The sequence below is a fragment of the Apteryx mantelli genome, chromosome 27 (genome assembly GCF_036417845.1).
Source record: "Apteryx mantelli isolate bAptMan1 chromosome 27, bAptMan1.hap1, whole genome shotgun sequence".
NCBI lineage: Eukaryota > Metazoa > Chordata > Aves > Apterygiformes > Apterygidae > Apteryx > Apteryx mantelli.
This window is the reverse complement of record NC_090004.1, coordinates 6,506,983-6,569,517: the sequence shown is the minus strand read 5'-3', so window position 1 is coordinate 6,569,517 and position 62,535 is coordinate 6,506,983. Positions and strand designations below refer to the sequence as shown.

General features: G+C 50.5%; 2 protein-coding genes across 5 annotated transcripts in view; both read left to right on the top strand.

Moving 5' to 3' along the window:
- Positions 1 to 1,941: 1,941 nt before the first annotated feature.
- Positions 1,942 to 41,201, top strand: NFYC (nuclear transcription factor Y subunit gamma). Of its 4 annotated transcripts, none has more exons than XM_067311318.1 (10): positions 1,942 to 2,021; positions 21,399 to 21,511; positions 25,390 to 25,461; positions 27,293 to 27,406; positions 29,724 to 29,819; positions 33,911 to 34,084; positions 35,077 to 35,235; positions 38,861 to 38,968; positions 39,702 to 39,761; positions 40,301 to 41,201. In XM_067311318.1, exons 2-10 carry the CDS (start codon positions 21,407 to 21,409, stop codon positions 40,418 to 40,420), a joined length of 1,008 nt encoding a protein of 335 aa, XP_067167419.1. In that variant the 5' UTR covers positions 1,942 to 2,021; positions 21,399 to 21,406; the 3' UTR covers positions 40,421 to 41,201. The 4 variants fall into 4 exon arrangements, with proteins under 4 accessions (XP_067167419.1, XP_067167422.1, XP_067167421.1 ...); XM_067311319.1 differs by lacking the exon at positions 1,942 to 2,021 and adding an exon at positions 6,637 to 6,735; XM_067311321.1 differs by lacking the exon at positions 27,293 to 27,406.
- Positions 41,202 to 49,585: 8,384 nt separating this feature from the next.
- Positions 49,586 to 62,535, top strand: part of KCNQ4 (potassium voltage-gated channel subfamily Q member 4) — a 21,784-nt gene continuing 8,834 nt past the window's right edge. The window contains exons 1-5 of the mRNA XM_067311761.1: positions 49,586 to 49,824; positions 60,862 to 60,952; positions 61,796 to 61,922; positions 62,126 to 62,301; positions 62,395 to 62,520. Of these exons, the coding sequence (XP_067167862.1) occupies positions 49,586 to 49,824; positions 60,862 to 60,952; positions 61,796 to 61,922; positions 62,126 to 62,301; positions 62,395 to 62,520 (759 nt within the window). The remainder of the gene's footprint in view (positions 49,825 to 60,861; positions 60,953 to 61,795; positions 61,923 to 62,125; positions 62,302 to 62,394; positions 62,521 to 62,535) is intronic.

Genomic DNA, 62,535 nt, shown 5'->3' with positions numbered 1-62,535 from the left:
TAATGGGAGTCACATGGGACAGGAGAGGCGAAGGGCCAGGCATGTAACCTCTGCTGTAGGATCCAGTTTTCACAAGTGTCAAACAAATTCAGCCCTTCTGAAACCTGGCTCCAGAGTGCAGTAAAGCTCCTCTGGGTCTTACCGCTGGTGTGGCAGAGAACTGGCTGAGCAGGTAGCAGATGTCACTGAGTGTGAAATCAACAAACCATGAAGAAATTTATGCAAGTACCAATAAAGCGGAGAGTGGGAAAAGTTTTTTTTTTTTTTCCCCTTGTTTTTCTTGGCTCCTCCATGTTTCGGGTAGGCTGGCACTGAGACCTCTGCGGTTGCGGAGGGCTACAATCCTTCTTGGGGAAGCCGAGCCACTCTGAACAATGCATCCATTGCTGCTGAGAGAGCAGGTGGGAAGGAAACAGAGCATCGCGGGCTTAGCACACAATAGAATTAAGCTGGAGGAGGAGTGGGGTATTGTGTAGAAACCCCTCGAGTGGGGCCTGCTCAGTGGCAGGAAAAACAGCTGGTTTGTTCCACAGCTGCGCCTGGCAGCAAAGTCAGCAGCATCACTGGCTAATTGATTTAGAAATGAGTCATTTTGAAGAGGGGCTGTACAACATCGCGTATCACCACTCTCAAGCATTACAACGAAAGCCGAAGACCAGCCCAGAGAGAATTAAAAAACAACAACTGAGAATTAAAAAAATAACTGTGGCATGTGTTTTATTTCTCTTGGCTGCTGTGCCTCACAAATGCCCTGAGGTCATGAAGTTGCAAGAATTTCAACAAAACTGCAGGAATTCGCTGCAAGATGTCTCCCAGTTCAGTGCCAACACGTAGGCTTCGGGCAGCCTGGCTCTGAAACCACATCATATGTGACCACAGAGATTTGTTGCATTTCCTACCTTTGGGCAAATGTCATGCAACAGAAACCACAGACACCGAGTGTGTTTGCAGTGTCCACGAGGGCTCTTTCTCCTCTCTCGTTAGGGTGCAAGCCATACGCAATGAAGCACTGTACCAGAAACGTGCTAATTGTTAGCAGACGCCTCCAGTTTCAGAAACTCTGTGGAGAGGGCAAGGGGAACCACAGGAGCCAGACAGGACCTGACTTTGCTTTTCCCTGTCCAATGACATTAAAGCACCAGACAGGCAAATCCTCTCTCTAGCTGTAAGTTGGATGCAATCAACTTGGGCACCAGGGAGACAAGGAGGAGGCAAAGGCATATTGCTTTAGAGTCACTTTTCAGGACGCACTTTTTCATGGGAAAAATACTGAAGCAGCATGAGTCACGCGTTGGTGTAACACATCCCCAAGCCAAAAAAGCAGCGCCTGGGAAGCGGCACGGCCGAGCCGGGGCACAGACTTTTGCTTGAATCGGCTCCAGCTGGGGCAGGAGAGCAGCAGAAAGCCGCGCTGCGATGATGGATGGGAGGCCAGTGTGAAGCGAGTTGGACAGCTCCTCGCCCGGGTGCCCTTCCCGGCTGCCGCACGAGCGGTGCCCGCGCGGCCCGGGAAGCGGCTGCTCGCCTCGGCCCCAGGCCTCGGGCCTCGGTACCGGCGGGGCCCGGCCCGGCCCAGCCCGGAGACGGCCCGAGCCAGGGAAGGCCCGAGCCAGGCCCTGCCGCAGCCGAGGAGCTCGGGTGCCCCCCCGAGGCCAGCCGGCACCGGGCTCCCCCCGCAGCGAGCCCCGGGCACGGCCCGCACCGAGGGCAGCGGCCCGCGGGCCCCGCCCGGTGGTTCCGCCCATGGCGGCGCCCTTCCCGCCTCTCCCGCCCCGCGCCGAGCGGAGGTCTCGCGAGATCCGCCCCGGGTCATGCGCCTGCGCAGTGCCGCGGCCCAGGGGAAAGGGGCGGAGCCTCTTCACCGCCGCCTCACGGTTCCGCCGCCATCTTGTTTCTCGGCCGCTGGGCGCTCGCTCCGCTCTGGTCGCCCCCTCCCCCTCCTTCCCGCCTCCCTTCAGCCGGGCCGGAGGCAGCGCGGGCGCCGGGCGGAGGAGGCGGAGGTCGCGGCGCTGGCTGCCCCGGTGAGTGCGCGGGGTGCGGGCGGGACGCGGCGGGGGGAGTCTGCGGCCTGTGAGGGGGCGCGGGCGGCCCGAGGGGTTCCCCCCTTCCCCCCCCCTCCGGCTCCGCGCCTATGGGCAGCGCCGCGCCCGCTGATTGGCCGGCGCCGGGGGAGGCGGGCGAGGAGGACCGCGCGCTGATTGGATGCCGAGAGGCGGACCGGGGAGAGGACAGGAAACCGAACCGTTTCCCCGCGCGGCCCGGGGGGTGGGGGGAGGGGCGCGCCGGGGGGGGCGCGGGGAGACCCGTGGGGCGCCGGGGGCAGGTGCCGCCGGACGGCCCGGCGGGCAGGCCAGGGCACGGGAGGCCTCCCCGGACCGGTAGCGGGTGCGGGGCCGGCCTGGCGAGCCCGGACAGGTGACGCGCCCCAGGAGAGCTCGGTGCCGCGTGCCGGGGATGCTGTGTTTTACCGACCTCTGGCTTTTAAGAGACCTCTCCAAAGTCCGACCGATGCTTAAACTTGGTAGGAAGAGGGGCAGAATCAAAGCTAGGCCCTGAAAGCACCTGGGAGCGTTTTGAAGATCTCTGGTGAATATCTGAGGAATTGGTTAATCTGTGCTTGAAACCCAAACGTTTGAGCACTGAGAGTTGTGAAAACGTTTGCACATAAACAGTGTCTCCCTAGATTTTTTTTTTTTCTAAACTGTAAAAACGAAAGAAATGCACATCAGTAATGGTGTAATGTTATACACGAAATGCCATGTGAATATGATAGGGATGAAAGCTAATTCTTTTGGGCTGGGTTAGATTTCATTGAGATCAGTTTTTTCATAGGCCGCGTCGGTAGCTGTGCTGGCGTGTGCATGTCCGTGTGGGGTCGGGAATGAGTGGGGAGCATAGGAGAAACAGGATGTCAGGACTTGTTCTTGGTGGCAGTGCTGGCTTGTGCTTGCTGCTCGTTGAACGGTGTCCAGGGCTGATACAGGAACCCAGAGCTCTCAGCAGACTTCAGGTTGCTTACAGAAAAAGAAACTGTAATGCTAGCTACTTCTCCTGGAATCTGACATGTTACCTTTAGAGATGCTTTTCTTGCTGAGTAGAGTATTCTCCACATATTCACAAATAAATACTTGTCTGTCTCAACAGTTGTCTGAGTACATGCAATTAAAATGGAAGTCTCAACTGACTTCACTTACCATGTCAAGCACAGTCTGCAAGTATGTGGTTAACTTTTTCCTCTTCTATTCCTACCTCCAGAAAACAGACCTCCTGGGTCATCAAACATAATTTGTTGCTGTTGCCCTTGGCAACATCATATGTCTTTTCTTAGGCTTACCAGTGCCCTCCTCAAATTAGGTTAAGTTTTTGGACTAGACTACTCCTGGTGGATCTGTGTTTGTCTTCAGCCGAATTGTATTCTAGTTACCAGTCTAAACTTATCTGTGCCCAACTTACTGCCTTTGAGCACTGGTCATAAACAGTAATAACCTGATGTAATTTCACTTCTGGCATAACACGTTCCCTCATAACTACTTTGGTTTTCCATGTCACTGCTACTCACAGCTACTCGTTTGAGGTCTGGCGTGCGCTGGCCACCTTTGGTCCACTTTGAGCACAGCAGAGTGGAAGGATTCAAACACGTTTCAGGATGGATGCAGAGTTCTTGGTCAAACAAAGCAAAAAGCGGTGCTTTGAAATGCCAGTGCAGCACAAAGAGTTGTTTACTCAGCACGAGGACTGAGAAACAGGTATAATCCAGCTGGATCTTGGATCTGCTGTGGGTTGGCTGGGTGACCTTGAGCCAGTAATTTGTCCTGTACTGCCAACCTGTTCCCTCTTATTATTTTGTACTTTATAAAGATAAGTGCCACAACCTGCAAAGATGCAATGGTAGATTAAATTGGGTTAATAGCATACATTTCTCCTTATGTCTTTCCAGGAACTTTGTGTTTAAAGCTTTCAAGCAGGATTTCCGCGATTTCTTAGTGTTAGCTTAACTGCTCCATATGATTTCAGAACAAAAACAGATACAATGATTGAAATAACTCCTTTAATGCAGGGGTTCTCAAACTTAATTTGTTCTATCACTGTCATGGGGAATTAAATTCTGTGAAAGTAATAGTTGTTCCCATGGCCATGCTGGGTCATATCTGCACTTAGGAGAGGGGCCTCTAGATCCTTCCCCTCTCGCCTGGAGACAGGGGTTGCACCATGGCATGAAGAAGGCACATGAGAATGTGTTTGGGCAGTTATTACTGCTCAAACATCCAGACAGACATTCCTCTTCTCTTCTGCAGGGAAAGTTGGTGGGCTGTTTTGGTTTTGTTTTGCATACCGCTTTAAAGTACCTTGCATACCTCTAATAGTAAGCATACCACAGCATGGAGGCCCTTGCTTTTATCTGTGGAATGACACAGGAAGAGAACAAAGCATTACTAGGTATAATTTTTTTAAGACATGTCACACTTTAACCAATTATATTTAATAAATCACTGGAAAGATCTATCTTTAAATTAATCTGGTTTTGCTATCTGATTCAAACTATTTTAATACTGGTTAAGCATTCACCATGCTTCATATTATCTTTTTCCTCTACTGCTCTGTATTTAATCCTCTAAGCATTATTTTCAAGCAGTAAATAGTATCTTGGAATGCAGCTTGAAATCCATTTGGGTATTGTTGATAACTTTCTGAAAGTGCAAAATAGTTCTGTGTCTGCATAGGTAAAATATCATCTGTACTTTGTAAATACATTATTCCAAGCCTTCAGCCTCTCTAAGATCTACTGAAATATTTTTGGAGGCACTGAAAACTGCACAGTGGGTACCTGCAGAGTGCTTTGTGATGGTACTGTTGCAAGTAGCAAGGCCTGAAAGGCTGTTTTGTGTGTGTGCATGGTTAAAGCTGCAAAGTGAGATCTTTGGTGTACGCGGCTGAGAAGGAAAAACCCTACTAGCACACTTGCTTCATGTCATGAAGCATTTTGCAAGGAGGCACTGTTGCATGGGAGGGTTGTTGAAGGTGTTCATGCTTACTGAAATGACTTGGTATCTTTGCCAGCAGGGCATCTTGTTTGGGCAGCCACATGGTAAACCAGGGGATTTATCTGGCTGTAAAGCAGTCTTTTTTTTTCTGGATTGTTTTTTAGTCTGTGTATATACATCTATATGTACATGTGTGCGTATGTATTTGATTCAGGTTGCTGCACAGCCCCACAAGTGTTCTCGCTGGATCAGCGGTAGAAGGAGCTCTGAGCAGCAGTGCCACCAAACGTTGAACTGTGACTCATATCTGACCAGTGCTTCCTTCTTTGAAGATGCCAACTTACACTGGCCCCGTTTGTGTGGCTGCTTATGAGCCCGATGTGCTCAGTGAGCCTGTTCACTACGGGGGTCTCCACGAAGGATTCCACAGAAGTTTTGTCAGATGGTGCCCTCCACCCTAAACCCAGCAAACAGGAGTGTTTGTAGGTTTTTTCATACAAAGAAGCAGGGGGAGAGGGAAGAGGTGTCTCGTGGGTTTCGTCTGTGATGTCTGGCCAGGGATTTCTGCAATATTACTTCCATTCTGGTATTTTAGATTGCTACCTCTCCTAGTGTCAAATACTGCTGCATGTGCTGTGCGAGCAGCAGCGCAGACAGCTCTTCACAAACATTGTAGTGATTAAAAACATGGAGATGTCCTGGTGAGCACTTACAGGCAAAGTTAGATCAAATGAAAACAAACCACGTAGCCTTGCAGGTGACTACTGTATTGCTGGAGCCAAACTCGCGCGTTGCTGACAGAGACAGTGGGTAGTTGTGCCAAGAGCATCCAGCTCTGCTTGGGAAGGAGCCCCAGGAGGTGTCTTCCTCCCTCTGCATCACTGCTGCAATGGCGGGCTGTTTGAGGGCTGCGCATGCACCATGCGTGTGTGTGCACATGCACGTTGTGCAAGTGCGTGCACCTTATGTATGTGCATATGCATGATGTGCAAGTGCACGCACCTGGTACGTGTGCACATGCAGGTCGTGCAAGTGCGTGCACCTTGCACGTGTGTGTGCCCGTGCAAGTGCGTGCACCTTACGTGCGTGCACATGCACGTCGAGTAAGCGCAGGCACCTGGCCCGTGCCCACGCGCAGCGTGTGTCCGCATGCGTCCCCGCACGTGCCGCGTCGCCGACGCCCGCGCGCTGCCCCGTGACCCGCCGGTGCGCTCGGCGCCCCGTGACGCGGCGCGGGGGGGGGCTGCAGGAGTGACAGCCTGGCGAGCCAATCGGGAGCCGCGCCACGGCCCCCCCCCCCGGCTGTTTGAATAGGAGCCGGGCAGCCAATAGGGGCCGGCGGGGCGGGCGGTGAGGCTCAGCAGGCCGCGGCTGCGGACGGTCCCGGGCGGCGGGACGCGGCTGCCCCCCACGGCGGGCGGGACGTGCTCTGACCCCGCGGCCGCCTCTCAAGGTAACTTTACAACAGGAAGTGGACGGCGAGGTTGCGCTGCCGGCGCCAGCCAATGGGCGCGCGGGGCCGCGGGGCCCCCGGCGGCGCGCAGCCAATGAACGCGGGCGGGCCGGGCTGGGCGTGGGCAGCAGGGTAGGCTGAGAGGCAGCCGTTAAAGGGGCAGGCGCTGCCCCGGTCCGGCGGGGACGCGGCGTCCCGGCAGGCAGGGGTCAGCTCAAAGACAAAGGGAATGGCGGGGCGGCCCGGGGGCGGCAGCCGCCGGCGGGCAACGCCCGCGGCGCCACCGGCAGCGCCGGTCCGGTGAGTCGATGGCGGCGGCCGGGACCGGGCCGGCCCGGGGAAGGGGGGGGCGGCGGCCTGGGGGCGCGGGCCCCGGCGGCGGGGGGGGGGTCGCCTGCCGGTGGCTGGCGGCGGCCGCCTTTGTGCGGCGGGGAGGCGGGAGCGCCCCGCCGAGCGGGGCCGGCGCGGGGGCGGCGGCGCGGCCCCCTTCTCTCCCCCCCCGCTCCGCGGGCGGCGGACACGGCCGGGGGGGGGCAGCGCGGGGCCGGGCGTTAACCCCGTTAACCGGGGCGGAGGGGGGGGGGGGAAGGGGGGCGCAAAATGGCAGCGGCGCCGCGGCCGCCGCCGGGTCCCGCTGCCCTTGGCGGTGGCGGCGCCGCCCGGCCCGGGGGCGCGGGCAGCGCCTGGGCGCCCGGGGGCGGCGGAGGCCCGCGGCCCCCCGGAGACGTCAGCCCGAGCCCTGACAAGCATAAGCAGCCCTTTGTTTTCCTTTTTATTTGCACACAAGCACTGAAGGTCATCGGAGCGCCGCAGCCGAGCGGTGACAGGCGGCGAAACGGGGTGAGAGTGCGCCTTAGCGGAGAAGTTTCCCCGCGTGAGCCCTTCTCCTTGGCTCTGCCCGGCGCCGGCGCCGGCTCCGGCCGCGCTGGGCTCCCGCGGGGCGCCTGCCGTCGGAGGGGTGCTGCGGGGAAAGTTGCTGGAGCTAGGCCTTCCTTCGCGAGCAGGAGTGACCTTGAAATACCGCTGCTCCGAGTTTCGAGAATGAAGGACAAAGTTTGTTTGTGGCACTTCGAGCTGGAGGAAAAAAAAAAAAAAAAGAAAGAATCAAAGTTGAAAAACGAAGCTGGCCCCCAGGGCCGAGGGCATCGAGGACAAAAAGAATAGTTGGTAGATCGAAATTAAAGTTAGTTGGCGGTAAGGAGTCAAATCACATTGCAGGCGTTCTTTCTCCTCCACTCATACTGAAAGATGCTAAACGTTGCTATTACAGTCCTTGCGTTGTCATGGGGGAACTGTGTGACATAGATTGAGTATTCTCAATCCTACTCTTACCTCTCTTTTTTTTTTCCGATTGTTAATTATTGACCTTAAAAGTACTGTTTTGGAAACTAGAGATAATTATGTTGTGCAACGTTTTTTGAGAAATAAAGAAGTGGGCCCTTGCTCATTTCTCTGCATCTTAAGAGAATCTGCACATTGATGTTAACTGCTAACAAAGGACTATATCTTGGGTTTAAACTTCAACCTGAAAGGCCTTTGAATTGTTACAGTCTTTAAGTATTATTTTGGATATATTCATTTAAATTAAGACTGGTGAGTAATATCACCTGTTCTCAGTCAAAGCTTCTTCAATTTCCTGTGGCTTTTGGTTTGTAATACTGGTTTCAAATCTGAGAAGGAGACAGAATAAGGAACATGTCACCAAGAGTCATCTATTAATAATGGGTGGCTGTTACAGCATGTTAGTGAAACAGCAGTAACTTCTGTAGCAGGCTGTCGGCTGGAATCAGTGAATTTTACTGTCAACATGAAGGTCATTGTTAGCATCTTTAAGCAAAAGTGAGATGTTACCTATTACAGACACTTTAAAATTTTCCTTCAGATCAGGATACATCCAGCTGCTATAGGCTTTTGAAGTGTGGCAAAAGGCAGGGAAATGTGCAGCTACTTTAAGATAAAATAAGAAATCCTGTGGAAGTCTTTATTGTACCCAGTGTTTATCGTATTTCATTTCTTAAATTTGCAAGGGGTTATAGCTGTGTAAGAATAGGTCCTTCTTGATCTTTCTAGGTCAAGAGCAGCAGGAAAAATATAAAACTTTTAGTAGCACTGTAAAGGGATTTATTTACAAATGACACCAGTTCCTGACTTTTTCTTCTGGCACTGCAGGGGGAAAGAAACATGCTTGTAACCCATTCTGCTCTGCTCCCTGAAGTGAGGTGTGTGTTCCCGGTGCCCCGGAGGTCCCCTTGGCTTTCATAGTAGTTTAACATGCTAGAAATGCAGGCTTAGAAAACAGACTCTTATTTTTGTTTGAGGGACTGCTGTGTGCTTATTTTCTTGTATTTGCTTAACTGGCAGTACACATAATGGAGGTTTAAAGGACAAGTTTATCGTGAGAAATTGCTGTCCCTGGGTTGAAAGCCTTGGTGACTGGGGGAGGGGAGGAGGATGTATGTATGCCTCTGTCTAATGGTGGTGATGCCCGCAAGAGGTCACCTTTCAAGCCAGTGCCTTTTTTTTTCTTTTTTTTTCTTTTTTTTTAATCAGACTAGGATCTTGCATTTATATAATGTAGCATGGCATCTGTATTTTAATAGTGTGGTCACATGAAGCAGTTTCTTAATTTCAGAGCTTAGTGGTCTGCCCTGGAAGCAAGTGAATTAAATTTGTATGGTTGCTAACTTAAACTGTCTTTAATTATTATAATGTTTTAATTTAAAAAAAATAGTTTATGCTTCAGAGAGACAAAAATATAGCAACGGTAATAAGGGCACTGATTGCAAGATCACACTTCAGGATACCTGCCAATTCTTCCAGGAGATCCAGAAAGTTTTTTAGTTTTGTTCTCTAAAACTAAGAATTTCTACATACTGGGGTCTCTTGTTTGGGGGATTTTCTTCCGTTGTCTATTCATAGCTTGCTTTCCTATTTGGTCACTTCCTGATAAATCAAAATGGGTCACTTCCATTTGTCTTTTTCATTCACCGAAGGTGCCCTAGAGATGTATAGATTTGTGTGTTTATAGTAAAGGATCATAAAAAGCAGAAATGGAGAAAGACCTGATTAGACCATCCTGTCTGCCTATTCAGCAGTATAAGTTTTGCTTCATTTAAGTAAGGTCTGATCTTAAGGGGCGAAAGGCTTGTGGATTGTTTCTGTTAAAATATTTTGAACTTAATTTTTGCAAGGCCTTATTTGCTAATTGACTGATAAAAGTGAGTAAAGAGGAAAATAGGAATGCTGAATATTCAAATAATCCCTATACAAAAATAACCTTGCAGCCCTCAAATGCATCTTTTATAAAATCTAAGCCATATATTTATCTTATTTCTCTGAATACCAGGGTTTTCAGAAGATATGACGATTATAGATTGGCACAGCCTTTCTCTTTGCTTTCAAATTATCACAAGTTCTTGTGAATAACTCTTGTTTGCCATTCATGGTTTTCTAAGTTGTTTCTGCTGCTGTTTTGGTGTGGTTTAAAATGGCTTTTTTTTCTGCCTTTCCAACTCTAGCAGAATGGTGGTTGAGCCTAAAAGTGCAACAGAAGAGCAAAGAAACATGCAACACTTGGGACTGCATTAAAATTAAAGCTTAACTTTGCCCAAAATGTGCTGCAGCATCTATGTGTTAGTGCAGTATCGTGTGAGTACTGTCTGATCCAAGTGCTGACTGGTTCCTGGTTTAACTAGGAGGTTAATCGCAATCACCCAATTCAGTTCGTTCAGCCAGGTAAATTATTTGGCTTTCAAAAGACTAAGAAAATAGGGCATTCATAGGCCTTTTTTATGCAGAAAACTCTTAATTTCATGCAGAATTATTTATAAATAACTCAAAACATATAAAGACTAACATTAAAAAATTCCCGAACTGTGAACCTGTGTATTGCATGATCAGAACTCCTGCCCAGAATACAAAACAAAAGAAGAAAGAGACAGATGAAACCAAACACTAAACCAGAGCCCTGTTACACGTGATGCTGCTAAATTTAAGCTTTTGTGAGCTGTTGGGGACAGCAGAGTCCAAGGTGGTCTCTTAAATGAGTGCCTTGGTATTAATAGGTACTGAATAGATAGCACAAAAGCCTAAAACTGTCACTGGATTTTGAAATATTTCAAGTGCTTTCTGAATAAATAGAGTCCGTTAAGGCTGTGGTTAAGGGAAGTGAATAAAATGTATGTATACCAGCACTGGGAAATACTTTGTGAGATGTGTAGCTTGTAATTTCTTTTAAATTTTATGAAGCTGCAATATATAGCATCAATTTTATGCTAGGTTTCTTGAAATCAAGGTTTAGAAGATGAAGTACACAATATGCAGTTTTGTTTTCAGTATGTCCCAACTATTTTATGGTGTGAAGTAGACTTGACTAACTTAAACACTCTTAAGTAAAGAGTTTTTCCATTTCTCCTGGATGTTTAATTTAGGAGCCAGAGAGTTGGCAGGATTCATCTTAGATACTTGTTGTTATTTGTCTGGGAATTTTTTTCTTCATCTACTTCTTACTTTGTATGCTTACCTGCCAAAATTGTACTGCAAGGGGAAACCGTTTAATAATGTTTAACTGTTGAAAAACCAAATACAGCCCCTTACGCTCTTTGATTCATAGAAAGGAAATTAAAATAACCAGTACAAACAGTGATTCAGATTATTTTGTTTGCTTTATTTTTTTTAAAAAAATCTAATCGGGTGTTATCTTTTGTGTTGTTTTAATCTTTGCAGCCTCGTTCTTGGCCTGGTGCCGCACTGTGAAGAGGTCAATACTTGATTCTATAGCATCTTTTTTTGGCATCATACCATACTTCTGGTGGGTTTCTGGTTAGGCCTCTAGTGTGTTTTATGTGCACTCTCAAAACCTTGCTGAGAATTAAAAATAGACTATATCTATGCTCAGTCATTCTGTGCGCAAATTCATGTGGAATGCTACTGGATGGAGGGCTTTCAACAGTGCTACTAGGTACTTGGAGCATTTCAGATAGAAACTTAATGTTTCTGTAAAGGCAGGTATTAGTTCTGTTTGTTTTTGGTTTTGTTTTTTTTCTTTCTCCTGGAAGAACGAAGCCAACTGACAATAACCTGCCCGAGATTGCACAGTGTGCTCTTGTCTGAAATAGCAATTGCCTTTAACTGCTAGGTAGCACTGTCTTATGTATTAAGGTATGAAACTTAACACAGTCTATCTTAGTGGCTTTGTGTGTGTTCAAATAGAACGTCTTTGCTGTGCATTGCCTTGTGCTCTAGTATGTTCTTTCTTTTTGTAAGTAACTGAAACAGTTTTGGAGACATAGTTCTTGTTCCCGCAGAGCATGTGTCTACCAGTGAGGCCATTGCTAGCTTGGTGTCCAGCAAAAGGACTGGCTTGTTTGCAATTTTATGCATGTCTTTGCAAGATCAGCACTGTCATTTCGTAACAAACTCAGCATCAGAAATGTTAAATGGCTAAATTCTGCTTTGCATGAACGTTCTCTCCTGTGTGAAATCAGGGTGGTTGCTCTAACCTTGCTTGCCACCTCCACTGCAGGGCAGACGGGAACGGCTCCACTGGCTCAGGCCCCACGTCCTGCCTCTTCCTGCTGAGTGGGTAGAGGAGAGGCACCTCCAGCCTCAGAGAGCCGAAACTGAGCTGCTGCAGTGTCCGAACCTGGGAGAAGGGAGGAGCAGAATTTCTGCTGTGGGTACCGGGGTGGAGAGGGGGTGAGTAGGAGGCATATCTCTGTGTGTATGTGATCCTGCAAAATGTTGAAATACTGTTAACAGCAGATCACCAGTGGGAGTGTCTTGGAACAGATCTGGGCCTGCTAGCTGCTGAAATGGAGCCTCATTGGTTTAATGAGTTGTGTATCTTATTGGAAGCAGTAATCCAGACCTCTCTTTCTGTCTCTGAAGCTGATTTGGGCTTAAATCAAATGCTGTGGCTCACATGAATGAAAATAGAAGTAATGCATTAGCAGTATTAGGGAGCTAATGTTCAAACAGTGCTTTGAAGATAAAATATATACTGCTAAATATTCATAGAAGAAAGGGCTAATGGGGCCTGAAGAGGTCATCTCACTTATTTTTCTTCCCTAGGGCAAGATCAGCTCAATTCTAAACCCTTTCTGACATGTGTAACCTTCTCTCTAAAAAGCTTTAACAGTAAGTACTCAGCATCCTCCGTAGCCAACTTATTCCAGCATTTAACTATCCCAACCATTATGTTCAGTTTGAATTATACTGAACAAGAGAAATCTACATAAATTTCTCTGCATGGAGTGATTCTCCCATGAGCTAAAATAACATAATTATGGTGCAAGCTATATGTTTAGAGGAGCATGTGTATGTAATATCGCAAGAGGGAAGGATTAAAAAATAGAGGAATTGCAGAAGTTTCTCATGATGTTCCATTGGAAGGAAACACTTGTATTTTGAATTATGTTGGTTTTACAGGTTTTGCACGTTTTTTGTGAACTTCTTGAATTTCTTTTTAAAAAGCTGAAAGGGTATGTTTTTGTCAAGAGCAGGACTTCAAACTTTTATAAGTTTGTGAGGGTGACTTTTCTCCACTACCCAAAACGCTGCCTTGGATTTTATAGCACTCTTTTGTAGAAGTGGAAACTGGAGTTCCCTTATCATTTGGATAAATGACTATAGCATTACACATGAGGAAAGGTCTAAGATTTTTGATTCTGGCTTATAATCTGATTATAATTTTAATCATAATTTATTTCTTTTATATAATGATAAAAATTTTATGCTTTAATAATAGCATTATTACTGCTGTGACATGCTAAAATAATTGTGCTATATGTGCAATGCTATGGCTTATGTACCCAATTATTTTTTATCTTTAATATTGTACACATAGCAATGGTGATGTGGAGCTATACCACTTCATCTGTGACTGGAGTTTAAGGGTTGTGGACCCCACGTCTATCCTAAGCATCTATCTATCCATCCAAACATCTCTCCTTGGTGGAAGTGTCTAAATAAATTTTCACCTTACAGCTTGATGTAAAATTAGAGTTTATTAGTATTTGCAAAGGAAAAAAATCTTACTTTCTTGAAAGATGTCTTCAAATTTGCATGATGTGGATGTATTTTGAAAAGCTAGTTCTAGGACAGTCCTATATAGGAATTTGCCATCATAGGTGTTACACTAAGATTATCTGCAAGATGTCTATGTAAAATGCAGCAATTTTGCAAGTTGCTTGACTACTTCAGTCAAGCGGTCGGATAAAGTTGTTTAGCATCTGTATCATAGGGACCACTGAGGGCAAAAAAACCCAGGGTGGGAACCTGCACGGGAATCCTGAGGAGACAGGGCAAAACGGTCCTGAGCTGGAGTTCAGAGGCTGCTTGAGCCAGTTGGGATGAACAGGGAGAATGGTTTTGGGAAAAACGGGTCCTGATCCTTTTGCCCATGCACCCAGGCAGATCCTGGTGCTGCCGCAGGGGAGCAGATGGGTTGCTTCCTTTTGCTGACCATGCTGTATTTTGCCCATTCCAAGTATTCATCAAATACATTGGGTTCGTGGTGAAGTTTACTTCCTGTTGTTGTTTGAGCTATGAGCAAGCTTGTGTGCGTATGCTATAAAGAGTAAAACTATGCTTGCGCTGCTGTATTTTGATCGCTAAAACTTAAGTATATTGATGTGTAAACTGTTCTATTCCGAAGTAGTATTGCAGGTTTTTATTAGATTCCTGTTTCATTTTTATTATGATGAGGCATATCGGTTTTTGTTCAGATGGGTTCTTGTTTCCAAAAAAAGTTATATAAAACTCTCCAAATGTGGTTTTCCCCTCTCCCTGCCTTATTTGCGAAATGTTTTATAGGCAAAACTTTTTTTTTGGTGCTATGTTGGCATATCAAAACTGGAAATAAGTCTCAACTGACTGTGTACATTGAAATGATTCCTCTGTTTGGAAAGCATTTGGCATGTGTTACAAAGAGAGCATATGCCAGTGTGATTCCTTAGCAGTCCGAGTCCCATGTGCATGTTCTCATGGAGTCATTCGCAACCTTAAGACCCTTCCATGTCGTAGCCCCCGGATCCTTATGTGCTACAGCTTGTGTCTGTTCTTTTGTTCTGAGCAGGCCAGACACAAATCTCATTAGTGGTTCTTCAGTCTTTCGTGGTGCTTTGTTCCGTGCTGTATCAACCTCTTCATTTATTTATTTTAAACCTCCATAGCGAGATTTCACACTTACTTTGTTCCGCTGTTGCTGTTGGTAGCAGCTACCGCTCCTGCATCAGGCTAGACGTGTGCACCGTGGAGACGAGGTTTGTGTACGGTTTTGATGGGACTTGTCGACTTGCAGTGCACCTAGCATAGCTAGAAAGCTTTCTTCAGAGGCCGATAGGGTAGTTGTGTGCTCATTTAAGATTATATTCCCAGGGGTCATGTGAAGCCCTTGCTTACATGTTCTCTCTATTGCTCTGTCAGGAGGATAAATTCCCTAGGCCAGTCTAAATAGCTCTTACCACTTTCATAAGCAAAGCTAAAGCTTTGATGAATAGGAAGTGCAGAAAATGGTTAAAAATAATAGTCCATAGTATCAGTTTGGAAGAAGTAATTTCTATTTGCAAAGCCAACTCTATTGCCAACGTGAGCTAGAAGTTTCTGAATTGCATTATTGGTTTTACATAATTAACACTTTACATAATTGTGCAGGCAAGGCCTGAATATTAAGGTAGAAGAAGAAACCATTGATATCAGCGACAATTAATAAGTGTTTTTCATTCTCCCCACCCACCCCACCCCCCAAACAAGTAAAAGAGAATAATTCTTGCCTGTAGTTCTGGCACCTTTGTGTTTCCAACTGTGCTGTGAACCTATGCTGTTTCTGCTCTGTCTAGAGAGGAATGAAAGCAGGGTCAGCTGCAAATATGAAAACATGTTTTCTTAGGTAGATCTCAAAACAAAGAGAATGTGCAGCAAGTTAAGGCATGGTATCTTTGGGGAAGCAGTTTTTAGACCATTAGCATGACTTCTAAAAGGTTTGTTTCAAAATAAGACCATACAGGGCATTACGTCACGCAGAACAAGTGCTGTTGATCTGCAGCTCGGAAACAAGCTTTCAGGATGGCTAAAACATTGTGATTGTTGCTGAGACCATAGATGATTGTCTTAGTCCGTTCCAAACTCGGTTTATATTCCACATTTGATATTCTGCTGCTCCCTCAAGACAGTACTGCAAATTGCTCTAATTGAGATAATTAGAGCAGTATCTGGCAAAGGGTACTGGTATGTGACTTTCTCTCCTATGGAGAAGACTCCTCCTTTGCTAAGCATTTGAAGAAACATGTTACTAAATTCGTATTAAACTACACATATTCTTCTTGTGAAACTAGTTCTTGGTTGCTAGATTGTTCCTTCTGATTCTGGCAGGATCAGGTGTCTGGCGCTTATTACTACACAGAGCTCATTCTTTAGATATGCAAGTGTGGCTCTGCACATTTTACTTTTAAATCAAGGGACAGACTCTCAACAACTGAAGCGTTCTGTTTTGGGAGTTAGTGCTTCAGACTAAAAGTATCATAGGATGCCAAAATTAGTTTTTTTTCTAAGTAGTCATTTTTCAGCTCTACAGATCTATTTTTAATTCTTCAGACTTCCAGATTTTTTTTCTAGGTGCTATGGCATTCTTTTAATTGTCTGCTATTAAATATGGTTTATTTAAAAAAAAAAAAAGTACACAGTCACTGCATTATTTGTTTTTCCTTTTCTGTCACTTCCTAATAATTAGATTTCTTGTGAGTTCTGTGGGGTACTAGATCTTGTAAAACTGAGAGCATCTTGAGAAAGAGGGATTTGGGGTGGTTCTTCTAAACATTTTTCAGCAGGAGGTGGTAATTCTGTACTTCAACGATGGTAGAATCTGCCGGGGGGTGGGAGGGAAGGGAACTGTGTTTTTGCAACAGCTGTGTTCAAAAATATTTGTGTTATCCTTATTTGTAACTATAATCTAAGGATATTGAGGCGAAACATTTTGTCTGAGCTTTTGTCTCATTTCTTCTTAGCCTGCATCTTACTTCACATTCATCCCTCTTTTTAAGAAAACTGGATGGAATATGCTGCTACCTCTGTGTAATATAACACTGGAAAAGAAATAAAAAGGTCTTTCCCATGGTGTAAGTCATGGGAATCTGACTGTACTATGTGCAGAGAGCCTGACATTGCTGGTATTAGCAGAGGTCTTGTGATGCTTGATGGTGTTGCTCAGTTGGAGCCTTTTACATGGAGAGCCTCAAGGCTTTTCAGCACTTCCTTCTGGCATTTGCAGTTTGCATATATCCCTTCAAATATTTGGATAAATTTCTTGTAGATCTGCTCTCCACCCAGCTGACTTTGGTTGATTTATTGGTAAAGGCCAGCTTGGGAGTAATTTCAAGCAGGCACACGAGAAGCAGGGTGATGCAAGGTGCCCCGTGCTGGCAGGGAGGTTAGTCTCCGGCTCGCTGTCCCTGCTGGGCTCGCTCGGCGCGTGGCGGAGGGGCTGCGTAGCAAGCTGCTCGTGCTGCCCGTTGCTGTTTCCCTGCTTCTGGCGGGCCGGTCCTGGCTGCTGGTTTTCTAGCTGAAAAACTCCAGTTACTGGCTCCAGGTGGAATTTCAGGATCAGAGATCTGGGTTTTATTTGTGGTTATGCTGTGGCTTGTATTTTCAATAGCAGCTTCTTGCTTGAGTGTGCAGGCTTTAGGCATCCAGGATGAGACAGCTTCATGTAACCACTTCCCATGGCACTAAAGAAGGAGCCCAAGCTAGGATCTACTTAAAAAGTCACGGTTGCGTCATCATGCTTGTTTTCTGCTCCTGTAAATTGAAGTTTGTTAGTCTTTGTCAGATGCCACAGGATTTTGTAAGTTTAATGTTTGTAAAAGGTGTTGCACTCCAGCAAGCAGAAAAGCTCTAATTGCAAAGTTTTGATGTCTTAATTCTTGAGATGCACTTGCTAATCTATTCTGTAATCACCTCAAGGCATTTTATACATAGGCTTCAGCTTTTTGGCCTTCAGTTTCTTTTTCGCCTAGTCTGGAAATGGAAGGTTTGCCTCTGTGGAGCATATATCCAGGCTCTGTGGACTGGATTGGCTGTTGCAAAACAGGTGTATCCCAGCTCTCTTAGGCCCTCATTTCTTACTGTGTTTCCTCTGTGTGTATCCCCCCCCCCCCCCAATTTCATCTGATTCCAGTAATGTGTCCATGCTGTGAGTTAATGTGTTTTGTGTGTGAACCTCATAATCTAGATTTTTCTGCAGTAGCTTCCCTGAACAGTCTAGCTTTCAGGTTGCTGTGATTTGAGTTCAGTTTAGCACCTCAGCTTTCTTTTGATGGCAACATCAGGGCTTGGTGAGAAGACAGCTTTTGTTTAAGTGTTGTTCAGAGCAGAAGCACGTCAAGCTTGTTAGGTGCTTGCCCAGCTGCTCTTTGGAGAGTGTGTTACACTGGAATCGGCAAGTTCTCTCTTGGTTGTGGTTATGTTGTGTAGTAGCCAGCTGACACAGGAGATCATTTTTATTTTATTTAGGAATAAGACGGTGACAGAGTAGCTAGTTTGTTGTTAAAACTTCTGAGAGATTGTGCCCTACATTGCATGAATGCAATATCGTGACTACGGGATCCTCAGAACACCTCTTCTGCACTGATTCACTGAGGAAATCTTTAGAGGAGGAAGGTCAAGGCATAATGAAGTTTTAAAATTTCCCTGCAAACAGCGCATGTCAAAAAAAGACAAACATGTTTAGACACTGATAGTGTGAAATCAGAGGAACTGTGCTGTTAGCTTTGGTCTTATCTCGGTTTGCGTGCTTTGGTATTTACTCTGCTGGCACTAAATCTGACGTGAGGCATTCTTAAAATGAGAGAAAGCAGTTTCCCCTTGGGTGAAGGAACTTACCTAATTTTGCAGGCATGGTTTAATTATTCAAGTTTGTCTCATATAGCCAACACTGTAGATTTGCATGTAGCCTTGCAATCTTGCTATAACTTTTGCAGACACCTTCAAAGTCATTTATGTATCTATATATAGTCTAATGTGAACAAATTATTGTAGTAATGTTTTGAGTAGTCTTAACCTGCTAAGCTTTTATTTCAGAGTTTATAGTGATTTCCTTCTATGTAACTTTACAGAAAATCAGCCTGTTGGTGACTGTTGTTTCTGCTCTTACTGGAGATTAATAATTATTAGCTTTATACTGTTCTTTCTACAGTTTTACTATCAATGATCCTAAACAGCTGCTTAAAGTTGCAATTGTCCCTTGAGTCAAGCATCAGGCTATTCATTTTGCTTTCTGAAATCAGTCCTTAATTTGAAGATGGGAATTTTTTGTTTTGAATGAGAGGACTTTTTAAATTATAGGTAATTAGAGTAAACCATTTCTAGCTCTTTTAGAAATGTGGATTACTACCATAGAGGCATATATGTAATGCAAGAAACTTGTTTTTTCATGCAGTGGGGGGTGAAGCTGTGGTGATGCTGTAGTTTTCTTCTCCTTTTTCTCCTCCCCCCCCCCCCCCAATTAATTCTTGGAGTTATGTAGAGCATTGTATTCTAGTATAACAGATAAGTGAATTGAATGCAAGTTACTTTTATTTTTAGATAGAGCCTTAAAAAATGATCTAGCCTGTCTTCAGAGTCAGTTGCATCTCCAGTTGGGGAAAAGACCCTCTCTAGTGTTAGAGGTGTTGGCATGCAGTCCTTGTTACATAAAATAACATTGCCGGTACAGAGCAGATTTCAAGGATTAGCTTTCATTTATGTGCCTAAACTATTTTTTATCTACATTTGAGAATGCAGATCAAGGGGGAAACTACCAAATCCTAATTTAAAATTTTCATTAGAATATTTATCTAGCTGTATTTTCTTATAAATACTTGAAATATCTTAGTTTGTAGGTGGATAGTATTGTAATGTAAATACTTGGTGCCTCTTCAACACAGTAACTTGTCAGTCTCTTATTTCCATAGGTTTCTTGCCTTGAGTACTTCTTGTCTTGAACTCTTGCTTTGAGACTGGCAGTTTGATCTTCTAACCTCCTTTTAGACATCTTCTGTCAAAATTCCCTTTGACTCTTCCCACACCTCCTGTATCCCCTTCCCAGGCTGATTAAAGAAAAATACAGCTGTTCATAGTCTGATTTGGAAAGTGTAGGTTGCAGAAAGTACTGAAGCAGTTTTGACCAACATTCATCTCTTTGACCTATTAATAAGACTTTGTGGAACATCACTGCTTTGGAATAGTAAGTTTTGAAATTACTGGCAATTGGAGCCACTGCCTCTAATCAATATTTTGATCCATGTCGTACAGTGTTCTAGTGTTACTTTGCTTCCCGTCAGCTAGCGGAAAGACTCGAGTCTTTCCTTTACACAATGGATTTGCGGGAATTGTGCCTGTTTGTGTCAGAGCTAAATCTGTTCCTGTGTCTTTTTCCATTACTTTGTGATGCACAAATATCTGTGTACTGTGGTATCTTTCCCTGTAGAAGCCGTAGCACCATTTCTCTCTTTACAGACCCTGTACGTTATGAGAGATGCAGTTTTCTTGTTTGTAAATGGTGTGTGCTTGTCATTTAATGGAAACTTCAGAGCTGCTCTGGATGACCCCAAAGAACATCTAACATCAGTAACTTGCTAGTTTGCCCAGTTTAGTTCTCTTGAAGTGAGTGGTGACTCTTCTGGCTTTCACAACCTTTTTTTTTGTGCATGGGATAAAGCAAGTTCAGTCCTGCAGGGTCCTGCACTTCTGCGGTTTGTACGTGCCATCGGAGCAGGAATGCTCATGTGCAGCTGGCACGTCTCCTGCGTTCGTTACTGGAGCAGCAAAGGGTGAGATTCCTATTGGGAAACCTGCAGGACCCGTGCGTTACAGAGGAAGAGAGTAAAGCTAGCATGGTTATATAGGAAAATCTGAACCCACTTATTGCCCCTGTGTTTTCTCCATATAAGTTCTTGATGACGACTGGTACATGGTGTAGATACAGCCATTTGTAAAGATACAAGTCTTAATGAAAGCAGAGGCAATGTCCAATATTGGCAAGAACTTGCTTAACATCCTCCGGTTGTAGACCATAAATGACACGGTTTTTTGTTCTTGCTGTTGGATCAATTTTATAAGCATAACTAAGAGCCTTTCCTTGTAAAAATGAACTTTGCTCATTAATTTTCAGCATGTTAAAATTGTTTGATTTGGAAGCTTTTCATTTTAAACCTTACTCCATGCATTTGACATTCTGCATTATAGACTGTTAATTTCTCCTGTTGATTGTGCCCTGGGGGAAGATGTATTTTAAAAATAGTGTAAATCCACAAAAGCTGAAGGTATTCAAGTAGGCACAGAATAAACTGTTTAATTACTCTTTTTAGAGATAATATCTGGCTGACATTGACGTTCTGACTTTATCTGGGAGGGGCTCCTGCTATCTCCTGCAGAGTTGCTGGCTGTAACAAGCAGCAGAAAAAATGATTTTACAATAGGTGCACACTGGAGTGTGAGCTGAGATACCAAGCATCTGTTGTTTCATAACATCTCCTTTTGATCTTTAATTAAAAAAAGAAAAAGAAAGAAAGATGGTGAGGCTTCAAACTTGAATAGTTAATGTGGGATTGATCTCTGAAATGCTTTTTTTGTGGTTACTTGACTGTTGTCCTGGTGCTGATGTCTAACAGCATTGCAAAGTGTTCTAATAAGGGAATAAGGAGAATATTCTTAAAAAGAACATAATAAATGGAATTGAAAGTAATCTTGGGGGGAAGTGTGTGTACATACACATTTTTAAAACAAAACCTCTTCCAGCGGGTGTGAGTATCTTTACATTGTTACTGTGGGACCTAGATAGGCATATCTTTCTTTGACAGTTTCCCAAAGTGACTTGATTACCCAGACTGGCCCCTTCCTGTATTCCTGTGACTTGGAGAGGATCTCTGGGATTCTTTGGCTCCTGACTCCCCTCCCTCACTGCTAATGTTCGTCTGTGTTTCTTCCAGTTATCAGAATGTCCACAGATGGTGGCTTCGGCACAGCTAGCAACACCGATGCTCAGCAAAGCCTTCAGTCCTTCTGGCCGCGAGTCATGGAGGAGATACGCAATCTCACAGTGGTATGTGTCTTTGCTGGTTGTGTTATTTCTAAATAACAGAGAGTAGAAAGTGCATTACCTGCTAATGTCTGGTAGCAAAATAAGTTTTGATTTGGACATATTCTTGCTTCCTGTGGGATTAAATAGAGTTGGTGATTTATACAATGCAAGATGGCCTTAAAATCTGATAAATAATCATACAGTGAGTCTTTTGACTTTTTGCTACAACTGCTAAAACTTGAGATATAAATTAAATGTGGTTGATTCATAGCGTAATGAGATGTAATTGTCATACAGTTGTAACTCTTTCTGGGCTAAACAAGAAGATCCATATAGTTATGATAAAGTTGATTAAAAGAATCTTTTAATATGCTAGATGACAACCTTGGCTGCTTTCTGGAAAGTTGCAGAGAGATCCCCTTTTGGGGGAAGGAAGGGGAAAATGAAGCAATTCTAATATAGCTATAGGTTAAATGTAGTTGCTTTAGTGGATGGAAGGTTGAACGATTTGAGAATATACCTCACTTTGTACTACATAGGCTGTTCTACTGCTGTTCAAATTCTGTAGCAGAAGAATTCTATAATATCAAACATGTGACCGGCATTACTTCCATGTAAAAGTACCCTTCCTTATCCACACCAAAGCACAAGCCAGATCAGTGTACTCTGGAAAATGATACTATTCAAAAGATGTGCAGGATTTTTAACCTTTCCTCCTTTATAAACTCAAACACTTAGCTGTGGGCAGACAGTTGCAATTTTGTGAATGAATTTTTGGTTTTAGACTTTTTGTATAGAACTATTATGCCTTATTTCAGAACTATCTCCTTTGACAAGTCTGAAGTTTTGAAAATGATTTGAATGCCAAGTGTATCACTATCATATGCTTTATTAATTTAAAGACATTAGATTAAAAAAAAATGTATAGGATGAGAATAAGAGCTGGACTAAACAGCTTCTGTTTTTTTCCATTCCCAAAAGAGATGTGCCTAAGAACAAGGGCATATGAAAAAAAAAATGCCTTTTTCAAGACAGATTGATTGATTACTGTGATACAGTAGCCTAAAATGAAGTCTTGTGCTTTTAACTGAAAACAAAAGAACTCAAGTTGAAGATGAGCTGTTCAAAGTGAAAACCCCAGTCCAGTAGTTTCAAGATAAACTTCCTTTCTCAGCCTGTGTGCAGTTGATCAAAGAAACAGATGTAGAAACTTGTATGCATAAACCAGAATTAATTACACTTCTCTTTTAGTGCGCTGCATTCTCATGTTCGAGAGCTGTAGTCAGTCTTCATCCCCAAAGAAAAGGGTTTATTCTGCAGCTTATCGAGTATGGGCAGTTTAATTTTTAACTGTCGTATGATTCAAGACAGTAAGTCATTGAAAACTTAGCTGGGGACAATGGCTGGGAGGTGGAAAGAAAAAGGGCTAACTACAAAATATTCCTATGCAGTCTTCCCATGTATAATCAAATATTGAAATCTGCGTGCGTCTTATTGAAAACGTTCCCATGTACGTGCATGTAAGTAAACTTAGAACTCATTTAGGCATACTGCATAGCGGAGGTCAGAGCGGTTGTTTGATGGAAAACCGGTCTGGTTGCCTCCTGTTTGAGGTTATCTCTGTCTGGTTCTGTGTGTTTGCGATGTGCAACCACTGCTAGAATTCAGAGGAGCTGCTTTAGAAGAATAAACCACAGGTCCCCGTTCTCTGCCACCATGTAACAGAAAGAAACGTAGCCTAGTCTTGGAGAAATAGGACTAGTGATGCATTTCAGTTCCGGCATTAGTTATAAGTGGCCCAATGAAACATTAAGACCTAATTTGGAAAAAAGAAAAGATGAAATATTGGTGTCTTAAGCTGATTCAGCTGAGTAGTAGCCATGCTTCCCTTCACTATGGTACTTGTGTATTAATTCTGATTTATGTGACATTTGCCTGTCTGCCTTAAAGGAATAAAGGAGATTTGGATTTTTTTAATTTTTCCCACTGTCTCTTTTATCTAAATATTTTAATTGTGTTGCACCTGTGCATGTCTCCTTGCAGTTCTGCTGTTCATAGAAGTTAACAGTACTTAAAAGAATTTCAGGAATTAGTAATTTTGTCTGCATCTTTCTTTGAGGCTTGCCCAAAGCTCACAAAGCTCTTTAAAAAGAAACAAGCCTCAAAACAAAACAAAAAACCTTTGGGATAATTCTTTTTCATGCCCTAGCAACTCCTTAACTTGTTTGTGATGAATACAGGTTGAAGGGTCCACCCTGCATGCAGTGTGTGCTCCAGCACAGGTCCAGCCCTGGCTTACCTCTTCTCCCCTTGCCCGGAATCCTTCCCGCATGCTGTGTTTGCCAGCAGGATGCAGCTGCCCTCCGAACTCCTTGCCCCTGTCATTCAGCAAGTTCCAGCAGTGAACAGCCTTGCATCCTATCTCCAGCACTCTCAAAAAGGGCCTTTCCTTGTGTCTTCCAGACCTCTGTTCCCAGCTTTGTGGCGAGGGGTGCAAGTCCTCCTCTGCTCGGTACTGGGGATGGCGGCTGCATTGCAGCGCGCCGGTCCTGGGGCTCTGCCCTCCGGCCGCAGGCGCCGGCCCTGGCTGCCTGCACGACAGCGTCCTTTCCCAGATGGTAGCTGAGACTGCAGGCAGCCTGGGCAGAGTTCCTGGGATATCAATTCTTTCCCAGATCTGCAGGGACTCCCCCAAATTAGGCCTTGTTTGCAGTATATCATCATTAGGAGCACTGCATTAATATTTCTGTCCAGAATGAGGGCACAGAGGATGATATATATAGAAAACAGCATTTTTTCCTCTTTGTTTCACTAAGAACGTCTTGCAGTGCATTCTTCCCTAGAGAAATGAATTTCCTTTTATTTTCTATGACACTTTTGTTAAGGTTTGTTTTCTGGAAGGGAAGAAGTTTTTTAGAAGCCCCTTGTGGGTAGGGATTGGGCGTTCCCGATGCAGTGGTACAGCCTCAGCCTTTCTCCCTCATTTAAGAGGCTCTTGTAGCAATACAGGAGTTGGGTTTCTTTGTTTGTTTGTTTGTTTGTTTGCTTGCTTTTTTATTCCTCTTTATATTTTTAGAGGAGACCACTATTTGTAGTGAAACTCAGCAGTTTCCCTCAGCCCTATGAGCTCTCTTTGGAGAGGTTCTCTGCAAGGGACGTGTTAGTGTATCCTGTTGTGTAGATAGTGACTTGGTGTTTTCTCTGCTGCTGCACATGATGAGTATGTGCTGACAGCTGAGCAGAGCGGGATGGTTCAGTACGACAAGAGCATTATCTCTCTCACCTTCTGTCTCCTTCCAAGCCATCATTACACCTCATTTTTGAGTCAGCGATTCTCCTTGCTGTAAAATAGTGAGAAATCACTCTAAAAACAGGAGTGGAACAGATTTTTGAACAAGGGTTTTGCAAGATTTTTTAGCACCAAAGCTGTTATTGGGCAACAGTGAAGTACAAATAAAGAAAATTTCATTGTGTTGCCCCACATAGCACTTGTTTTCCTCACTGCCTGTGTTTTCTTTTGTGACTTTTAGTAAATTCCAATCCTTTCTGGATCCAAAGATACGTAATTGAAATAGTTGCTTCAAAAATAAATAGATGCAGAAATGTGTAATATTAGAAATGTTCTGTTCTTTAGAGTGACTTCAACTTTAAGGTGAAATAGTAGATACAAGTGTCTGACACATGACTTTAAGTAGGGGTATACCACCATAAAATAAAAGCAGATGAGAAAACTCAGGTCTGAAGAGAAGATGCCATATCTTGAAGAAAATAAGTTGTTTTTATCCAATTCTAGCCAGTTCTGTTTTAGACAATACTAACTTGTTTTAAGATTTCTTACCTTACCTTTGTTTTGTGTTATGTATCACCGAAGACTTTCCCAAATGTGTTTCTCTCTGCAGAAAGACTTCAGAGTTCAAGAACTTCCCCTGGCTCGTATCAAGAAGATAATGAAACTAGATGAAGATGTGAAGGTGCATTCATGTGTTTTTACTTACGTATTTGTGAACTTTTTTGGTGAATGTCATATAATTCCTTGCAACTCATTAATTGATTTATTATTATTTAAAAAAAAATTATAGAACAGTTGCCTTGATTGTAATATTTAGCTAGCCTAGCATAATTAAAGTGAAGTTGGAAAGCAGACTAATTTGGGATTTTTTGCTTCAGACTTTTGCAATTTTGCTTTCTTCTGTTAAATAACCAGTCTGCTGTATAACTTTGAGTTTTTCCTAGTTTTTCTAGTGCTTAACTGTCTTTTCTCATGTTTCCTCCTTTCTTCTCTTGACTCTTTGTTTACAAATCTACAGAGTGTTTAGTATAAAGAGTGATATCACTTTAAAGGTGCTTGCTATACTCCTTCAAGTTCTATGGAAAAATATGTAATACTTTAGGTAAAAGATGTGGGTTTGATATCAGTATTCAAGCTGAAGCCTTGACATTAAAAAAAAGAAAAAAAGAAAATGGTGCTTCGTTTGTCATGTGACTGCTAAAGCATGAATTGCCCGATGAAAGTTTACTGACATGAAAGGAGGGACAAATGAATCGCCTGCAGGGAGCTGCCTCTTGCACTGCTCAAGTTCTCCCTGCTTTTAAATGGGAAGTTTCTGCCCCACACTTCACTCCTCAGAGGGGAGGGAACAGTTTGCACTTTCTTTTGTTTTTCCTCCATGTGACACCATCCTTCGATTAGGACAATCTTTAACATGGAAATGAGATCCCAAAGAAGGTGTGTGTTGCCTTCCTGTACAAGGGAGCTATTCATTCAACCTGGAACCTGACTGAGTCCAGGCCTCTGCGGTCCCGGTTTAGTGTCTTAACCAAGTCAGTGCCACATTCTTGATCATGAAGGTGAAGATAAGATTTAAGGGGAAAAATATCTCTGGCTTTCCTGGGACATTATTTAACATGGAAAAGACTGTATTGGGAAATAAGCATTAATGCAAAGCCAGCTAAAAATGAAACTGAAAATGAAACTTCAGTTGAAAAAATGCTTGAGCTAGATACTTTTAGGGAAAAAAATTTGGGGGGGCAGAGTCTTATGCCCCAAAGCTCCTTTATAATTCCTGCATTAATTTCAAATCATATTAATGTTACAATTATAAAGTAAGGGCCAGCTTTTGAAGTGAGCCTTCAACCTGCCCTCTTCAGTTTCTGCCCTCATTCACAATCTTTTGTGCATGTGCCAAGGCACTGCAGTGCGAAGCTGCTGGGTGACACCCTCTGGCTGAATATGCACCGATGCTATTTGTAACTGCAAGTTGGGAGTTTTGTGATCAGAGAGTTGAGATAGAAAAGTCGGCCTGGGCACTTCTGCAAACTTTCCCCCTGGCTACTGGTTTGTACAAAAGCCATCTATGGTAAAAGTGGTAACTGTTAGGCTAGGTTGTCGGTCAGAGAAAGCAGATACCTCTGAAGGGCAGCTTTGCTGCCACAGGAATCGCTTGCAGGGTTTCACTTCTTATGTGCTCAGTTCAAACTAACCTTTTTGCTAGTCCACCATAATCCAGCACAATCTGGAGTTAACATCTGACTAGTCCTGTATTTTATTAAAAAGACTTTCAAGACAGATTGTGACCAGTATTCTTAACACCACGTTTAACTCAAGGCTGGTAACTCTTCAGAGTGCCAGACCCATGGGCAGGTCTTCTGAAGTGGAAATTCCCCAAACTTTACTGTTAAACAATGCAACCATTCAGATGTGACTAACATTAATTATCAGGTTACTCTGACTGCAGGTGAAAGTGTCTGTGCTGCATTAGAATATTAATGGTAAATTTAAAAACTGTGTAAATGTAATTGCAGATGATTAGTGCTGAAGCTCCTGTGTTGTTTGCCAAGGCAGCTCAGATATTCATAACAGAATTGACATTGCGAGCGTGGATACACACTGAAGATAACAAGCGCAGGACTCTGCAGGTAACGGAGCTGTTCGTACCTAGCCTTCAGCTGCTTCATAAGCTGTTTCCAGCTCTTTGTTTCCATAATATGAGGTGTGTTTTGTAGACAGTAACTTTAGTACCTGTGTTTATCATTACAAACCTGTGTGCAAGGCATAGTGGCCACTGTAACTGCAACTTGCATGCTTTTTTCTTAACTTCAACAACCAGAACAAACAAACAAAAAACCTCTGCAGCTGACCTGCTTTAATTACTCAGGATACCTGGAGCTATTGAACTTCTGCTAGCTGATTTGTTCTTCGGTAATAATTCTAACATAGGCTTGCAGATACTAGTTTGTGTTGATGGACGTACAGAGAGGAAAACATAAAAATTTCCTCCTCCTGAACAGGTTGTTTTCCTCTAGATTGAGAAAGTTCCTCAAGGATAGTCAATTTTGGGATGGTTCAAGAGTAAATTATAATTCTTCAGTGTCTCTTTATTGCATGAAAAAAATTGGTATTCATTTTTAGTCTTAAATATTTACTAGTACTTCTCAAAACTATAATCACCATCAGTTTAGGACCTCATTCAGAGGTCACTGATTTTTAGGACCATGTTAGATCTCCTGAACCCTGGTGCAGAGATTGCTGTAGCGGCAAGGAGACGTGTCTGATTTCAGTCCAAATCTGTCCTATTGAATGTGCATCTAGCCACTCCACTTCCACTAAATTAAGCGAATGCGACTTGCTTAACCCAGATTTGAATGTAGTTACTGTAGGAAGGATGTATTTGATATACGTACCACAAGCAAGATGCCTCATAAGCAGCAAATGCTGACTCAGTCATGTTCTGTTAGCAGTTTTCAAGCTCTGATGAATCCGTTTATTTCAGAATCATACTTAAATCTTGATCCTAATATGTAAGACCTTGAATTGACTCAGGTTTTACTTCTGACTGCCTTGCCTTCCACAGCAGCTGCCGTCCTGGAACAGCTGCTCTCCACAGGGACAGTGCAGCTGGAGAAACGCAGCCTCTGCTTATCAAGTAGTTGGGCAGAAAATTTACAGTGGGAGAGGTCTGAGTTATGGAACTGTATTCCAGAGGAAATTGGATTGAACCCAATCCTGAGTACTGAGAATGAAATATGAGCTGCATCTGTTCAATAAAGGTTTTTTTCCCTGTGAAGATACTTTTTTATAATTTATGCTGCCTGCAGAACAAAAGAAACATCTCTTACTTGTGCTTTCTATGTGATCATTGTTTGGCACTTAAATGCCAAGACAATATAAGGTTTAGAAATGTCAACTAGCCTGAAATGTTGAGGATTGATAGCCTTCTAAATTTTACCTATTCATTAGGCAGCGTAGGCATCTTTGTCTCAAATCATGTTCATATGTATGCTTTATAAATTTATCCTCAGCTAATGAAAATGAGACTTTTAATAGCTTCTTGAATTAGCTCTACTTTTTTAGGATGGTTTTGCAAGCATTTTGAAATGACAGAATAGCTTTCTTTTTTGTTAGAAATTCAGCTTTTTTATCTTCGGGTTATTTCAGATCTTGAGCAAATACAATTAAGTGATGACTTATTGCAGGCTAACTCTTTATTCAGGTCTTTAATGACCTAATGTTAATCTTCAGATTTCTTTTTCAGGTAAGGTCTAAAAGTTATAAATAGCTTTAAGATGATATTTACCTTGCCAGTTCCTCATACTGCTCATTGGCTCTTGCACATCCTTTTTCTGATACACATTTGACCAGTTTGCTAACTATATGTTTTAATCTTCATACTTTCTGTTAACCATTTTCCCTTCCATGTGCTGAAGCTTGTTCTCAACGTATCTTGGGATTTTCCTGCCCTGAATAAGATCCCATCATGCCTTCCCTCCCCCCTGCTTTCTTGCCCTCGAACTTGTAGGTTCTGCATATGTTGCCACTAATACATGGAGCAGTCATCCTGGTATTTCTGCAAAGCTTCTTTTCAGCTGTCTTTGATTTTAGAAGAATTCCCCTTTTTTAATGTGCTGAAAGGCTTGTGACTGTTGTTGTGAGCCCTCTGTAGAGAATTATAGCAGTGCCATTGTGGAGGACCTGAATAGGTCTGGTGGATGAGTAGATGATTGTAATAGCCAGAGTTCGATAAGCACTTTTTTTGCTGTGCAACTTGGAGTTCCCACCTGGCATGAGCCAGTAGTGGTGTTACTGAAACAGAAGTTCTGGCTACCTGGCTTTGCTGTTTGGGATCCAGAGAAGAGGCTCTCACATGGATTGATTTAAAAACATCTAACTGTATTTATCCAGTGACAAAATGGAATTCTAAAGCTGAAGAATGGTTTTCTGTTTTTGTTGTTATAGAGGAATGACATTGCCATGGCAATTACAAAGTTTGATCAATTTGACTTTCTCATTGATATTGTTCCAAGAGATGAACTGAAGCCTCCAAAGCGCCAGGTGAGACAGAAAAATGGTTGCTCTATTGTCTGTCCTTTCCTTCATGTGACTTCATGCTGTAATTGATAAAGAATTGATAAAGCAGTACAGAATCTCAGATTTAAAGATGAGGTTTGGGCCTCTTTTTTTCTTTTTGCATGCTGATTCGCAGTATTTTTCAGGTCCTTTAATTTTCTAATGGAAAACAGAGCTTGTAGTAACGGAGTGGAGATTTATAGAAGTCTAAACTGGGGATTTACTTAAGTGACAAAACCATTACTAAACAGCTCAGATAAATGTTGCTAATATTACATTTTTAACTTTTAAAAATGTGCTGAGTCTACATCCTTTGACTGTGGTAAAGGAAGAAACAGGCTTCTTTGCTTGGAAGTACCACCTTCTACGTCCTCTGGGGCAGTCGTTGCTACTGTAAACATCCTTGACTGGAAGCTGTAAGGTGTTGGAAGGAGCTTTCAGTCGGATGTTTACAGCGGCAGGCTGCTGCGGTCAGCTGAACACAAGATCTTCTTTAAAACTTAACAGGTTTGTGTTTTACAAAGTGCCTGTTTTCCCCTGTTTGAGACTGTGCCAAAAAATGGGATGAGTTGGGGTTGAAGCCCAGTCTTGCTGCTTCAAAGTGCACAAAGAAACAGATCCAGCTTTCTGGTAGATAAATTTATCTCCTTCACTTAAAGTTTGTTCTTTTTTGCTGCTAACAGTTCACCAGTTCAGTGGTCAAGCTGTTTATCTCTCTTCTTTACAAGTTGCCTGATGAAGTGGCTGGTTTACCATCCGTACACCTCTTCTAGGTAACAGCTGCATTGTGACAGTGCTGCTTTCAGCACCTTGTTCGGTAACTCCTGGAATGATTGCCTACAACTCCTGATTTTATACAACTGGAGCAATTTCTTCTCTAAACAGTAGATTTCAGTGCGTTATAACAATTTATTAACATACTGTCTTCAACTGGCTTTCTGATACTGTTGAAGGTTTGCAGTGTCTTACCTTTGAAAAATCCAAGGAGGTCATTAAAGTGTCTTCTCTAGTCAGGGCTACTGGAGAGGCTGGAATACTATAAAAAAATCTTCCATGCAACACACTTGCCAGAAAGTTTTTCTTTTATGTTGAAACATGAAACCAATTCAATCTGGATAATACAAAAAAAGATACCCACTTTGAGTGCAGTGGGCAGTGCTTCCATTCTAGACCTGGAATTTGGAGGTGGTTGTGTTACTTTTTTTTTTTTTTTACTTTTTTTTTTTTCTTTCTTTTCTCTTCTCCTCACGTCCTGGTGGTGTTACTGAAGTCCTGGCCAAAGGGAGAAAATGCATACTTCATCCTTTCTGATGATGTCCTGAGTTGAGTTTGATCTCACATTCTGGTTTCCAGAAACAGCCTGACTTTCTGGTAAATGCATTTCCTTGTCACAGGGTGTGCAGGAGAGTCCATCCTACCACTGTGGCTAAAATTAGCAACGTTCCGAGACTTCAGTACAGGTGTGCTAGTGACTCTGTTTCTGTCTGCCTGGTGAATGTCACGTGGGAGTGTGGCACAGCTCCTTCCATTCCTTCACCGAGTTGCCTGCTTTATCCCTGCAGGATGATTTATCCAAAAATCATTTGTTCAGTTCACTAAATCAAAAGACAAAAGCAGCAGCCCACGCAACAGCTGGTTAGCCTTTGGTGTTATGTTTAACTGGGGGAAAGGGATTCCACGTTTCAGTTTGTTCAACCTAATAAGCTGAAGCAACTCAGTTGCAGCCTGAAGTGGCACAGGTGAGTTCTGGCACTGCAAATTCAGAGAGTTCTTTTTCTTTTAGGTGCCTCATTCCTAAATAGCATAGTAGTGCTATTTTTATAATTACTCTATGTTGGGGAGAGAGAACACCTCCCATATTACTTTCTTGCTGAAGCTGTTCAATTCACAGCAAAAATGAAACCCTCATGTTTTACAATCAAATAAATATGTGAAGTAGTGGTGCGTTACACGCCTATAAGTTGCTATGTTAACCTGTCTTGATGCATCACACCAGAGCTTTCTCTTTAGGATTGCACAGCACAAACAGTGGAACTCAGTCAGCATTGGGGGTAAAATAGGCTTTAGAAATCTGTCTCTCCCACTGGTGTATTCACTGTCTGTGAACACTGTTGAATCACTAGAAATGGTACCAATGACAGGAGAGGTTTGATGGAGAATTAACTACCACATAACAACAGATGTTAAGGCTTTTCAGTGGAAAATATTCCTTTGATTCCACAACTCGGAAAAAGAGCTGCCTATCAGCTGACAGCCTGCACTTTTTGGCCTGGGATACAGTCTGTATTTTATCTCTACCACAGAAAAGACTGTTTGACAAGTTAGTGTTGGTTACATGGGAGAGCTGGGAATGAGACCATGACTGTTATGTTGCTCTGGTAACTAAAGCTACGGCTTGAAAATAAAAGACCGCAAACGATGGGATAAAACCTAGTTTAAGCAAATTCAGATTTAAAGACAATTTTGCCAGTAGCGCATGCAAGTTTAACCTGGAATAGATATTTATAGGAGTGCTCAGTTGCCTTAATTGTTTCAGGGTTCAACTAGGAATTTAGGATTGCAGTGCTCCAGAAATAACACATCTAAGGACCAGGTTTTACAGAAACCACTACAGCTTTTCTTCATGCGGGTGGTTTTATGATTAACTGAAGTTCATGTCCCGTCATGAATATATTTTAAATTTGTTATTTGTCCCTCCCCAAAGGACTTGATAAAGCGAGTAGGAATAATCAGTTAATTTAACCTGTGTAGGAAGGACTGTAAATGTTGGATTGCAGTGGTTTGCAGTACTGTTGGGTGGTGCTAATGTTGTTTGCTCTGAGAGTCAGGCTCAGAAGTCATTTCTTGGTTACAGCCAGCAGTGAACAGTTTAATCTTTGGGGGGTAATTTTTTGGTAGGCTTTTGAGGAACCTTCCATTAATAAGTCTTTTCTTTAATTGCTGTCACTCTGAGTGACTAGCAATTAAGGGAGACAGCTCTCTTATTCAAGCCTGGTGCCCTATCTGGACAACATATATAGATCTTGTTTAATTTGAATTCTTCTTTGACTGTCTGGTTAGATATATTGAAGGCTATCCATGAGCAAGCCTCATTTAAAGCAAGGGAATCAAGCAGAGTTGTGTAACTTGGAATCTACCATGCTGTAGCACGTGTAAACATCCTACACTCTCAGCTGTGAACTTGAGGTGGCTGGGAGAGGATTGTTTACGCCTTCTGCCATGGACTGAACATCTGGATGGAGTGAGCTACATCTTCTGTAAGGTGCACGATCCAGCTTTCCCTCTCAGGAGCTGAAGAAATTGGATTCTTGAGTTGCTTGCCACTTAACATAATCCCCCAAATTCTACTCCATTGCCCAAAACATCATTAATCATAAGGGTTTTTTTGCTTCCTAAAACATGCTTGCATAAACCAGAACAGAAGTATTACAGCTTTCCAGTGCTTTTGACAGTGAGCTAGATCAGGGCCTTTATTTCTTTACCGGTGCAAAAGCTGAGATATTTTTGCTACCAGCAGAATCAGGCTGTTAAGCCACAGTGCAAGATGAAATCATTCTAATTCTGGAAAAGCTAGACTGGGAAGGGGAGGTGGGGGAGAGGCACTACAGTATACATGCAGTACATGGCTTTTATTCTCAGAGATTTAATATCAAGCACTAGGTTAAAATTTGTGTTGGGTATGTAGGCTAAGGAGAGGGTTTTGTGACAGATGAGGCTTTGTAAGTTCTTTGTGCATTTATAATTCATTCTGTGTTAAGATAACAGGCAGTGATGGAATTCACTGATGAGGAGTTGCATGGTTTTAGCTGTGGTAATTTTATTCATTTGCTTCTAATAATGAAATTACTGATTATGTTATACTTCAGGTATTGGATTTTTTTTATATAGCTCAGTAAATGAGGAAACCTATTTTGATTTGTCAATTCAGGGTTACTTGGGTTAAACTGTTAAGAACTTGGTATTAAAGATTATTTCCCACTGGGCATGCTCATGGCAGGTATTCCATTTCCAGTTGGGGCAGTTTTGAGTGTCGATTCATTCCTTCCCTTTTTGACCCTTTTTTACGTGTACCACAGGAAGAGGTGCGTCAGGCTGTGACCCCAGCTGAACCTGTACAGTATTATTTCACCCTTGCTCAGCAGCCTGCTGCAGTGCAGGTTCAGGGGCAACAGCAAGGACAACAGACCACCACGTCTACAACTACTATCCAGCCAGGACAAATCATCATTGCCCAGCCACAGCAAGGGCAGGTGAGTCATGTGCAGAGTTCAGGGGCTTTGCAGTTCAGTGGAGCCAGTGAAATCCTTGATTTGCCTCTGTAATGTATTGCAGTATCCTGTTCTCACTGCTCAGAACAGTGTATATTATAGAAATGTGTTTTCTGGTCATGTCCTTTGCAATAGAAGGAGACAGTTGAAACACTGACTTGCACTGACCTACTAGGTAGCATAGAAATATCCTTTTACTTTCTATATTATTGGTTATGTTGTTTTATGGAAGTACAGCGCATTGTTACTCTGCAACAAATGATGACAGCCACATGACAGATTGTCTTTTTCCAAGTAAAAGTGAAGCCATAATAAATTTTGGGTTGTATTTGGACACGTTAAATCATGTGACTCTTGCTGCTTTTTTCCTTACTCTTGTTATTAACATACTGAAGTTAGGAAATAAATTTATTTGCAAAACAATGAACAGATACTGTAAGAGGCACAGTGTAGATATTCATAGAGAAATGGGGCCTGTCTTGTTCTGCTCAAATAACTTGACTTTCCTTTGTTTGGCAAACAGTCATGTGGTGTTAGTAAGGCAAATATGGCATCTTTTGCTTTTCCAGTTGAGCACTGTTTTGGCAGGAAACCTGTTCCAATTACCAGGCCACTGCTGTCTTGAGAGCTCTGAAATCTCAGTTTGAGTCCCTATTGACATGCATTTTCTTGAATATGTTTAGCATGTCTTTTAGCCTCTCTTTAGCATAGTTACCTATCTGTAAAAGCAGAAAACAGCACTTTCCTCCTTTATAGCAGTGTTGTAAGGATAAGTATACAGGAGCTGGCCAGGTGTTCAGATACCTTGATAATGAGGGTTACACATGTCCTGGATTCCCTTGGTGGCGATTTAAGCCTCAGCAAGCTGACAGTGGGTCTCGGAAGCAGTCTGTCTATTACTAGCTTTGCATCTTGTGGCTGTTTCACCTGTGTTCAATCCTTGCTTGCTCCTTATTCCTCTGTTTTGAATTCAGACCACTCCCGTGACAATGCAGGTTGGAGAAGGTCAGCAGGTACAGATCGTGCAGGCACAGCCGCAAGGACAAACACAGCAGGCTCAGAGTGGAACTGGGCAGACCATGCAAGTCATGCAGCAGATCATCACCAATACAGGAGAAATCCAACAAATACCGGTAAGACTTTACCAGGGGGAATGTGTAACAGTCTTGTGAGCAAACTGTCCACTGGTGTTTTGGCATGAGACTACATGTATGCTTTTTTATTGTAAGAGGAAATTTGGATTGAGTGGTGTCTCTTCTGCCTTGAAGAGAGGAAAACTAACCAGGTGTGTGACACAGAGGGAAATAAATCTAAGCCATCTAGTGTAGACCCATTCTCCACCCCCGACCCTTCCCCTTAGTGAAATAGTTATGATTAGGAAGCAGTAAATAAAATATTTCCTGGATAAGCCTTAGTCCTTTACTACAACATGGTTTCAATAAAGTGTAATTAACTTCTGTTACCTTTATTTGGTTCTGCCTCTGCAATCTGAAGTCATGGCCTGGCAGAGTGAGTGGGAAAGGTGCCATCTGTGAGTTTTTAATAAACTTTTATTTTGTAAAGATATTTCTACGAAATACTTTGAGCTAGTTGAAGGAATGGCTTTGCAGAATCAGAAAATACCTGCTCATTTTCACATCAGTATAGACCTGCTGGCCTGAAGAATGTGATTTTTGAGCACCCAACATCAGAAGTAAATTTCTGGCATGTGTCCTAGGTAAACATGTGGGTCAAACAAATGTCACTTTTTTCCTTTCTGTAGCTTCTAATCACAGCAAAGCTGAGTCTTTTTGTTCCCACCTGGAAAATTTCACACCTCTAAAGAAAAAAAATCTGTCCAGTTCTGTGTACTTAACCAGCAAACCCAAAGGTCAGACCAAGTGACCAAGACAAGCATTTCACTTTGCCTTTGATTTCTATTATTATGAAGCTTATCCACAGCTGTGGCAAAAACTGAACTTTCAACCAAGTCTGGCTTGTCAAGATTTGCTAAGCTTCAGGCTTGTGCCTTCTGTATGTCTGGCAAATGTTTTTGCTTTGACATAGCATCTTGAAAAAAATTTAGATTGTGAGTGTTACCAGATTTTCCAGTTAACTTCCCACTTTCTTTTTATCTCTTAAGTCTTCAGCTGATTCCTACTGCTTGGCTTACGGTTTTGGTCAGAAAGGAAGTGCGTTGTTTGCCAAATACGGTGTTTTACTACATGTAAATTTTTTTTCCTCTCTTCTACATTCTTCACTGCCTTTCTTTTACATTCTTCTTTCTTCCTTTCCTTATGGAAGTCTCTTCAAGATATTTGTTCTTAAAAACATTCTGAAAGGAAATCTCCAGCCCTTGCCTAAGTATTGTAACAAAGCTGAATGTTGCAGTATTCTCCTTTGCTCCAGCAATAAAAGAACAGTTTCAAGCTTGTTTTCCAGTTCTCTCCACTGAATGCTGTAATTTCCCGCAAGAAGGGCACTCTGAGATCTGCTAGGAAAAACAATTCTTTAAAAATCAACTGTGAGGGGTGCAATAGCATTCTGCAGAAACTCCTGTCCACCATGTAGGTGGTGCTTGTTGTAGGTGATCGTGCACCTCATGAATATGAGACTGGAGGCTTTTTAATTAGTGTCTGGTTTGGGCCAGGCATGTGCTTCTACCGTCCTTTCGCCTGGGAACATTTAAAAACAAGTAGCTGTGACTGGTCCTCAGATGCTTCATACTGCTGTGGATGTGAGAGAGAAACTATCAGGTGCCTGAGTGCAATGTCTTTCATCTTCAGGAGCGCTCAGGGCTCTGAGATTTGCAAGACCATAATATGGAGTAACTCAAGAAAAGTATTTTGCTGGCAGTGTTTTAGTGAAATAGTCCAAATTCTCACTTCCATATCCAGCAGAGATACTGTTTTTACTGTAATTAAGAGGAATCCTCTTAATCTCACAGCATGTTGAAGAACCAGAGTAAGGGCTGGGGAAAATCTTTCTCCTTGCTCACTTCCAGCAAGTGAAGTAAAATAGAACATGGGAGCCATGTACTCACTATGAAGGGTTTTTAGTGCTCTGACCTGGAAATCTTTTTTGTCTGGTTTCACAGAACGGCAGTACTTGGTCTCTTCAGCGCTGTTTGTCCATTCTACTCTTTCTGCTATGCTTTTATTATTTTTCCCCTGGGTTTCCTTTCTATCTTGATGGTATAGTTAGTGTTGTCTTCTGGTAGGTCCTTTTTCACTCTCTGGTATTTGGTAGGGTTCAGCTAAGAATCTTTCATAACACAAATATGAAAGTTTGAAACATTCTGGTAAAACTGTACCTATGGCGATTGCTTGAACGTTGAGAATCTCACTAATGTTCTTTGCTGGGTTTCCACGTGCTCCTGATATTCTGCTCATTTTTCTACTGTGATTTATTGTATTTGGTCTTGGGCAACAGATTGCCTGTGGAAAGGTGACTTTTTTAAATTATTATTTCTTCTTTCTTAAGCTTGGAGTAAAACTGGAAGGAAATGTGTATATCGAGTAAATGCTGATCATTCGTTTGCCCACATTAATTTTGCATGTTAAATTTCATCTATATCTGAGCTAGACCTCCTTGGACAGGTCCTTTGGAGCTTGCTCTCATTTCTGGAAGAACGCTCTTTCTAATCACTTTCATCCATTCAGTTAGTAGTGTAGTTAAAATCTACGCAGGAAGCCTTCAGTGTAGAAAACATGCTCTACAGGCAGATCTTAATGCAGAAACAGATTCTTTATTGAAATGTTTATGCTCATGTGGAGTTTATTTGCTCTTGGAATGATATTGGAGCTTTTAGACACAGCTGGTGAAGTCAGCAGCGTTTGTGTTAATGCCAAGAGCATAATTTCTGTTCTAGGCACTTCCAACCTTTGTCAGTGAGTAGAGTTTTCAAGTATTTTGTATGTATCTTTTCCCCCTTTTTAAAAAGAAGAAAACTTAAACCAAGTTTTTGTACATAATTAATTTCAAGGCTATGAATATAAATGTTCTAAAGTTAAATAACACAATGAAAAATTCAATAGTAATGTTAATCACACTGTGACCTTTTTATTGCTGTATTGTGTATTAGTAGAACTAGCTGTTTATATCACAGAAAATGTAAGTTGAGAGTTGAGGTTATCCTGATGACACAGTCTTCAAATCCCACTCCCTTAAGTATTTAACCCTATGAGGTGAGGGTTATAGTAAATAAAGATTTGCATTTGAATGGAAAACACAAAACATTGACACAAAAAGTACCAGATTTCCATTGAAAGCTTCCAAATACTACTGTCTTGCAATATCAATGGGTTTTGTCATCTCTGCTGTCTTTTTATTTTTTCCTATATTTTCTTTTTTATTTTTGGTAGAGTATAATAGGAATGTCATTATGTGCAGCTAGCTCTTATAAGAGCTTTCTTTATGTGAAATGATACATCAAAGAAATAATTTGGTTCTCATAATTAAAAATAAATGTTCTTTAAGCTCTCTAAACTTTAGCAATTAATATGCTTTAGCTACTAACGGACCATTCCCATTTTGGAAAAAAAATAATGTGCTTCTTCGGGGTTTTACTTCAAGAATCTGCCAGAGTTCTGTGAGCTTCGTTCTTGCTTTGGCAGGGTCCGTGATAGTTACTCATCTCAACTGGTAATCAACTGAAGCTTCCCAGTGCCATCTATTACTCTGGTTTCTGTTGTGGAAACAAGAAGGCAAGTTTGTGTGTTTCAGGTTACACAGTTATCTGTTTAATTTTCTTTCCCTGCCCCCTCCGCTTGTCTCCAGGTTCAGTTGAATGCTGGCCAGCTGCAGTATATCCGCTTAGCCCAACCTGTGTCAGGCACCCAGGTAGTCCAGGGGCAGATCCAGACGCTTGCAACCAATGCACAGCAGGTATGCACTATAATAGCAAGGCTGACATTAACTATTAAAGTATTGTTCCCTAGCCTGAAACTGCAAATTCCAGCCATATTTACCAACTCTTGGAGTAGGATTCCTGAATTTCCTTTCTTCCTGTTACCTTCATCAGAATAATAAAACAAGGAGTATAGTGGAAGTCTGCTTTACATATACGTGAAAGGTGCATGCATGTGTATGTGTCTCACTGTATAAAGCTCATGCTGCTTCTTAGCTGGTTGCAGCTAAAACTTCTATTCATCAGCCTTCTCTTTACTTTTGCTCCTTCTGGCTGGGTGAGGGAGGAGCAGCAACATGAGCTCTGAGGAGAGCTACTGCAGAGGTGAAACATCAAGACCAGTGCTGCTGTCACCAGGTTGTTCCATGTTCTTGTCAAGACTGGTCGCTAAGGGATTCTTTTCTGCCTTCAGAGGATAGGAAGGCCACTGCTTTTCTGTGATCTTGGAGGCCACATTCTCCTTACAAAAATCAGAAAGGAGATGCTTGTGTTTGGTTTGGAATGACTGAATCCCACGTCCTTTGTTCTTGACTTACAGTTAGCACCAGCATGACCGTGGGCAGGCACCGTAAGCCTTATCTTACCACGTGGTGGTGTAGTGAAGTTCGAAAAAGTCTGAAAGCTCTTGAAAGGCAGCAGCAGAATGTGGTTAATGGGGTTCTGACCCTCTCCAAAATGCTGTCAGTGATCATCCTTCTCTTTCTATTGTAGATAACACAGACAGAAGTCCAGCAAGGACAGCAGCAGTTCAGCCAGTTCACAGATGGACAGGTAAAAACTTGGCGTTCATGGGTACTACATCCCTTTGAAGTCAAAAGCTAGAAAGACTGTCTTAAGCTCTGCATGTTCTAGCAAATCAGCTGTTCTAGGTAAAACACAGTTACTGCTACCAAAGCCTAAGCAGAAGAGCAGGATAAAAAGATGTGGTGCCACTCTAATTTGGGTGGATTCTTCTTGTTCTGCTACACTTGTTCCAGATTAATCTGGTCCCTTGCAGTCTGGGTGGGGTCCGTTTTAATCCTAACGAGTTTAGGAATCAAGGTCTTAAATAGCTGTCAACTGTTGCATAAATAGTCTGAGCTCAGTCTAGGCATCAGAAATTCACAGAATTGTTTTGTTATAATTTAGCACCATAAGGCTAGGGGCAATTTGTGATATGATTTTGGGGACAGGTTTTACTTGGACCTGGGAGTTGCTGTTACACCACCACTAAACTCGTAGGGTTAATGCACAGCATTCTGTTTTGAGAGAATGAGGCTGGATGTGATGAGAACCGATAGCCATTTCTTTTTCCCTTCTGTCTCTGCCAGCAACTTTATCAGATTCAGCAAGTGACCATGCCTGCAGGCCAGGACATTACCCAGCCCATGTTCATTCAATCCACCAACCAAACATCAGACGGCCAAGCCACGCAAGTGACGGGGGACTGAACGGTGATGCTGTAGCAAGTGTTTGCTCTGCGTGGAAGTGAACATGTACCAGCTTGACGTTTGCCATACCAACCTGGTTTGATGAATACATCCGCTTCTGTGTATCTGTACTTGATATTAAGCCTATAGTAGGCTGCGATCTCTGGTGCACGCTACACCTTCCTCTGGTGGGTATGAGGGAATATCCAGCAGAAACTGACAAGGATGCAATATTTTTATTTTTTTTAGAAATCAATATTTCGGTGTGTTCAGCTGCTTGTCCAGCCTCATAAAACTGAAGAGAATTAATCAAAAGGAATTTATAGCATCTCACTGAACAATGTGTAAACTGTTTTTATCTAGTAAAATTATTAAAGGGTACTGCATCTGGTTTGCCCTAAGAGCTTTATTCCTGGTATTCTGTTTGTACTCCTCTTTGAATAGAGCTAGATTCAGTCCTCCCATCCTGGTGGTTTATTAGGGGTGTATGGGGGGGAGTGTGTGTGTGTTAGGTTTTCCTCTCCTGCCTCCTTTTTTTGGAAAGCCTCAGCATTGGATATATGCAGCTAGGAGGCAGGAAGTAGGGAAGGAATAATTTAAACGAAAACAAAAAACATTCCTTGTATTATGATTGTGTTTTCTAAGGGCAAAAGATTTTTTTTTTAATTTGGCCTGGTTTATTCCAGAAACACTAAAGGAAGTCTGGACAAACCCCAGCCCTGTTGTTAACTGTTGTACTAGCTTCAGTCAATGCATGTAATATAAGTTTCATAAAATGAAATAAATTTTCTTTGTAAGATAATATGTGTGCCTTCTTTGCTGAGTACCAGTGCCTGGTATCAACTTGCCAAGCAAAGAGCATCCCGAGTCCCTGAAAAATACTGCGCCCTAAGTAGCAAAACAAGCCGGAGGTCTATAGGGTGATCTAGAGAAGGCTTTGGACGTGGGCTCAGATAACAGGGGAGGCAAGACTCGTGTTCTCTTGATGCCTGCCACACCGACAGGATCCCCGTACAGATGTCATGCAGCAGCTGCTTCGGCAGCACAACGCAGCCCTTTAATCGTGCGTACCAGCCCTACGCAGCAGCTGGGCAGAGCTTCTGCACGCAGCGTCCAGCCAAAACAACAGGGAGGCGTTTGGGGGGCAGGTTTGAGCTGGCTCAGGAGTGGGGTTCGAAGGCCCACTGTAATTCAAAATACTGCCAGGGTCCTGCTGTTAGGCCAAGCTCTACGTCTTAACTAAAAGGTGGATACGGTAACTAACTGCGGTTTGTAACTAACAACCTTTGTGTGTTCAACGTCAAGCGGTTTGACATACTTGGCGCTCTGTTCCCGAGAGGCCCCGTGGCTCCGTGCAGCGCCTTGGCAGAGCTGCGCCGCAGCGGGAGGGAGAGCGCTAGCACTGGCAATCGTTAACTTTTCGCTTGCAAAAGTACCGAGTTTGCCATGTTTTTACAATGCGGACCAGCGCTGTGGGGTGCTCGCCGGCGCTGTGAGGCGGGCTGGCTGCTCCACCGCTTGGCACGTAGCAGAGAGGCCAGTTTACAGGTTGCTTAGCCTGCGTGCGTGGTGTTTGGTTTGGGGGGTTTGTTTGGTTTCCCTTGCAGTGTGCAGCCCAGCAGTGCCGGAAGCAGGGGTGAGAAGTGCAGATCTCCAAGTAAGTGGATGCACGGGAATTGCAGGGGTAACTGCTTTGGGGGAAAGAAAGTTGCAGTTCAGCATTTGACTGACGCAAACTACTAGGCCTAAAAATCAGGCGAGGCTGATCCAGTCTGGCAGAGGGACTTGCTGTGTTACCTGCGTCTCCTGGGCTTTGTAAATGACAAGTTTACAGTTTTCAGTTTTAAAATGCATCAAATGCAGCAGAGCATTGCAGACCGATGGGTTCCTTAGAACTAGTTCTCTGGTATTGCGACGTTGCACAATTTTAGCACCTTGGCTTGGCCTGGTGTTTTAAGTGATCATCAGCACGATTGCAGCCCTTGGCCATGGTAGAGCATGTTCTCTTAATGCAAAAGATGAAGCGGGGAAAAAATAATTGTGTGGAAGCTCGGTTCGTGGGGACTGGCCACGAGAGGGCACCCATGGGCGGCCGCTTCCCGGGAAGGGCTGGAGCAGGGCTGGAAAAGGGGCTGGGAGGACGGTGGGGCGCAGGGCTGGATGTGCTGGATGCACCGTCCTGCCGGTTACTTAAGGGGATCGCGCTAGGCCAGCGTGCGGATGGCGGCTCTGTCTTTCGTCAAAGCTGCGGTCGGTCGCTGGCAGCCTGGCCAGGGCGTTCTGCAGGCCGCGTTGCTGACTCGCGAGCGAGCGTGCTGCCGGCTGGCCGAGCCGCTTGGCCCCGCAGGGCTGTCGCAAAGCGGAGGCAAGCACTGGCAAAGCGCTCGGGATGGGGGCGAAAAGAAGCGGTTTGCTTCACGAGCCACTGCGCTGGCAAAATGAGCTTTTTTGCTTACACCAGGGAGCAGAGCAGCAGGAGTGGCTGGCTGGAGAGAGCAGCGCAGCGTCTGCAAGGGGGAGCCGGGCCGCCGAGGGAGGCTGCTGCCTTGCGTTATCGGTGCTGGCAGCGGGTCGCGAGCCAGGCTCTTCCGAAGGCTCCCGGGGAAAGCTCTTTACCCAGAGCAGTGTGTGGTGTTGCGTTTGCTTGAAATAGTTTAAATATGAATGTGAAAAAAAATTCCTTAAAGGACAGAACATGGGCGTGAGCTGTTCGCAATGAAACACTCGATCGCTAATTCGGGGGATGCTGTTTTCAGCGTGCTCGGTATTGTCCTGCTGGTGCTCCAAAATCTGATGTCATCCAGGACTGTGAGAACTTATGTAATAGTGGTTAATACTGAAGCTAATAATGTTAATATGTAGTTGTTAATGAAGTTAACGCTTCATTTGTGCTCCAAAAGGAGCACTATTGAAAATTGCCCTAGCTGACTTCAACAGGAAAGATATTTTGAAGACAGCCAAAATCATGTCTGTCACAGGTGCTATAAACCCTAGACATTTAATAAGAGCCAAATCTTCCGTATAAGGACATGCATGTTGATTTGATCTTCCTAGAAAGTATGATGACAAATGGCGCTGAAAGGAGCGATGCAGAAGGAAATGCACGCCACCAGGAATGATCAGTGAGCTCCGAATCTGCGGCATCCCCTGGGGAAGGACGTTGGAGCTCGCGTGGATGGTCCAGCAAATCTCGGCAAATGCAGCGTGCGGCGATGTATTAACGGGCTGGAGGTGATCGGCCTCCTCCAGAAACCTGCCCCGCGGCGACTGCAGCCAAGGGCAGCCTCGAGGCACTGACAGCGCGCCGGGCCAGCGGCGGAGGGACGAGGCGAGGCAAGACTGTCACCTTTAAAGGAGAACTGAAAACTGAGCCTTGCAAGAAATCGAGGCGATGTGCAAGTTAACCGGAAGAGCGGTGTTTCTGGAACCAATAAATAGCTGCTCCTTCACTCAGCATAACTGGGAATTAGCTGCTTCGGGAGATTACCGGGCCAGGCAGGAACCCGCAGAGGCTAATTTTACGGCTCCAAGAGGAACGGCATGGATGCGGTGAGCTGCCTTGTGCTCTACGGCGCGTACCTTCTCGTACAAGTGTCTGCACGGAGACTATTTTTGACCCCTTGCAGAACAAGGGCCTGTTTGCATCAGTGAATTAACCCTGATCACGTAGGTGAGGCCACCACAAGGGAATCCCGCCTCGCACTGCCGCTTGGGAGCAGGATAACAGGCTCAGCAGCACCCGGAGCTCTCGGGAACGGCTCTTCCCCTCCCCTCGAAAGGAGGGAGAAAGCGCCGTGATCCTCGCTGGAAACATTTGTGCTCTTTCCTTGGCGCGAGCGGGGCTGGCAGAGGGTAACCCCGGCTATTTTTGCTTTGCCTGCTGGAGAAAATAAAGGAATCCCGGCGGGTGTTTAGCAGGGAGAGCTCTGGCCTTGCCACAGCTTCGGATTTAACCGTGGCGCGAGGGAGGCTCCTGGAGGAGCCGGGTCTGGTGAAAGCTGATTAGGAAGCAGGCGCTTTTTTCCCAAAGATCAGTTTAAGTTTCTTGCTCTCCTCGGGGGTGACTAGCTAAGCACAAACGTCGCGAGGGCGAGCGCGCGCCGCTGTCGCTGACGCTTGGGAACCGGCGTTCTCGTTTTACTGCGTGGTTTGCTGCTGACAGCTGCCGTGTTGGAGCTCTGCGTGTCGGGCCACCCTCTCCCAAGGAAAAAGTCACTGCCGCGAAGGTCGCCCGGCCCGGGAACGCGTGGAGAGCCGGCACACCACGGCGCACCGGGTGTGAGAGGCGCCGGTCGTGGCTCCAGCTCCGGCTGTTGCATGCGGGAGCACTAGCTGCCTCCCGGCGAGGGGTTTGGGCATCGCACGCTTCAGTCTAATCCCCCCCCCTTGCCCGACGCTGGCCGTAAAACGAGGCCTTCACCCCACTGGGGCTACGGTGCCCGAGGGACCTGCTGCCCGCGCCAAGACCCCGCTGGGAAACCGGAGGGGCCGGAGCGTCGCTAATGTGCCCCGAATGCAAACAGGTGGCCGGCTCATTTCCCGCGTCGCTCGCGGGCACACGCAGGGCCCGGAGCTGGCACCGGGATTGTCACCATCCTGGTGGCATCAGGCCCAGAGCCGCCCATGAAACCACGTGTCTTCTGGAGTTGCTTCACCATCGCCAACAGCAAACTGGCACCAGCCCGAAACTGCCAAAAACCCCCCTCTCCCCTCCTGCCCTGCTCCTCTACAGCAGCCCGAGACGAGCACGCGCGGGGCTCAGCACATGCCACCACCGCCTCGGCTGGGTCCGGCTCTAGGGATGAGGAGGGAGGATGCAGCGGCGAAGGCAGGAGCTGCCGGTGCAGCGGGGAAGCCGGTCCTGCCGCAACGGGCGGTTAAGTGCCGGGGCTCTGGGCCGAGCGGGTTCCCAGCAGGATGCGAGCCGGAGCGGCCCCAGGGCTGCCCTGATCCCACAGCCGCCTCGCGAGGCTCTGGGGCGCCGGGGCAGCTTAGCACCTCCCCAGCCTCACGCTGGAACAGACCCTGCCGAAATTCCTAACACTTCATATTTGCAGTGGTTGTTTTTATCTTGCAAAGTCTCTGAGGAAGAGCCCTGGCAAGGACGCCGGGAACTGCACAGTGCTGCAGCCTGGAGAGAGCCGGTCCCCGGAGCCGCCGGTCCACGCGGCGAGGTCGCATCGGATGCAGGTTTGCAGCGGCCGATGCTCCCGGACGCTGGGTGCCGCACTGCAATTCAGGTACCGCAGCCTGGAGAATGGGGCAGCAGCACCTGGATAGCAAACCCTCGGCGAAAAGCACTTGTGGTCTGGTCTCCCCGTTGCAGGCTGCTCCCGCGGCTTTGCAGCAGAGCGAGGGGAAGCGTCCCTGCTGCTCCCGCGGGAACGCCGCTGGGACGGGCCCCAGCCCTGCGCCAGCTCCTGGCTTTGCTCCGAGCTCCAGGGTCAGGGGAGGCGAGCGCCGCGGCTGGGGGCTTGCCCTGGGTTTTGGGGCTCCATCAGCGCCGTCCCACGTCCCCAGGGCTGGAGGGGTCCCGATGCCCCCTTCCCGCATGCCGAGCTTCCCACGCTCGCCTGGAGCAGCAGACGGGAGAGAGATAAAGGCTGCGGCTCCAAGCACAGCTGGGGCGTCTCAGCCTCCTGTTCGTTACATTAAAGCGTGTGCGAGCACCGAAGCCAGGAGCTAATTGCCCTGGGCCGAGGCCAAGCCCCGGGCAGAGGCAGGTGCTCTGCAGCCCTCGCAGCTCCCCGCGCCGGCTGCCGGCGCTCCCGGCCGCGCTCCCGCCGCTGCCAGCCCTGCGGCTCTGCCCTGAGGCCGAGCGCAGCCTCGACCCGGAGCAGCCTTCGCGCCCTGCCCACCGTCCCCTGCGGGATGCCGGCTCCGTGCCGGGACTCCCCGGCGGTGCCAGGCTGGGGCTTTGCCCCGGTGCCCGGGTCCGGGTGAGGAGCCACCCTTTCCCAGGGCCCGCGGAGCCTCGCGGGGTCCCGCCTGGCCCTCCGCCCCGGCAGCAGCTTTGCAGCTGCATACCACAGCTGCAAAACTTACTGGAAATCCTGTAGATGCAAATCCTGGCCTCCCGTCCGTGCCAGGAATTTAAGCTGCAATCCCAAGAGGGCAGCAGGCTCCAAGCACGCAGGCCGCCCCGCTCTCCGTGTACCGGGCCTCGGAAATCCTCTTTAAAGTTTCATCAGGGCCGGAGGGAGCCGGAGGACGCGAGAGGCTCTGCGGGACCCTGCGCGGGGCTGGGGCCGCCTTCCCAAAACCTCTGCCAGCTCTGATGGACGGGTCGGTACCGCATCGATTTCGACTCCCTGGCTCCTTCCCAAGGGCAAAACCTCCCAGCTCCAGCGTGGATGGAGGTTTCTCAGGTCTGGCGAGGGGAAGGGAGCATGATCCCAAAGCCGAGGCACTGCCGGGACCTGCCCTTTCCCCGTCCACTGCCGAGCAAACCCCATCGCGAGGGAGCGAACCCCCTGCGGCGCTTGGCCGGGCCGGTTCCCACGCACCTGCGCTCCGCAGAGCTCAGCATCCCGCTTAACCTGCCTGCGGGACCGGAGAGCAACTGGCCTCGCTGGGGACCAGCGTCTCAGGCCCTTGGCCAAGAGCCCCGTGGCTTCAACCCCGCAAAGTTTCCCGTGTCAGGAGAGGGATGTTCCGCGTCCAATTTCCGAAAGCAAAACTGCACGAGGGAGGAAGGCGAAAAAGTTTGAAAGCGCTGTTGGTGGGACTCGTTAGTGCTCTTTCTTCACTAATTTATTAACAGCTCACCAATTCCAACAAACAATTTAGAGAAATGATGTCTTTGTTTAAAAAAAACAAACAGTAGCTCTTGTTCACTTAGAAGCTCTCCCCGCTGCTTCCCTGGCAAGTCCGGGCCATCAGCCTGGGTATTCCCAGCCTCACTGCAAAGCAGCAGCAGGAATAAATAAAACAACTCCCCAATCCTCCTAGACTACTACTTTTAATCAAGTGCCCGCCTTGGCTGAAGTCCTTTTCGGGTCACCTTAACTCTGCCCCCTCCGCAGCCTGCAGGCTTTAATCAATCGCCACGTGAAACCTAAGCCTGGCGAACGGGGTAAATGCGCTGAACGAAACGGCAGCTCTACCAAGGTCAGGCTGCGCCAACCTCAGCAGCGCAGCCCCAGCCGGAGCGTCTGCTCCGGAGGAAGAAAGTCTCATTGCAGGGACCTTGGTGCCCGGGAGCGGGCTGCCAACCTGGCGGCACCGGCAGCCCTGTCCTGTGCAACGGCATCGCGCTCGGCTGGCGCACACCGCGGGAGCGGAGCCCGGAGCAGCGCTTGGGCCGTTGCATCCCCTCGGATCATAGCTTTGGGGAGGAGCCGTAGGAGTTGGATCTGAAGGGAGAGCACAGAAGAGAGGACGCTGGGAGCGATTTGGTTATGATTTACATGATTTCAGTCTACGCTGACATATGTATGTCGGTGTCTGTATCGCTGCCGCAGGGTCTTTGCATGGCGGTTTCAGGAGCGGCGGCTGCAGGGAGAGGTGTCCTCAGGTGGCCAGGGAATGGGATTTGCATGCTGACTCTTGGCGGTGCTTCCCAGCAGCACCTTTTCCCCCGCGCCGCTCTGTGCCTCGATTTTTCAAGGCACTTGCTCTGTGCTGCACCAGGGGCTGCACAAATCCACCCTGTCCTCTTCTCCTGGAAAATATTTTGCCTGCACTGTCCCTGCCTGCCCAGCCAGATCCTCCCGGGCAGGCCGTGAGGGACTGCGGCACTCCTGATGTCATTCATCCGTCAGGGGCTCGGTTAGTTATTTGTGTATTTATTGTGTGCATTTCCAGAGCACCTACCAAATACCCCAGCGCTCATTAAGGCCTGTACTGGTGCCAGGAGCTCCAACCACCATGCTAAATAATTCACTGACCTCAGCCTTTAATTTGTTCTCCTCTCCAAGAACATAGGCCCCAGGGCACCCCTGCAAGGAGAGCCTGGGCTCTGCAAAGGTGTGGAGGGTGCACGGTTACCGCTGGGGCTGGACACCTTCTGCATCCACCCGGCCTGCTCGGGAAAGGGGATTCCCAGCAGCGTGCCTCAGTTTCCCTATCGGTTAGTGGGAGGTTGTGGCCGTGGAGCTGGGGGGGGCTGAGGTGGATGAGCAAATATCTGTGAGCGTTGGCTGAGGAATAAACCCATCACGACCACAGCTGGAGCTCAAAGCTCAGCCCCGGGGTCCAGGGGGGCTCAGGTGACCCGTGGCAGCGGGTTGAGCGGTGCCTGCTGCAGGGCCCTGGTCCGCGTGGGCCTGGCAGGGCTCGTGGCCTGGAGGGGGAGGACGTGCCCTTTCTTCCCCAAGCAATGCAGCGTCCCTCCTGGTACGTATTTGGTGTCCCTCTAAAGCTCTGCACCTCCGGCAGCTCCTGGGCCCACAGCAAAGGAGAGGAACAGCGGGATGGTGCAGCCCACAGGCTGTCTGCTCCCCTGCTCGGGCCTGGGATGCTCCAGGCCAGCTAGCCCAGGATGCTTGCTGCTGGGTGGCCTGCGATGCTGGATCCTGGGATGCTCCGTGCCCATGGCTCAGGATGCTCCACGCCCCATGGCTCGGGATGCTCCATGCCCCATGGCTCGGGATGATCCGTGCCCCACGGCTCAGGGCGCTTGCTGCCGGTCAGCCTGGGATGCTCCATGGCCTGTGGTTTGGGATGCTCTGTGCCTGGTGGCTCGGGATGCTCCCTTCCAGGCTGCTCCGTGCCCGGTGCTGCGGGCAGCAGGGGGTCACCAGCGACTCTTGGGGGGGGGGGGTCCATCCCCCCCGCCCCGCCGCGGTGGGGGCAGAGCCAGGCCGCCCCTTTGCCCGGGGGAGGCGGTGGCGGCGGGGCTGGCGGCACCGCGGGCCCCCCCGCCGGAATCCCCCCCCTCCCCCCCGCCTCCCGTGGCGTCCCGGGCGGCCCCGGGGGCGGGGGCCAGGTACGGCGGGGCGGGCCGGCCCCGGCGGGGGAGGGCCCGGCGGCGGCGGCGGCCAGCTAAAGGCAGGTGGCACCGGGGAGCCGCGCGGGCTGCTCGGGCGACGGCCCCGCGGCGGGGCAGGGCAGGGCAGGGCAGGGCGAGCGCACCGGCACCGAGCCGCCGTCGAGCGGGCGGCGCGGCCCCCCCCCCCCCCCCCCGGCGGCGGGGCCATGCGGGCGGCGGCGGCCCCCGGGGCGCCCTGAGCGCGGCGGCGCGCCATGGCCGGGGCGGCGGCGCTGACGGCGGTGCGCACCGAGGGCGCGGGCGCGGAGCGGCTCGGCGGGGCCCCCCGGTGCGGCCGCCGCGGGCTGCTGGGGGCGCCGCGCCCCGGGGCCGCCGCCGCCGCCGCCGCGCGCCCCGCCGCGCCGCCGCGCTGCTGCCGCCGCCGCCTCCAGAACTGCCTCTACAACGTGCTGGAGCGGCCCCGCGGCTGGGCCTTCGTCTACCACGTCTTCATGTGAGTACCGCTGCGGCGGGCGCGGCGGGACGGCCACCGGCACCGGGAGCGGCACCGGGAGCGGCACCGGGAGCGGGGGGCGGCCGCGCCGTCGCGGCTCGGGCGGCGCTCGGTGCCGCCGCCGCCGCCTTTGCGGCCCCGGCCCCGGGCAGCGCCGGCGGAGCCGCGGCCCGGGGCGCGGACCCGGAGCCTCCCCGCGCCGGCTCTGCCCCGCAAGTTTCCCCCCCCCGAGCGGCGGCGGTCCGGCCGTGCGCCGCTGCCCCCCGCCGCCCGCCGCCCCTTCGGCTGCGGGGGCGGCGCCGGCCGCAGCCCCCCCGGGCCCGCTCGGCGGCGGAGCGCATGTGCCGCGGGCGCCCGCGGCGAGGAAGCGCCGTTCCCCGGCTCGGTGGCAGGCGACGGGGCGATTTATCAGCGGGGACCGGGGAGGGAGCGGGCCGGTACGTGCACGGGCCGGCGGCGCCCTGCTGCCCGGGACGAGGAGCGCTCGCGGGGCAGGCGAGGTGAGCTAACGGCTCTGTGCCGAGGCGTTTCTCGGATTCAGCAGAAAAAGAAGAAAAGAGCAATTTTGCAAAACAAAAGAGGGAGCAGGGCCTCTGCGCTGTGCGGCTCTCCAGCAGGAGGTATTTTTAGGGGCACCAGTTTCTGCCGCAGGATTTAGCCACAGAAAACGAGCACTTTTGCCTCCCGTCCTGCCTCTGAGCGGTGCCTCCGCCAGCTCCAGGGGCTGCAGGGATGCTCGGAGCGAGCAGGAAGCCTGCGGACGGGAGAGCAGGTGTCCGGGGCGCAGGGCGACTCTTGGCACAGCGGGGTCCTGGTGCAGGGAGCGCCGCCCGCCCTCGCACAGAGTGGGATGAGGTGGGAGCGGGTCTGTGCCCTGCGTGAAGGCTGGCTTGCAAACTCCTCTCCTCCTCCTCCTCCTCAAGCGGGAGAGGGGATGAGCGCGCTCCTGGCTGGAAGTGCTGTGGATAGATAATCCCTTGGGGCGGCAGGGCTGTGGACTGGGCAGCAGGTAGCACCGCTTCCCTCCCGGTCCCCGCAGGGGTGGCAGTGCCGCACACCTGGGGCCCCCAGGCTGGGGCATCTCCGAGCCCATGGGGAGCCCCAAAAACAGGAGCTCCCTGAAGGGGGGATGGACAGCAGTGCCTGGAGGACAGGTCTGGATGGGACAGGGGACCTGTCCCCTTGGACCCCCATAACAGTGTCAGGCTGTAGCATCCCCGGAGCCGTGCCCAGCGGGACGGGGGGAGCACGGCGAATGGGTCTTCCTACAGCCTTTAACAAGGCGCGAGCTGGCTGGCGGCCGCTGTGGCCCCGTTTTGCCCCGAGAACTGTGCCCGTTCCTGGGTTGCGGCCGCTCTTAACCCTGAGCTCTGAACCATCCCTTCCGCGTGCTGGTGCCCAGGACGCTGCCAGGACGGCGTCGGCTCTCTGTGCTGGCAGGACCGGGGTGAGGGGCCGGGGCTGGCTTGCTGCGGCCTCCCATGCGGTGCGGCTGGGCCGGCTCTGCCGGCTGAGCAGCACCGCGGCCCGACCGGGGGCCAGACGGCTCTGAGACATGCCGGCCTCGTTAGCGGCCGAGGAGCGGGTCCGAACTGCCGCCTCCTCTCGCTGCCCGCGCGGCGCAGGACCCTTTGCGGGGTGCGCGTGCCGCAGCTCGTTAAGAGGAAGGAAAGTGGGTCTTGCCGAAGTTAGCACATTGCGACGGCAGGCTGAATTTGTCACTCGGTGCCAGGGCACCTGAGCTCCCTGGGGAGCTGAGAGAGGCGCTACGGGGCCATTTGTAATGCCTGCTGGCACCGCCGCAGCATGCTTAGAAAATAAATATATATGCTGCAAATGCTGCCCTCGAAAGAGACTTTCCTGCAAGGAATTAATGATGGCAGCCGAAACCCCCTGGTAAGGGAGGGAGGGTCAGGCTTTATTATATGGGTGCTTGCCGGGCTTTGAAAGAGAGATCCTCTGCGCTTCTCCCCCGATGGCCAAGAGGTGCGTGCGCTCGGGCAGGGTTTCCACCGGTTCTCCCCCTCGATGCACAACAAGTGCATCCACCAGAGCAAGCGGGTCCCTCGCAGGGGGTGCGAAACCGGCTCCGGTGCCTGCGGCCACCCAGCTCCGCGGGCAGCTCCTCTCCGGGGCCGTGAGCTGAGTCGATAGCGGGAGCAAAACATCTTAAGCGTTTAGCGGGATGGGGAGGGCGCTCTGTTCGTTTGCTCATTTGGTTTTACGGATGAGGTACGCGGAAGGGCAGTCGGTCGTGCTGGTGACCCTCCGAAAGCCCAGGGGGAAGGCGCTGTAGCCAGCGCACGGTGCAGATGTCTCTTCGTAAAGCTTTTCCTGGAAATGCTGCTCTTTTCTGTCTTGTTCAAAGTTTTTCTCTCCCAAGGTGACAGGTGGGAGCTCGTGAGCTGTTGCAGTGCTGTGTATTGAAGGTCTCGGGAATGATTTGCGTGCCTGAATAGCTGAGGATTGGGTTTTAAACAGAAGAGGAGGAAGGTGCCATCCCCCCTTATCGGCAGGGAGACTGAGGCACGGATGTCGGGGCAGAGCTGGTCGCAGGACCCGTCCTCTGACTTAGCCTGGGCGCTGCCTCCCCCGAGCAGCCGCCTCCCAGACAGGGCTGGAAACTGCTAAAATGGAAATGCCGCAGAGAAGCAAAGCCCTTCCCTCCCTCGAGCACTTTAACGCCTGGGAGCACCTAGCAGGGCTGAGCCGATACCGTCTATCGGACAAGCTCCGTCTCTTTCTGCTGGCAATTTGATCCCAAAGGGCATCCCGCCCCGAGCGCCTGCCTCAGGCCGGCCGGGGCCGTGCTGCCTGGCGGGATGGCTTTGCCGCAGGCGCCGGCCCTGCAGCGCCTTGCCGAGGTGCCCGGCTGCGGCTACCTGCTCCTGTGCTCGCAGGTGCCGGCCAGCGCGAAAGCGGGCTGCTCCCGCGGCAGCCCGGTGCCCGGCCCGGTGCCCAGGGCCGTGAGTGCCCGGCTCTGCTTTTCCTTCTTTGAATGAGTTTCTCACCTTGGAGCTTACAGAGAAAATCTGGGAGTGTGACCAGAGCGTTAACCTAAAGGCTTTAGAGCCAGATGGCAAATAAAAACTTCCTTTTTAAATTTCCGGCTCTTAAGCAAACTGGAAGGCTGTTCTCGTGCCCGGCTCATGCCTCTTACAGTGCACGAATGAGTGATATTCCCGGTCACCAGCACGGCCGCTGCAGGTTTTCGTGCTTCCAGCCACCTCTGCCCAGTCCCGGGGAGGACGCTGGGGCCGGGAGCCGTGGCACCCAGCTGGACCCGTGGGGAACCTCGCTTTCCCCGCCGCTAGAGACGGGCAGTTTCCTTCCCCCTGCAGCCTGTCTTGCTCCCTGCCGCACCGCGGTTCAAGCAGCCTTAGTTAAAAGCCAGCGCAGCCCTGGGCAAGCAGGGCGCAGGTCTCGTGCAAGTAGCTGCTTATTGCTCGCTGGGGTTTTCCATCGCAAGAGCGGGGCTGGAAAGGTCTCCGTGTTCTCGCTGCCCTTCCCGGCTCGTCGCTGCAGCGGGGCTCGCTGGTGCATCCCACGCGAGCGCCGCTGCAGCCGTGGGGCGCTTGCCGAGCGAAGCAGGGCCCCCAGCGAGGCGGTTTCCCGCGAGCACGGCAGCCCGGCGGGACCCCTCCCCACCCGCCAGCGCCCGCTGGCCCCGCACCTCCCGGCCTGGCTCTGCACCCGACCGCTCGCCCCTGGTATTGCTGCTCGGGAGGGAGCCGGTATCTGGGATCTTGTATGGGTGGTTATGAAACTGCGGGATGCACCAGGAACTCGGCTCAGCACATTTCCGTGTCCCAGAGGGGCATTTTAATAAAGAACAAGTTGACCTGGAGCAAACTGGGGAAGACCGGACCAGCAGCACCACTAACAGCGCTGCACCCCCCTGCCCGAAGCGCAGCCCCCTGCAGCCCAAGCTGCTCCCTGTGCCCGGCTGCAGCCGGGTCGACGCGTTTGCGGTTGCAACCCTCCTGTTCGAGTCTCCTCCGTGCCTAGAGCTCGGGAGGGCCGTGGGGCTGCGGCACGGCGCGGGCGAGAGGAAGGGCGCAGGGCAGCCGCAGCGGCCGGCTCCAGGCGCGGTACTTGGCGCGGGGCACGCGGAGCGGCGGCTCTCCCGGGGCTCTGGCGGACGCTTGGCAGGCGATCCCGGCCTCCCTCGGCGGCTGCAGCTGCAGCAGCTCTTCCCCCGAGGCGCCGGCGATGAGACCGCTGGTTAATGCCCGCGGAAGCACCAACCACCACTTAGCGTGCGGGCGCCGCGGCTGGGCCCGTTGCCGCGAGCGCGGTTCTCCGCGAACCCGCCGGGGGCTGTTTGACGGGGCTGGAGCGCCGCGATTCAGGGCCCGCGGGCTGGCAGGGAAGTTGTTGCATCGCCTCTGCCTCGCAAGGACTCCTCGTTTTAAACGTGTTTTAACCTGCTGTTGCTCTCGCCTTGGAGGGACCCTGCTCGTCCCCAGTCTGCCGGCATTTTGCAAAGTGTCTTGTATTTGGGGGAGGAGGATGAAAACGCTCCCTATCCCCAGCGCTGCGTCGGGGTGGTCAAAATAAGATGGGACCGCGAGGCTGGGGCTCTCTCCAGCCGGGAATCGTGTCCGTGCGAAGGGTGTCTCACCGAGAGCGAGTGCGGCCCGAGGGGCCGGTGATCGCGGGCACGGTGCCTGCTGGCCGCCCTGGGGCGACGGCGTCCCCCTGCTCCCAGGCACCGGCCCCACTCACCTTGCCTGAGCCTGAAGCGGGAGCTGCGTCTGGGGGGAAAACGCCCGTGACAAGAGAAGCCGGCGCAGCAGTTTCCCGAGCCTGACGCGGTGTCGCCGGGGCATAAAATTAAGCGACTACGGCGCAACGTGAAACCATGCATTGATTTTTCTTTTCTCTTTTTTTTTTTCCCCTCCCCTCTTGCTGCTCCCACGGGAGCTCCCCCCTCTCCGGCCCAGGCGCCACGTGCAGATTCGGTACCCGGCATGGGAGCGGGGCCAGTTCCCGGCCCGGTGCTCCGCCACTGCCGCGAGGCTTTTGCTGTTTATCCCCCAAAGCGGTGATTTCCCGAGGCGAGGGGAAGGAGAGGGGCTGAGCCGGCGCCAGGACCGGCCTCCGCTCCGTGTGGGCTCTTCTGCCCCATGTGCAATGCGCTTGGGCTTTTTGTCCCTGCGCCCCAAAGGCCCCCCGTGCCCGGACATCTCCCGTTGCACCAGAGGGTCGGGACGGCCCCGATCCCCCTTGCAGGGCGCGCGACCCGCCGGGTGCGGGGAAGCGAGCCTGAAAACATGCCTTGTATTTTTCTTTTTTTTTTATTTTCCCCCCTCAAGTCAGCTGCTTGCCAGATGATTCAAGAGCAAAACTATCTCAGCTGCTCCGCGCTAACGTCTTGGCACCGTCCCGCAGGAGCCTTGTGACCGTTCACCCCTGCCAGGGTGCGGGGCGCTCGGGGCCGGCTCGGGGCCGGCCCGGCCTGGGGGCGCCGGGGGCGGCGGCGGGCGACGCCGGGGCTTGGGGCTGCGCGCACAGCTCGAGCCAGGCTTGAGCGAGGACCGGCCGCGCGCCGAGCCCTTCGCCTGGGGTTTTGCTGTTGTTCTTTTCCTTTTTCCTCTCTCCCGCGGGTGCCCTGGGAGGCTGCCGTGCTGCAACGTCACGCCTGGCCGCCTTTGCCTGTATGCAAAGGCAGGGAAACGCGGCGTCGAGCAGCATCCAGAGCTGGCGCTGCTGGCGGGGCGGACGGGTGGACGGGGGCCACCGGGTCCCTGCCGCGGGCGCTGCTGGGGGCTGCACCCCGGGTGCCTCTCGCCCTCCCCGGCACCGTCTCCGGGAGCAGCCTGCGGACGGGCTCCTCGCTCACAGCCCCATTTGCGGCCGGCGGCGCAGGACGTTGCAACCACCCCGGTCCTGTCCTGCCCCTGTGCTTGTCCCCTTCGAGCTCGGCAGAGCCGCAGCGGGGCTGCGAGAGCAAGGAGGGGGCTCAGCCCCACGGGACCCAGGGATGACGGCGGCCCCGGCGAGGCTCCGAGCGGTGTCCTCGGCGCGACGGCTTTACTCTCCCAACCGCTGCGATAAATGCTCCGGAGGCTGGGCTCCGAGCGCTGTCCCGGGGTGATCGAGTTTGCAGCTGTCGGTGGAGCGAACCCAGGCTTACGCTGCCGCGACGCGGAGCCAGCTGCCCTCCGCGAGCCTCGCAGGGCGCACGGGCGATGCCGGGGCTGGCCGAGCGCCACCGCCGGGCTCCTGGCTTCTGTTACTGACGTCCCGGGTGGCTGCGGGCAAATGCTTCGCACTTTTGTGCTGCTCTTTAAAACGGAGCGCGACGAGAGCGGCTTCCTCAGGAAAGCGGTGGGGCGAACCCCGTGCCCGCTTGTGCCCTGCTCGCTGCAGCAACCTTGCGCCCGCTTGCGCCCTGCTCGCTGCAGCGAGCCCCGCGTCTGCTTGCCCCCCGCTCGCTGCAAGGTGCTTGCAAAGGAGGCAGCAGCACGGCCGAGGCAGGGACGTGCTGCACCAAAGCCCCTGGCAGGGCTCATCGCAGCTCCCCTCTGCCTTCGTGGCTGGAGCCACCGCGTGCCGGGGAAGGGCAAAGTGTTGCCCCCCCCTCCCCAGTTTGTTGCTCACGGTGCAATTTTGGCCCTGCGGCCGGGGACCCCCAGGTGCCCCTGCAGGGCTCATCCAAGCTGGATGCAGCCTGCCCGGTGGCCCCGCTCTCGGCAAAGCCCCGGCGGCAGCACGGCCTCGTGGCGGCTCCCGCGCTGCCCTCGGTGCGGGGCTGTGCTGGGGCTGGTGCCCGCGGGGCGGGAGCGCGGCGCGGAGCCGGGCAAACAAGGCAGCCGCCCTGCCATGGTTACGGGGTGCAAACAGGCTGCTGCGCCGCCGATTATTTATATCCTCCCGAGCAGACAGGCCTCCTTCTCCGCCTCTCCTAAAAGGCTGCCGGAGCGAGGGACGGTGGATTTATAGGACACGCTGTTTATACAGCTGCGGAGGGGGCTCGGTGCACAGGGGAGCCGGACCAGGTGGGCTGGGGGGGCCGGAGAGCGGAGCATCCCGCTGCAGCCCTCGGGGGGCTTGTGCATGCGGAGGATCTTGGGGCGCGGAGCCGCGGGGGTCCCGGCAGCCCGTCCTCCGGCGGGCCGTCCCGCGGGCTGCTCGGCGCCGCGCTCGGAGAAGAAGCCGTGCCGTTCGCCAAGGGCCGCTTGCGCGCTCTCTCTCGCATTGCCGAGCTGTTTATACTACGGCGCGTGGTATTTTCCTTCCGCTGAGTTGCTGCCAGCGCGAGGCTCCGTGACGCTGCCTGCGCCCCTGGCTCGGGGTTTCTTCACAGCAGCGTAACGAAGCCGTCGGGTCTCAGCCAGCCCCTCCGGGGCGCAGCGCCCCGGCCTCGCGCTCGCTGATCCCCGGCCGCTTGCACGCGCCATCCCGGGGCACGGGGCAGCGCCTGCGCCGGGAGGGTCCCCGAGCGCTGCCGGAGAAGCCCGCTCGCCCGGCTCAGCGCCGCTGCGGTGCCCTCGCTTGCCCTGACCTCAGCAGCTTTGCTTTCCCCGGCTCACCTGTGCCGGCCCTGCGTGCCGAAACCGCGCTGCCGGCACGACCTGTGCAGACGGGCAGCATATGGCGAAAGCCGCCCTAATGAAGATTAATGGGAGGAGAGCTGCCTGCTGCAACCGGGGCCCCCCGCCGGGCGTTAATTATTATTTGGGGGCAGGGAGGGAGGAGCGCTCCTGCAGACGAGCCTTGCTTTTGGGGGAGGGAGAGGCACTGGAAGCGCCGAGTCCTGCCCTCTCCCGACGCCCCCAGGATGCCGGGGGGGTCGGTGGTGCCAGGGAGGTGGCGAGGAGCCTCCACGGGGAGGGGGACGCCGCGGTTCGCGTGGGCTCCGGGAGGATGCGGGCTGGCAGGAGCACGCTGGGAGCACGCCTCCGGGCATCCCTTGCTTTCGCCCGCCAGCCCCTGCGTCCGGGAGCTGCATCCCGCAGCCCTGCCCACCCGTCCCTCGCAGCATCGCCGCTGCAGGGCGAGGGCCCTTTGCCTTCCTGCAAATTAACCCTCAGGAGCACCCGCGCTCCTTTATTTTTTTCCTTTTGGTCCTGCTCGGCGGCTGCAAAGAGCATTCGGAGAAGCTGCTGCCCGGTGCAAGGGGAGGGGGAGCGGCGGGCTCCGCGCTGCCGGCGTTTGATGGATGGCTGGGCCGAGCCCGCAGCGGCGCAGCGGAGTTGCTGAGAGCAGCACTGCGGGGCGGCGCGGGGAGCGAGGCGGGCGCCTCTCCCGCCTGCGAGCACCTGAACCCTTCCCTAAGCGGCTTAGGCGCTCCCGGGAGCCGGGACGGGCTGTGTTCGCCCGGGCTTTGCAAGTTAATTCCAAGCAGGTGATGTGTTCCCAGAAAGTTTCTTTCCCAGCTCCGCCGCCAGCGTCCTCTGCCAAATCCCCGCGCCGGGGCCGCGCTCTGCACGGCTCTGTGCGCACGCGGCTCGGTTGCCTGGGGGCGCGCGGGGGGGCTGCCGGCCGGTGGCACCAACGGGAGCAGGGACAGCGCTTGCTGGGAAAAGCCCGGTGCATGGTGCGGGGGAGCTGGGCAGCGGCGGGGCTGCTCCTTCCCCGTCCCCTCCGGCGCCGGCTGCCGCAGCGCGCCCGGCTGCCGTCCCCGCCGAGCGGGCGCCCCCCTCCCTCGCGCCTCCCCGCTGCCCGGGCTGGGCGCAAGCACAAATCTTCGCACGCTGCAAGATTTCTGCCTTCGCTCCCGCTTTGTGCTTCGCTGCCCGTGTAATTGCCTGCTAAATCCTGGTTGTGTAATCTTTATTGCTGATGATGCACAAAGCGGAGAGGCTCTGTCGTCGGCCACTTAGCCAAACCTCGTCTCCCGCCTCGAGCCAACCGAGCGTGGCCGGGAGCCGGCGGACCCGCTCCGATTTCCCCTCCCTGGGGCTCCGCCGCGCTGCCAGCCCGGCTGCTGCCCTGCGGCTCCCGGCGCCCGAAGGAGTTAACGGCAGAAAAACGCTGTGTGGAAGGAAAGGGGCTTCATTAATAATTCAGCGGGAGAAGAAATTGGCTCCAGGCTTTGGCCTTGCGGATAGGGGAGTGCCCAGCCCCTCCGTGCTGGAAGCCAGCGGCAAGGGGCTGCCCTCCTTCGTGCCTCAGTTTCCCCAGCTGTTGAGATGGAGGTGCGCGTGGCCTGCCGGGGCCGGGGCGAGGTGGCTCCGAGCGGGGGCTGGCGGTGAGCCGCTCCGTTCCTGCACGGGGCTCCTTGCTCCAGCCCGTCCCGTCCCCTCGCTCTGCATCCAGCCCTTCCTCCGTTTCCTTGCCTTTCTTTGCCATCGATACCCCCGTCTCCAATTTCTCCTTGCAGTGCTTTCGGGGAAGGGGATCGGCCCCCACGGCTCAGTGCCCGGCCCGGGGCCGGGTGCTCCCGAAGTGGCTGCGGAGCCGTGCGGGAGCAGGCCAGCGGCTCTGGTTTCAGACCCCGCAGCCGCTCGCTGCAGCCGATTCGGCTCAAAAGCCCCGAGTCAGCAGCAAAAGGAGACGAGGAAGCGCTGCCGAGCCGGCGTCGAGCAGCCCGCGGCGCTGCCGGCAGCGCCGGGGCCGCGCCGAGCCCCCGCGCTATCTTTAGCACCGTTCCCTGTTTTTTCCCACATTGGGAGGATGCTGTGGGATGGGCACCCGCCGGCTCGGGGACGGGGTCCCGGCTGTAGCCACCCCGGCCGCGCCGCGGGCTCTGGGTGCCGCAGCAGCCCTGGCGCCCGGGTGCTGCCCGCTCCGGCTCGGCGCCCCGGCCCCGGCGAGCGCCCGGACCCCCCTGCGCCGTTACGCAAGCCGGCTCCCGCCGAGCGATGGCCCTTTGCACGCCGTCACGTGGGCTGGTGGCACAAGCCCTCCGCTTTCCATATTTAGAATCGCTGGATCAGGGGAAAAAATGTATTTTTGGAGAGTTTCATTTGTTCAGCTCCCAAGTCTATTTTTCCCCCCCCCTTCTTCTTATTTTAAATGGGCCAAAGCCCCTTTTGTCTTAACCCCACGCTCCAGGACAAGCGGCCTCAGAGCAGCTCCCTGTTAACTCTTCCCTGGGGTCTGGCCTGATCCAGGCTGTCCCCGAGCAGCCCCGTGTCCCCACAGGATGGCAGGTCCCTGGGGTGTGCAGCGATGCCGGGAGCGGGTCCGGTCCCCCGTCCCCAGCAGCAGCCCTGCCCGCGCGGTGGGATGCAGTAAGAGCGACATCCCCATCCCTGGCCCCTCTCTGTGCCCTCTCCGTGCCCGCGCTAACGCAGCACGCAGGGGCTGCCCCGCGCCCGCCGCGCTCCCCCGAGGAGCCCTGCAGTGTCTTCCTGGGTATTAAATATTTAAAGGCCCGGCCCAGCTCCGAGCGCTTCCCGGAGCCAGGAGACGACTGTCTGCTGGAGTTTGCTCTCGGCGGGGAGCGAGGGGCTGCGCTGCCTCGGCCGGGCTGGGAGGCCGGTGGGTGTGTGGGAGCAGGTCCTGCCACCGGATGCCCGCGGCTTGGCGGCGCTCATGCCTGGCTGTTCAACGGGAGTGACCGTCCCTTCGTGCCCGGGAGCGTGGGGTGCTGTCCCCAAGGCCAGGGAGAGGTCCCGTCCCGGGAGGGGAAGCAGCGGGATGTGCCGTAGGGATGCACAGGTGAACAGAGGGGTCTGGCATAGGCTTGGGTGTGCTGGCTGCTGAAGGGTCTGGGAGCACCTGGCGGGCTTGGAGGAGGCTCGGATGCATCCAAGCTGCCTGGGGGGGTATTTGCCCCTGGGGGGGGTATTTGCCCCAGAGGGGGTGTCCCTTGGTGTCCCAACGGGGATGGGATGTCTCCGGGAGGGCGGCCACAGCCTGGTTTGGCACCCCCGGGCAGCTGCTCGTGGGCTCCCGAATTGCTCCATGCCACCATCTAGGGGCAAACCGCGTCCCCGGTGGCTCAGCCTCGGCCGGGAACGTCTCGGCTGGCTCCGGGCCGGCCGCCAGCGCTCGGCCGCCGCCAGCCAGCCCCGAAGCCCGCGCGGGGGCCGGAGGGAGCCGCCTGGCCCCGCTCACCCGCGGCGGCTGCTCTCGTTGCAGATTCCTCCTCGTCTTCAGCTGCCTGGTGCTCTCCGTCTTCTCCACCATCCAGGAGCATCAGAAGCTGTCCAACCAGTGCCTGTTCATCCTGGTAAGCCAGGGCTGTGCAGAGCTCGCTTCCGGGCTTGGGTAGCGCTGGCTGGACACGAGAGCCGGTACTGAGCCCAGATCGCTTTGTCTAAGGATGCACCTAAGGAGCGCTCTGAGTTCCAGCTTTTCTGTTGCTTGGACTTGTTGTCCCCACATTGTGCCCTACCAGGCCTGACCGAGGTCAACAAAACCCATGGGTCTAACCCCATCCCCACCCCTCACTTAATCACTTAATTTGCAAGTAATTATTGCTGTTAATGATGCTGGCCTGTCGGGTGCTTTAGGGAGAAGCGTGCACCGTGGCCTTGCTGCTCCTGTCTCCCTGGTCCTTGCGCGCCTCCGTCCCCGTGGCTCGCGCTGGGCTTCGCTGGGGCCCCGTCACTGCAGCCGGACCTCTGCGGCGTGCAGAGGCCCCAACCGCTGGAAAAGGCAGGGCAGGAGGGTCTAAAAAAGGCAACTTTCCCCCAAACTGTCAGAAACGGCTGACGCTGGAGTTCTCCCGAGTGATGGAGACTAATTTGGGAAGGTCCTTGTGACTTTCCCGCGCGTAAGCAGAACGGGGGCTTGTTTGCGCGCGAGGCAGGAGGACAATGCTGACGGAGGAGGAAAAGGACCCAGCTATATTTGAGCTTGGCACAGGTAGGCAGGCCGGGCTGCGCAGGCAGCCTCGACGCCCCGGGCACCTCTCTCGCCGGCCCGGCCGCCCCGCGGCACCAGGGTTTGCTTTGGGCTCTCGCTGCACCCCTCAACGCCGCCCGCCTTGCCAGCATGCCCCGCTCGGCCCCGCTGCCCCTGCCTGCCCCGCTTATCCGTCCCGCTGTCCCGTCTCTCTCCCCCCCGGCAGGAGTTCGTCATGATCGTGGTGTTCGGCATGGAGTACATCATCCGTGTCTGGGCGGCCGGCTGCTGCTGCCGCTACCGCGGCTGGAGGGGCCGTTTCCGCTTTGCCAGGAAACCCTTCTGCGTGATAGGTACCGCGGGGCTGGGGGGCGGCACGGGCTCTCCGTGAATTTGGGGACTTCCAGTGTCGCCCAATGGATGACGCTGCGCATGGACCCCGCTGCAAGGGGTCCCAGGGGCGCTGGGTGCAGAGCACCCAGTGGGGCTGAGCACAGGGGAGACCTCATCACACGTTCCCCCCGCCTTGACCCTCGCCGCCCTCCCCCCACCCCAGATTTCATCGTCTTCATCGCCTCGGTGGCCGTCATCGCCGCTGGCACCCAGGGCAACATCTTCGCCACGTCGGCGCTGCGCAGCATGCGCTTCCTGCAGATCCTGCGCATGGTGCGCATGGACCGCCGCGGCGGCACCTGGAAGCTGCTGGGCTCCGTCGTCTATGCTCACAGCAAGGTGAGGGCTGGTGGGGGGGCCCGGCGCGGGGACGGGGGTCCCGCCGGCGCGGCCGCCCTCACCGCCCCCTCCCCAACCCCGCCGCCCCGGCAGGAGCTCATCACAGCCTGGTACATCGGCTTCCTCATCCTCATCTTCTCCTCCTTCCTCGTCTACCTGGCCGAGAAGGACGCCAACGCGCAGTTCGCCACCTACGCCGATTCCCTGTGGTGGGGCACGGTACGTGGGGCCGCC

Excerpts from the sequence above, each read along its gene's own strand:
- NFYC (XM_067311318.1), top strand. The coding sequence starts at position 21,407 with ATGTCCACAGATGGTGGCTTCGGCACAGCTAGCAACACCGATGCTCAG. Across the intron at positions 25,462-27,292 it reads AACTAGATGAAGATGTGAAG|ATGATTAGTGCTGAAGCTCC; the intron begins GTGCATTCATGT and ends ATGTAATTGCAG. Across the intron at positions 39,762-40,300 it reads GCCAGTTCACAGATGGACAG|CAACTTTATCAGATTCAGCA; the intron begins GTAAAAACTTGG and ends TGTCTCTGCCAG.